General features: G+C 39.5%; 1 pseudogene and 2 gene segments (V, D, J or C); all 3 read right to left on the reverse strand.

Annotated features, from left to right (window-relative positions):
* Positions 1 to 10,246: 10,246 nt before the first annotated feature.
* Positions 10,247 to 10,824, reverse strand: LOC121438496. The segment is given in 2 exon segments: positions 10,247 to 10,647; positions 10,749 to 10,824. Coding segments are annotated over 2 exon segments (447 nt in total).
* An 18,965-nt stretch (positions 10,825 to 29,789) lies between these two features.
* Positions 29,790 to 30,337, reverse strand: LOC121438497 (annotated as a pseudogene).
* A 32,097-nt stretch (positions 30,338 to 62,434) lies between these two features.
* LOC121438498 lies at positions 62,435 to 62,965 on the reverse strand. The segment is given in 2 exon segments: positions 62,435 to 62,835; positions 62,920 to 62,965. Coding segments are annotated over 2 exon segments (447 nt in total).
* Between the last annotated feature and the right edge of the window lie 9,124 nt (positions 62,966 to 72,089).

The following is a 72,089-nucleotide window of genomic DNA, read 5'->3' on the forward strand; positions in this document are numbered from 1 at the left end:
TGTGAGTAGCAGTGGTGGGGAGCCTGCCATTCTGTACCAGCTCAAAAGCACCCACCTCATAAGTGCTTTGTCAACTTTGTTCAGACATTATGCTCAGTGTGTCTCACTTTTGCTTTGTCTGACTTTTTAGTGTGCTTTTAAGATCTTGGAAAAGATCACAAGAATAATTGCATATTTTTCATACCGTTTTGGAGTACTAGTATGTGATCCATTTATTCTGGAATTTTTTCTTTGGTTATATCAGAGTTTGTGTCCACATTTTGTTCTCTCATGCTCAAGAGATTCCTTCTCCATGAAACTCTCTAAAATGAAACACTAAGGATAAAGTCTTCAATGGAATGCTTTCAATGTAAAACTGCACATAACTTTCAATTATCATCTATTTGATAGCTGCATCCTCATACTTGAGTTTGTCCAGTCATTTATTCACTCATGTCTCCTGGATTCATGGGCGCTCAGTTAATGGCTCCTTTCACAATGACAGCACAATATATTAGTTTGTATGTGGTTAGAATTTGTCATTGTAGAAAAAAAAATCTATGATTATCTAGGAACTGTAAACCTCAGTTGGAAGAAAATTCTCCCAAAGATTGGCCTGTAGACAACCCTCTATTGCCATTTTAGGAATATTGGAATAACACAATTTCTTTTATATCACTGAGGAAGGAACTGGAAAATATTTCATTTGAAACAAGAAAAGGGAATTTGTCGCAGAAGCAGAAATTTTATGTAGATTTTGACAGAATAAAACTTATTCCAGCTAATCTATAAATCAGACATTCCTACTTCCATCTTTACTCTGCTACTCACTTCTGCTCTCCTTTTCTGGCCACTCCTACTCTTAGGTCTTTTCTTTCTGTTTTTCCGCCCCACATTCCCCGCCTTCTTGCTAAACTTCTACTTCCTCATTTCTTTTCCCCTCTTCCCTCATACTCTCTTGCAAGTCCTTTCTTTCATCACCTCCTTCAGTTCCTTTGTTTCTTGCTACATGTTGCAAGTTGTTTCTGCTATATGTGCATAATTGTAACTGCTATATTGTATCTAAAAGACAGCACCCAAGTCTATCAAATTCCTCCAGCAGTCCCTTGTTACCTTTCTTTGGCTTCAGAACATACATAATAGGTATATTTTGGGGTGAGTATTCAGCAGTCACTTATTTTCAGTATTAGGGCAGTCACGGGTCCATGCATTACATGTCACATATTTCAGAAAAGCTTCACTGATAAAGGCAGAGAGAAGCACTAACATATTGGTATACATATAGAAAAAAGTGTTAGTATATGTTCCTTGGCTAAAAGCCAATAGCAGATTTCCTCATAGTACTGTTGATGTTTGAACATAACTGTGTTATAATTTTTAAAAATACTGAAACATGTTTTAATTTTGAAACATGATTAGTTCAGTAAAATATATTGAGGACCTCAGGTGGGTGTGGTGTGTACAGTTCCTCTCCTCTACATGCTGGACCATTTAACTAGTTTGGTTTTGTACATATCTTGTACAGGAACATATAACAGTTTATGTATGTAATGACAATGCAATGTCCAGAGGTAATCATATCACAGAACTCCTCCCTATTTTATGATCCTTTCATTTCTATCAATCCACTCTTCAGTGATGTTACTTGTGCCTTGTGGGAGGAATATGGAGGGGTAGGGAAGTGGGGTATGGAAAGTTTGGATATAGACATTCTGTCTGTGGACATGGATTCACACAGTTGTCTGTTCTCAGCAGTGAACAGTCATGGACTCTGTATTCAATGATGGCTGCTGGTGGATGGAGATTCATTTTATTTGTAGCTGTAGCTATTGATTTGTTGCCTTTGTCCTTTAGGAGACTCCACACCCACGGGCAAACGGGCAAGACTATTTGGATTTGTTGAGTTATTAAAAAAGAACATGAATTTGGGGGAAAAATACATTGCAAAGGCCAAGAAGAGGAAATCGTAAGGCAAAACTAGAGTGAGAATATGAGGAAGATACATTGCTGATGTGTGTGAGTTCTCAAAAAATATGAAAAATGTTTTTGAAATAGTATAGCATATTTAAAGTCCATTACTGTAGAACATTAAAGGTCTCTTACTCCAATGTTCTGACGAGCAGCTGGTTCACTAGCAGGGTATTCCTACCCTCACAAATTGAAGTCCATTAAATATGTACTGTCTCCATGAATGCTGGAGACATCCCTATGTCTTTTTTGTTTTCAACAGATCCTGAAGGTGTAACTGTTTTTGTTGAACATCCCCCCACACACTCTCTTGGAATCTTCATTCCTATGAAGTTCCAGTTCTGGGTGAAGGATTCCCAATGACTCCTTTGCCTTGAGGACAATTCCTTTAATTACTTCCTTGAAATCTCATAGAAACACAGACTCTTAGGAATGTTCCTCTCACTTTCTTGCCTTTCACTCCAGGCTGTCAATCTTTATTTGTTTTTTTTTTCCTGCTTATTTATTTATTTATTTATTAAAGATTTCTGCCTCCTCCCCGCCACCGCCTCCCATTTCCCTACCCCTCCCCCAATCAAGTCTCCCTCCCTCATCAGCTTGAAGAGCAATCAGGGTTCCCTGCCCTGTGGGAAGTCCAAAGACCACCCACCTCCATCCAGGTCTAGTAAGTTGAGCATCCATACTGCCTAGGTTCCCACAAAGCCACTATGTGCAGTAGGATCAAAAACCCAGTGCCATTGTTCTTGAGTTCTCAGTAGTCCTCATTGTCCGCTATGTTCAGTGAGTCCGGTTTTATCCCATGCTTTTTCAGACCCAGGCCAGCTGGCCTTAGTGGGTTCCCGATAGAACATCCCCATTGTCTCAGTGTGTGGGTGCACCACTCGCTGTCCTGAGTTCTTTGCTCGTGTTCTCTCTCCTTCTGCTCCACATTTGGACCTTGAGATTTCAGTCCGGTGCTCCAATGTGGGTCTCTGTCTCCTTTCATCACCTGATGAAGGTTAATATTCAGGAGGATGCGTTTATGTTTGTCTTTTGATTCACCTTCTTATTTAGCTTCTCTAGGATCACGAATTATAGGCTCAATGTCCTTTATTTATGGCAAGAAACCAAATATGCGTGAGTACATCCCATGTTCCTCTTTTTGGGTCTGACTTACCTCATTCAGAATAGGGTTTTCTATTTCCATCCATTTGTATGCAAAATTCAAGAAGTTCTTGTTTTTTACTGCTGAGTAGTACTCTAATATGTATATATTCCATACTTTCTTCATCCATTCTTCCACTGAAGGGCATCTAGGTTGTTTCCAGGTTCTGGCTATTACAAACAATGCTGCTATGAACATAGTTGAGCATAAACTTTTTTTGTATGATAGGGCCTCATCTTCAACAAATTGTGCTGGCAAAACTGGATGTCAATCTGTAGAAAAATGAAAATAGATCCATATCTATCACCATGCACAAAACTCAAGTCCAAATGGATTAAAGACCTCAATATCAGTCTGAACACACTGAACCTGATAGAAGAGAAAGTGGGAAGTACTCTACAAACATGGTCACAGGTAACCACTTCCTACGTATAACCCCAGCAGCACAGACATTAAGGACTTCATTGAATAAATGGGGCCTCCTGAGACTGAGAAGCTTCTGTAAAGCAAAAGACACTGTCACTAAGACAAAAAGGCAACCCACTTACTGGGAGAAGATCTTCATCAAGCCTGCAACACACAAAGGTCTGATCTCCAAAATATATAGAGAACTCAAGAAACTAGACTGTAAAAGGCTAATCAATCCAATTATAAAATGGGGCACTGAGCTGAACAGAGAATTCTCAACAGAAGAACTTCAAATGGCCAAAAGACATTTAAGGTCATTCTCAACTTCCTTAGCGATCAGGGAAATGCAATTCAAGACAACTTTAAGATATCATCTTACACCTGTCAGAATGGCTAAAATAAAAAACACCAAGGATAGCCTTTGCTGGAGAGGTTGTGGAGAAAAGGGTACACTCATCCATTGCTGGTGGGAATGCAAACTTGTGCAACCACTCTGGAAAGCAGTGTGGCAGTTTCTCAGGAAATTCGCGATCAACCTACCCCTGGACCCAGCAATACCACTCTTGGGAATATACCCAAGAGAGGCCCTGTCAATCTTTATTTGGATAATCAGAGAATCTCCAACTTCTTCCTCTCCTTTCTATGGTTTTCTCAAATGAAGCTAGCAAGGGTCTCTCTCTCTCTCTCTCTCTCTCTCTCTCTCTCTCTCTCTCTATTGAATTCCTTCTTTTCATATTTTTTTTGTTTTCAAGGGGTACATATCTAAACTAAATATATTTGTGCTTTTGAGAAGATTCATCTTTTCAGCAAAAACATGAATAATAAACATCATATTTAAAAAATTAATTTTAATAATCAGATTAAAAATTGAACCTGTAATTCTTATGTAGAGACCACACAGCCCATCCTCATAGAAACAGATATAAAGTGAATGTGTGTGCAAGAGAAAACCTATAGGAAAGAATGAATGCATATTAAAAAGGCAAATTCTTTTGTGCTGGTGAATTCAGTGGTCTGTATTGAAAAAGCTTACAAATAAATATATAAAAGTAAACCTGAAAAGAGAAATATTTCCCATACATGGCAGCTCCTAGCATAAAAGAAGATCCTGCAAACTCCAATCAACAGAGTGATCCACCAGCTAACTTTGAATGGGAGGTGAGGCACAAAGATGTCTTACCAGATGAGCAGGACAAATACCTGAGGCTCTGCTGCTGTCACCAGCTGCATTGTTCTCCTAGTCTCCATGCTGGAGCCTTCTCAGGATCAGTGACTTTTCACTCATCTTACAACAAGCTAGACAACGTGTTCAGTGTTTGTTTTGAAGTGCACACATTTGTGAGGACTATGCTGATTTTAAAGCTTTCCTGGATTTATGGATCATTGACCATGTCCAACTTTTCTGTTTAACTTGAATTCTATACTGATTCAACCACAAAACCCAAATGAGACTCTGTCCTGAGTCTAGGTAAACTTTAGATCTTAAATTGTTTCACATCTGATCCTGGTACTCAGTGCAGAGTCAGTTCTTCCTTCCACGATGGTCTCCATCTCATTTGGTTCAGAATACACCTGAATTTAAATATACACATCACAGTTGAAAATACCGTTTTATATATGACTAATTCAAATATGTCTACACACCACACATGGAGAGAGATTTTTTTGGGTGGTTTACAGACTCAGTTCAGACATATGGAGTCTAACCCTTTATGTCCTTCTGTTTTTGCTCAGGGTGACTTTGACCTGCCTACTTTCTCACTGTTCCCTTCTGTTCGTAAGGACTCTGTGCAGGGAGACCTATATCTAGGTTCATACTTATTCTCCTCAATGTGCATTTTTACAACGAAATACTTGGTTCATCATAGACTTTCAGACTATCCATTATGAGGTACAGAGATGGTCAATTGGTCCTTGACAGAATTTGTATATTTTATTGAGACACTATCCTTATATGTATGAGATCTACTCTAGTCCTAACCCTGGAGCATGGCAGACCCAGTGCACATAGTAATCACTGAAGGTGAACCTAGATGGCACACAGGGGAGTTACACGGTTGCCCCAGGCTATAAGTATCATCCTCCAGACTCCACTAGCTGCTCCTTTCACAGGACTCTGCAAACGTTGAAAGATTCTGTTTCACATGTCTACCTTCCATCTTACACTTAAGATGTTTGTAAGGTACACTTACAAACTCAGCATCTCTTCTTTGCCTTAAATTGCCTTGTAAAAGAGCAACAAGAAAAACCCAGTTCATTCTCAGTTTTATGGTGAATGGTATGTGTTCAGTGTTTATCATCTATGAACAGAGATGAAAATCCTAGCCTGGGCTCCTTTTCCAGAGCTGCAGATTGAGGAGTGGGATGGTTTTCCTGAGCAGAATTAGATCCTGTTTGCATTTCCTGCTATTTATGTCCTCTTGTTCTAGGCTCAAAAAGTAAGGCTATGCTCAGGGAGAAACTGACATTATTGGTGGTAATTGTAGCCATGACAGAATTCAATTAAACCTACCCTGTATCCACTTGTGAGTGAGTACATACCATTGTAATCTTTCTTGGTCTGGGTTACCTCACTCAGCGTGTTCTTTCCTAGTTTCATCCATTTGTGCATGCAAATTTCAAGACGCCATTGTTTTTGACTGCTGAATAGTACTTCATTGTGTAGATGAACCACATTTTCTTTATCCATTCTTCAGTTGAGGGGCTACTAGGTTTGTTTCCGGGTTATGGCTATTATAAATAATGCTACTATGGATATAGTTGAAAAATATCCTTGTAGTATTATTAAGCATTTTTGGGTATATGCCCAAAAGTGTTATTTTTGTGTCCTGAGGTAAGTTGAAGTGAATAGTAGCTGTAATTCAAAGGATAATATGCCTACAGTTCATAATCCTATAGAAGCTAAGTAACAAGGTGAACTCTAAGGAAAACTTGCATAGATCCTCCTGGAAAGGAAAAATAGACAAGATTGACTGACAAAATTGGGAGCATGGGGGTTTGGGGAGAAGAGAGGGTGGAAGGAGAAAAGTAACGGAGAGAAGAACCTGGGAGGAGAACTTGAGGAAATGGGTTATCTGAGATAGAGGAAGGACAGAGATGAAAGTAAGGTAAGAGGTATTTTCATTGAGGGAGCCATTATGGGGCTAGCAAGAAACCTGATACTCGAAAAATTCTCAAGAATCCACAAAGATGACCCCAGCTAAGAAACTAAGCAATAGGGAAGAGGGTGCCTAAACTGGCCTTACACTATTGTCAGACTGATGAACATCTTAAATGTCAACATTGAACCTTCATCCAACAACCGATGGAGACAGAGAAAGAAACCTGCAGTGAATCAATGGGCTGAGATCCCCAAGTTCAGTTGAAGAGTGGGAGGAGTGAAAATATGAGCAAAGAGATTAAGACCATGATAGAAACAACCACTGAAACAGTTTAGCTAATGGAAGTTCACCAACTTCAGCCAGACAGGGAAGGAAACAGCATAGGTCCAAACTAGACACTCTGAATGTGGGTGACAGTTGCATGGTTGAAAAAGACTGCAGGGGCACTGACAGTGGCACCAGGATTTATCCTGACTGTTTTTCCTGGATTTTTGGGAACCCACTCTCTTCAGATGGATACTCTTCTCAGTATAGATACAGTAAGGAGGCTTGGACCTTTCCCAAAGCAATGTACCTTACCTTCTCTGAGGAGTAGATGCAAGGTATAGTAGGGTGTAGTTGGAGGAAATGGAAGGTGGGAAGTTGGAGGAAATGGAAGGTGGGGAGGGAGTGGGAACTGGGACTGGTATGTAAAATGATAAAAGATAGTTTGTTTTTTTTAAAAAAATAAATAAGCCGGGCAGTGGTGGCACACGCCTTTAATCCCAGCACTCGGGAAGCAGAGGCAGGCGGATCTCTGTGAGTTCGAGGCCAGCCTGGTCTACAAGAGCTAGTGCTAGGACAGGCTCCAAAGCTACAGAGAAACCATGTCTCGAAAAACTAAAAAAAAAATAAAAAAAATAAAAAAAATAAAAAAGAGAACCTACCCTTAATATGGTTGTGTCCTGTAAATATTCAACGCTTAAACATCCCAAAGCTCATTTATAACATTATGACTCCTAGATAACAGAGTTACATGTTTGCAGTTCAGCAAGGAAGACTGGTTATCAGACAACCATGTTTACAATTATTGAAACACCCTAATATTAATTTTTTTTCAGAAGAAAACCTGAGCCATGAGAGCAATATTTTCTCTAACTCTTCCCTGGAAATTGGGGGAAGCCAGAGGCTTTCCTGTATTCCTTCCCATAGTTTTGGCATTTCAAATTTCTTCTTTGAGAAATATCAGGATGGAATTTTCTATGCCGTGTCCTAAATTTATTATATCCACATATAATTGATTAACACTATATTGAAACTGGTGTTTTCAGAACATGTAGAACCCTATGGTCTAGTTTGGGGAGCACATGATCTCAGAGTGTAGCCATATCAGAAATTTTCTTCATCACATACACATATCTGTCCTTGGATGTATAACCGTAGGTGAACAGAAGACATCAAAGAGGAAGGAAATTTTCCCAATATAGCTTATCACTAACAGATCTGTCAACCTGCAGCTTAAACTCTTGGACTCTTCATTTAGATAAACATATATATTATAAACTTTTGTGATATAAAACTATGTGGATTATTCCTCTATCTAGGATCTGAGATGAACATCTCAGAAAGGATTAATACACATTCTAGCACTGCTTTTACCAACAATTTAGCTCAGGGGCAATAGAGTCAAGAAAAGAAGATGGGTCTGTAATGGGAACATGTGCCTCATGGAGAACTCAGACAGATTATTGAACTCTTTTTGCAAACACATTTATTTAGTAATAGTTGACTTCACTTTTTATTTACTTTGGAGTAGCTGTCTTCCACCCAGTGCTCTCAGTTCCCTCAGTCTCCCCCCTCTGAGGATCCACATCTACTTTATATTCATATAGGAAGTAAAAGACCTGTGGTGTTTAGTTCTCTGAACAAATCCCTTAACAAAGGTCTTAAAAAGAATTAACCAAGGTATCTTGGAAATAAGAGACAATCACAACACTCACCACTCTCAGGCATCAGCGTGGATGGACCATTTTCCAGTAACTGAGTCATTAACTAGCCCTGCTGTGACTGAGAGCTGTCACAGCCATGACAGAAGCCTTGGCTTCCTGTTGGTCAGGACAAAGTCCTCACAGAACTGTATGGACCTGATGCTGGAAGGGCAGTGCAGAGAAGATGCAACTGCTTTGTAGGAGCTGTCTTGTCTCCTTCTGCAACTTCCAGATGCTTTGCCTAATGGCTGTACCTGTCAGTACCAACCTCTTTTCTGCCATTTTCCATAACTCACAGAACTCCAGAGAATCCTAGCCTCAGATATGACAACATCAAAGGTAAGAAAAGTTCAAGCCTTGATCAGTTGTCAGGTGTCATCACATTTCAAAAATGGAAAAAAACATACTCTGATTTCCAAAGCTTATATGTTCTTTCATAGTGACACTAACCTTATGAACCTAACATGCAGTGAGGAATTATCAGACCTTGGTTAACTCTTTTTAAAACCTTTGTTGAGAGGCAGAGTAAATAAGCTGTAGGAAGGAGCCTGCAGGAAAGAAAATGGATGGGCATGTTAATAGAAAATTCCCTAGGTCCTTTCAATTAGGGAATTATATGAGTAAAAACAACTAATTAATATTAAAGAAATAAACAAAAGACATGCTCTCTGTTGAGCAGATTAGGGACTGCCTGCAGCTAAGTGAAGATCAGTGAGTTACACTGGTTGCAATATCCTCACAGACTCAATGATGGAGACTGACACACATTTTATTACCAGATCCACACCTGTATCTGATGTGCACATATTTTGTGAGGATGAAGGTGAGAGTGAAGGTCATCAGGGTTCTGAGGTCTTTGACCTTGCCTGCTTTCCTTGTTCGATCCAACTTAAATTCCAGTGCGATCACCATGGTAAATACTAAGACTGCCCTGAGTCTAGTATCAGACTATTTCCAGAGACTTTGGCCCTTTCAGGATCTGATTCCAGTCCCCATACAGAATCACTTCCTCCTTTTGTGATGCTTTGCATTTTGTTCTGATTAGAGGATAACATGTATTTATAAAAGTAACCCATAATAAGGCTGTGGAGGTCGTTCTGTCATTCCATTTCTTGCCAAAAAGATTCCCTGAAAGAAATCTATACTCCTTGTTGTCCAACTACAAAAAGATCGGTATGGCAGCCAACACCTCTGGGATGTAGAGACACTGTTATCAATGTGGAACAATGGCCAACAAGTATATCCGGTTGGTGAGATCTGGGGACAATGAAATATTTGCCTCACATATATAGTGTTGGCTGATTGAGAGAAAAATTTTATATCACTGTGTATGGAATTATACTTATACATAAACTCTAACACACACAAGCATAAAAACAGAGAGACACACTGACAGACACTGTCCATCATCCCAACAGACACATGCAGATACAAGAGAGCGAGAGAGAGAGAGAGAGAAGAAATAAAAGGAGGGAATGAGAGGGTTAGAGCAACTGAGACAAACATAACAAAAAATCATAGCACATCACAATGGAAAACATATGACAATAAAAGTTTTTACACTTAAAAGATTACAGTAAATTATACCTGTAGAGAAAATCTCTGAGTGTGATTTGTAGAGTCAGCCCAGACAGAGGAGTCCAGGCTTTTATGCATCTCTGGATAGGCTCTTCTGTGACTCAGATCTCTGGTTGTTCTCTTCGCCCCCTGCTGGTCATAAGCATCCTGCAGTGAGGTTTGTGTCTGATCTCACAATAACTTTGCATCACTGTGCATCTGGTGCAGTAATACATGGCTGTGTCCTCGGGCCTCAGACTGCTCATTTCCAGGTACAGGGTGTTCTTGGCATTGTCTCTGGAGATGGTGAATCGGCCTTTCACGGCATCAGCATAGTCAATGTAGCTACTAATACCACTAATGTATGCGAACCATTCCAGACCTTTCCCTGGAGCCTGGCGGACCCAGTACATATAATAATCACTGAAGGTGAATCCAGAGGCTGCACAGGAGAGTTTCAGAGACTTTCCACGCTGCACTAATCTTCCTCCAGACTCCACCAGCTGCACCTCACACTGGACACCTGGAAACACAGAAAATGCTGGTCAGAAGACTGTCACTGAAGCTATTTTTCTTTCTCATGTCCACACAACACACAGACAGCGTCTCCTTTCCATTAATTACCACTTAAAATAACAGCAAGGAAAAGCCAAATAAGCCACAAGTCCATGGTAAGTGATCTTTGCTCAGTGCTGATCACTGAATGGGAGGACCTGGTAATCCAGGACTGGGCTCCTCTGCCAGAGCTGAGGGGTCAGGGCAGGGCTGGTTTTTATGGGCACAGAGAAGCCTTATTTGCATGTCTTCATCCTGAAGCAAGCTCTGGACTTTGACCCTTGTTGGAAAACAGTGCTCAAAGCAGATATAAGACATCAAAGACCATGATGATAGTTATAGAAACTGGCATAGTAAAGAACTTCTTTATGACCTTTTCCTTGTTAAGGATTCACCGCACTTCACTTAGTTCTCTTTCATGCAGGTGCTCAGAACATGCTGTGTTTCCACACTGTTGTATCTCCTTAGCATATCTATGTAATTTAAAAGAGCAACAAACTGCTGTGTTTCTATATAGGAGCACTGTATTTCCCAGTCTCTGGACCAGACATAGCTTCTCCATAATGGGAATCTTGGATAGGGTCATGCCTACCAGGAGAGGTTAGCAAAACTCCGTCCTTATGTCAAGAACACCTTGAAATTTTCTGAATTTTACATACTCATGAGACAATGCTGTTCTCAGGCCATAAAAGACTACAAATGAGACAATCTTTGTTGCTGCTGCTCTGCTTTTGGTCATGGTTTTGACATCAACAGATTACAGACAGGGACATTTTATAATTGTCCTGATGAAAAGATGGATGTAGGAATGGTGAACGTCTACACAAGGTCAACCACCATTATACACACACAGTTACACTTTTAGATGTAGCCATACACCCCAATGCACACAATGACCATCACACACAGAGTCATACTTACAGACATAATCACCATTCCAATTACCTTACAAGTAGTCACACTTTCTGATACAATCACACATTAAAACACACACACATACACACACACAATCACATCCACATGTAGAAACACGTTTGTGGGCAGAGGGATTGGATTTCCTTCTTACTGTCTTTTGACATGGTCACTCTGGTTGGCTTGGACTCACTATATAGACCAAGCTGATATTGAACCATAAGAGATTCTCTTACTACTGTCTCCCTAGTGACTGAATTAAAAGTATGCACTACATTTCTGAGCATCTCATGCTGAGTTTGTTAAAGTTTTTTAAATATTTTTATAGAAAAAATTCTGATTATTATTTACTTTCCTCATTTCTTCCAGATCCTTCCTCTTTATCAAACTGCCCAACAAGCAGTTTTATGGTGATTTTAGGGGTTAGGTTCATGGCTTTAATTTTCAACTAAATGGTTTAAAAATCAATAATTGACAATATATTTTATCTTAGAACGATCATTATATATTGTTTGTATTTGTCTTATATTTTAAAATGTAAGACTATGAAGAAAAAAATTGAAGAAAATACCAGAAAATGGACAGATTTCCCATGCTCTTGGTTAGGTAGAATCAGCATAATAAAAATGACAATCCTACCAAAAGCAATTGATAAATTCAGTGTAATCCCCATCAAAATCCCAACGCAATTCTTCACATACCATGAAAGAAAAATAATCAACTTCATATGGAAAGACAAAAAAAAAAAACAAAAACAAAAAACAAAAAATAGAATAGCCAAAACAATCCTGTACAATAAAGGAACTTCTGGAGACAACACTGTCTCTGAATTCAAGCTCTATCACAGAAATAAAATAATGAAAACTGCTTGGTATTGGCATAAAAATAAACTAATTGAATCAAATAGGAGGCCCGGATATTAACCCACACACCTATGAACATCTGATTTTTGACAAAAAGCTTAATGTTATACAATGGTAAAAGAAAGCATCGCCAACAAATAGGTCTGACATAACTGGATGTCAACATGTAGAAGAAAGAAAAAAATATTTCTTTTCAGCCTATGTCATTTATTCTACATAAAGAAAAGCATAAAGCTCATTCACAATATTCCTTGAGAAAATTGACTTATCTTTGCACACTTTCTCATCTGCATCTTGCTCCAGATGAGCCTGTGTTCCTTCAGTTCTCTTTTGTTCTGGCTTGGCATCTGATGTGTAGATCCAGGCCACGATGCCGTCCACCTTGGATGTCATAAGGAAAACAGTGTAGGGTCCCTTCCAGTGAGGTTCAAGGATCTGGGACTGATGTCTCCGGATGTACACCAAATCGACAACCTGGAACAGGTGCAAGACCTCCAAGCGTCTGGGCTGGTAGGCACTGGCCAGGGGCTTCCAGACCTGGGCTTGGACAATGTGGACCTGTAGATCGGGTTTGTGAGTATATGGTTTGGGAGAGACTCTTAAGGAGGCTAAGAAAGGAGCTCCCTCATATAGGATGTCATAGGGGGTAAGTCCACTCTGAGACAGGGTGTTTTACACATGGAACAGGGCTAGGGGAAGGAGCTATACCCAGTCTTTAGTGCTAGTTTCCAAGGAAAATTTGGTCAGAATCTCTTTTATGGTTCTATTCATACTTTCTACCTGTACTGAACTCTGGGGTTTGTATGCACAATGTAATTTCCAATGGATAGCCAGTGTCTTGGCCACACCCTGACTTACGTGGGAGACAAAGGCAAGGCCATTGTTGGACCTGATTACCTTGAGCAGGTAAAATCAAGGAAAAATGTCTTTTAGTCTCTTCTTTACCACCAATTGAGCCATTTCTCATTTGGTGGGAAAAGCTCCTGTCCAACCAGAAAAGGTGGCTATAAAAACTAGGAGATATTTATTATCATACTTTCCTGGTTTTATCTGGTGAAGTCCATTTCTCAATAAGTACCAGGTCAGTCTCCCCTCATTCTTATGCTCTCCGGGGCATTCTGACACCCTGCATTTACCTTGGGGCAGGGGATGCAAGTTGACATCACCTGCTGTATGAGGGAGTTAAGTCTTAGAATATAAAAATCTGTCTTTTTATAAGAGATTTAATCTTTTTGTGTCCTAAATGTGTCCATAGATGTATCTGGGTGACCAGCTCGGAGATATCATTTTTGGGTAATACAATTCTGCCCTGGTATCTCCAATCTCTTTGTTGTTCGTCAAAATCTGCACTTAGTTTTTGGATAGTGTCTAGATTCTGGGTGGAATATGGGAAAATATCCTCTGACTCTGGGAAGGCTGGTGTCTCTGCCCAGTGCAGCCTGCTTAGCTACCTCATGGGCCATATGGTTCCCTCTGGTGACAAGATCATTGCCTTTCTGGTGTCCTGGGCAATAAATAATGCTTACGTTTTTGGGTAGGATGAGGGCCCTTAGTAATGCCAGGATTTCAGTCTTGTTTTTCATCTCCTTCCCGCAGTTGTTAATAATTCCCGCATTTTATAGATCTCCCAGTGAATGTGGGCCATTGTAAACGCATAATGGCTGTCTGTGTAGATGTAGACAAACTTCCTCTCTGCCATCCGTAGAGCTTGTATCAAAAGGGCCCATGTCTCTTTAAGAAGACTACTAGCACCGATCACTTGCTTTATTTCCTGTCCACCATTGCTGCTCCTGCCTTCTGCGTACCTTCCTTCACTCATGAAATTGTCATCTATATACCTGCTCAGCTCTGACCCCCAGATTTGCACCCTGGACAAGCTTTGTCACCACTTCCTGCCAGGACCACCGTGGGTTCAGACATGAATTTGGGACCTACATGGGGGTAGGCAGAAACCAGAGACCTCTGGGGTCCAGGGGCGAGTCTGGGAACTCCAAGGGAATAGGCCAGAGCCAGAGAACTCTGTTGGTCCTGGCACAAATCTGGAATGTTTGAGGGAGTAAACATGAACCAGGACATCTGTGAGAGCAGACCCAAGAGAGCAACCTCATCAGAATGAGATACAAGGAAGCAATCTCTGTGAGAACATGCCCAAACTACAACTGATATTGCAGAGTGAATCTTGGGAGTTCTGAGCAATTTCCAGGTATATGGAGGGCCCAATGGGGTGACCAGAAACATACCCTTGCTGCACTACAATGATCAGCCACCTGAGCCTTGGATCCACTGGCACATGGAAGAATGATCACCAGAGATAAGACATCCCCAACTGCATCAATCAGAGGAAAAGAGTGGTAGACAAGGTAAGAACACATACAATACAACAAAGAGCAACATGATAGCAGTGAAAACTAGTGGCCCTATAACAGCAAGACTTCAACAACTAAGTGTAGACAGAGCAAAAGAAAATGACCTCGAAATAACTTTAGGAGAATGTTTGAGGTCCTTAGAAAGGAAATGAAAAATTCCCTCAATGGAGGAAAAGCCAAAAAAAAAAATTGGAAGACATCAACAAAACCCTTAAAGAAAACCAAGAAAAAGCTATCAAACATATGAAAGCAACTTTTCAAGACTTAAAAACTGAACTAGAGACAATAAAGAAAACACAAGTTACAGAAATTATAGAAACAGAAATAGTAAGAAACTGAAATAATAAGGAACCAGAAATGCAAGCATAAACAACAGAGTATAAGAGATGGAAGAGTGAATCTCAAGAACTGAAGATACAATAGAGTAAACAGACTCATTAGTTAAAGAAAATATTAAATCTAATAAAAGCTTATACAAAATATCCAGGAAACATGTGATGCCATGAAAAGAAAAAACCTAAGAATAATAGATATAGGAGAAAAAAAAGGAAGTCCAACTTAAAAGCACAGACAATATATTCAACAAAATCATAGAAGAAAACTTTCACAACTTAAAGAAAGACATGCCTATGAAGATATAAAAAGCTTTCAGAACACCAAATTGACTGGATTAAAAAAAGTACTCTTGCCACGTAATAATCAAAACACAAAATATACAGATTAAAGAAGGAATATTAATAGCTTCAAAGGTAAAAGGCCAAGTACTATATATAGCCAAACCTATATTACAGCTGACTTCTCAATGTAAACAATAAAAGCCGTAAGGTTTTGTTCAAGTATTTTTCAGATATTAAGAAACAATGGATGCCAGCCCAGACTACTATACCCAGCAAAACTTTCAATCACCATAGAAGGACAAATAAGATATTCCACAACAGAACCAGATTTAATTAATAGTTAGCCACAAACACAACCCTACAAAGGTACTAGAAGGAAAACTTCAACCGCAGGAAGTTGGTTACATCCACAAAAACACAGACAATAAATGATTTCACAAAAACAAGTCCCAAAGAAGGGAAACACACACATAATAAAATCACCAGGAATAAAAACTAAAATAAGAGGAAATAGCAATCACTGGTCATTAATATCCCCTTATATAAATGGACTCAACTCACTTATAAAGAGACATGGGCTAACAGGTTTGATAACAAAAGAGAATTCATCTTTCTGTAGCAAACAAGAAACCCATCTCAAACAAATAGACAGTTGTATCTACATGATAAAATTAAAATCTTGTAAATTTTAGTAATGTGTTTAAATACCATGAAAGAGATAGGGTACTTAATTTTATCTGAAAACAAATTGATTACATGCCAGGAACCTGAGAAGAGCAGAATAGATCTGAAGACCTACAAATTACATTGTGACTTGACAGCATTTTCAGAAATGGACATGAAACTCAGGGACACCTTAAGCAGTATGTTAGCCAAGAACCTCCTGCAGACTCCTGAAGCCCAGCTGCTGTCTCTAGCTGCATTAGTTCCATGGTATAAGTACCAGAGTATAACCAGGATCAGTGATGAAACTGATGTTCATGTTTCGCGTGAGGATAATAGAGAGAGTAGAGGATAATAGAGAGAGTCTATCCAGTCCTGCATGATCTATTGGCTCTTACCAAAATCCTAAATTCTGCTCTAACTGGAGAATTAACTGAAGCTCCATTGTGAAACTAGGGACTATAGTCTCAATGATCTCTTAGTACTTCAAGATTAATCCTGGTACCCACAGCATATCCAGGTCTGCTATGTATGATGCTCTCTATCTTATTCAGATGAGTGTGAAAGTTGGGTAGAAAAATAAATATTACAGTGGAAAACAGGACTTCATAAATATTCAGATGCATTAAAAATTAATACAAACTAAGTTCTAGAAGATTACAATGGGAAAATGTTTTTTATACACAGAGCAAGCCAAGAATCTGAGAAGCCAATCATTCCTGGGCTTGTTTGCCTGCATTGAATCAGCATTATGAAAAGACTTGTGATAATCCTGGTGAGTCTCTTTTAGCCCTTAGTATTGCTTGCTGGTCTGAGGTTTCTGTAGGAAGGTTTTATTCAGGTTCACACTTGAGTTTTATCAGTATGTCTCTGGTAGAGTAATATATGGCTGTGTTCTCAGTTTGAAGTTGTTCAGATTTAAGAAATCTTGGCTCTTGGGGGTGTTCCTGCTGATGGTGTCCTAGGTCTTTAGAACTGAATGACAATCAGTGTTTTCATTATACCATATTATCCCCATTAACTCAAGACCCTTTCCTGGAGGCTGGTGGATCAGGACATGGGCTGGTTAATGAGAACACAGAGACAGTGCAGGCAGGAGAAAGGGTCTGGGTGTGTGATGGCTGCACCAGGTCAGGTTCTGATTCCTTCACATGGACCTGGGACAGTGCCCCTGGGGAAAAACAATATCACCATCACTCAAATATTGAAAGACCCCAGTGGTGGGCAGTCTTTCAGGCTGAGGAGACCCTCCCAAGGAGCAGCGAGTCACTCTTCGGATGCAAATAGCAAGAGGCTTTATTAAGTACTTAAGTACACAGGTACCTGGGGCGACTTAGTCTTTCGGAAGACAAGCGCGCCTGCAGACTGGGGGAAGGTCTTTTTATAGGAAAGAGGGCAGCAGAAGCAGATTACAGAAGCAAATGCATTGTTAGTGGTCAGTTGGAATGGGGCCAGGGGCACAGGGGGTTTTTCCTTTTCCCAGCACAGATGTATGGGAACAGACATCCTGTTAATTGATGTCCTGTCCGAATCTATGGATATAAATATCCTGTTTTGCAGCCAGGGACCCTGACCTTACTCTGCACTTACAGTCGTTCGTCAAAAGCTTTGTGAAATGACGTTACAGCAGCCAAGCTGGGATCTTTCATAGGGGGAGTTGTCTCTTCTGTGAATTACTGATATTCTAAGTTGGGCACATGTGCTGACTATAGGCATCCTGTTTCCCTAAGCAAACGGGATGTTCTCATGAGAGCCGGCTAGCTGCAGGTCCTGAGAGGGTCCTGAGGGTCTTAAGCGAACAGGATGTTCTCATGGGAGCAGGCCAGCTGCGGGTTCTGGGAGGGGGGGGGTGTCCAGAGGGTCTTTCATTTCCCCCTTTTTCTTTTTTATGGATTTAATCATAAATCCATGTGTTTAAAAACCTCTACGTCATTCTACTTTAATATCTGATATTGCTGGGAGAGTACCATGGTTTGGATAACTGAAAGCCTGTCTCTTATAAATTGTACCAGGCGATTTAAAATGCAAGGGCCGATTGTAAAGATGAGAAGTAAAATAAGTAGGGGGCCCAGCTATAGTGGAAATTAAGGTTTTTAACCATGGCGACTTATTAAATCATCCTTTAAATTATCCTTGTTGTGATTTAAACAGCTTTTTTCTCCGCTTTAATCTTTCTCTAAGTTTGATCATGAATCTTCTAACCAATCCACTATGGTCAGCATCTAAAAACAACCGAACCAGGCCCCTCCTGTCATGGAGCACCATCTCTGAAATATTTGCTCAGACAATAGCCACATGAAAACTAGTACAACTGATGGGACAAAATAACTCATACTTTACAGAGCAGTATTGGGAGAAGATAGTAAAACATCTCTAGGGTGTGCAGAATAGCTCTTAGCAAAACTATCTGAATGAGGCTTGAAAGTAACTACATGGTAGACATTGTGAACCACTGTAGACCCGAGAATAGCACCCAACATTGTGGCAATAATAGTCTATTGACTACAAAGAGCTTAACTCAGCCCTAAGAAACACATGGATGCCTTCTCCTAAGAGGCAGGTTTAGTATTATGAAGACAAATCTCTTTTGCTGTAGACACCGGGAGTGTTGTTCCTCAGCTCCAGAGAATGTGCCGGAGAAGTCAGTTTCGGTCCAGCTGGCACCACATGGCATTTACGAGTTTCCATTGCATCCCGTAGCATCAGCTTTATCCAAATGTACAGGGTTGTGTCCATTGTGAGAACTTTAACAAACAATGAGAGAAAATGCAATACAGGATGACAAATGTTCAAAATAAACAAAAAGCCCTAAAGCCAGAGGACAGCCAATGAGGACATAAATATCTTTTTGAGACTGACTTACCCAGGCTTTACATTTGTAAGCACAGCATTAAAAAAGTTTTAACATCCCATTGACATTTATTTTATTATATATTAAACCATATCTGTTTATCTTTTGAAAGCCATATCATTTCATAACCCCATAGAATAAAGTAAGATTTTCCTGTAGAAAAACAGAACCTGTCAAGAGGTAAGGAAGCTTTTTATCTGCACAAAACGGACTGATCCGGAAAAATCTCAAACTGTACAAAATAATTTCTGTCAATAGGTCCCAGACACACAGTGGAGGAACAGAACAGAATTGCCTTTTGCTTTTGCTGTCTGATATTGTGCTTCAAAAGTGATGTAAGCCCACTTTATAGCAGATGTGCCTGTCCTGTGTAAGCCTTGAGCTCAGGATTTCATCACCAGGGTCAGCCACTGTCAGCGGATACATGAGCAGCAGCTAACTAGCCAGGCAACAGAACTAGTGGCAGCGATTGCCGGGGTGTTTTGAACCCAGGACAGGACAGGAGGGAGGGAGGTCTGTCCAGTCATTTTTGCTGGTCTCCAGGTCCAATTATGTCAATTTGTTCTTTTAGAATCTTCTTTTATCCTATCTATCTGACCTGAGCTTTGGGGTTGGTAAGCTTAATGTCTTGGCCCCTCCCTAACTTACCTGGGCAACAAAGACAGGTCTATTATGGGACATGATTATCTTGGGCATCCCAAACCTTAGGATGATTTCTTTTTGATCTTCTTAGCCATTATATTGGGTGTCTCAATCTTGGTCAATGTATGATGGCTATTTTCTTTGGCAAATGCGTGGCCTCCTGGAGGCTCAAAATTTCCGCAGATGTCAGTCCTTTTTGTCTGTATATTGCTTTGAAGCATACCTGCTGTTAGTATAGACGTTCCCTCTGCCATCTGTAGAGCTTGTATCAAAGCCACAAGTTCAGCGTTCTGGTTGGGCCGCCATCCCTGAGGGGAGGCTACTGGCCCAGATCATTTGCTTCCTGTCCACCAATGTTGCCCCCACCTTCCGCTTACCTTCAGTCTTGTGTATCTGCTCAGCTTGGACCGCCAGCCTTGTGCCCCTGGCAAGCTTCGCCCTCATTTTCGGCTCTGCCTGGCACAGCTTAGTCTGCCATTTTGCCATTTACCTGTCCTTTATGCAGATGCTGGTAGGATCCATAGTCCGTCGACATCAGCCCAGCACAGGAGCAGTAGTCTGGCACAGGAGGGCACCTGTGGTAGCATGGTGACTGCTGTATCGCAGTCTGACATGGGTGAGGGGAGCAAGACTGTAGAGTGAGCAGTCAGGGCTCATGCAGGCTTTAGAGCAAGCACAGCATCAAGGCAGTTGCTAGGAGGTGAGGATTTCTTCAGCGGTGAAGGCAGGGAGAGGTGGTCATCCTGGTGAGGAGGGCATGGTAGAGGCAGAGGCAGACAAGCAGCCTGTGTCTCCTGCAGAACTGAAAACAGCAGCGAAAGCAAAAGTCCCTCGTTTGGTCAACAAAAGGCTTTGGTCATACATTCAGAAGTGACCAGGGAGGAACGAGTCATTTATTTGTCTTTTTCCCAAATTTATATTTCGTAAGGTGTCCAGTTTGTATTCTTTACTCAGTTCCAGTGTCCCTCTTTATCTGTCTTTGATCTTCTGTTGCCCAGGCTCCTAATCTGTCTGAGTCCTATCTTTCTTTTGCTTCCCGCCTCTCTCTCTCTCTCTCTCTCTCTCTCTCTCTCTCTCTCTCTCTTGTGGCTACTGCTGTCTGCTGACCTTCAGAGGTTGGGTAAAATGCCTGTAAACTTTCATTAATCATTTAAGGAACACAGATTTTAACTGGCCCCTGGAGAACCTCTCTTATCTCAGCCGAATTATGGGGTGCCTTGCAGCCCCCGCCTGAGATTTGCCATGAGCCCAGCATTTTGACTGTCAGTTTCTCCCTTTAGAAGAATGAAGATAGATCCATATTTTTCTCTATGCACCAAACTGAAATCCAAACAAATTAAAGACCTTAACATAAAACCAACAATATTGAACCTTTTATAGAAGGAAAAAAGTTTAAAATTTATTTTAGCAAAGGATATAATCAACAGAACGTAATATCAACCTGTAGAATGGGGAGGTATCATGAGACATATAAGGAACTTAGGAACTTAATCCTCATAAAAACAAATATTTTAGTACAATTACGTCACAGACCAAAACTGTAAATTCTCAACAAATGAACTTGAAGTGACTGAAAGATATTTAAAATTTGTTTAAATATAACATCCTTAATCATCAGGGAAATGCAAATTAAACAATTTTGAGATTTTATCTTATTCTTGTAAAACTGACCAAGATTAAAAATATCATTTGACAATTTATGCTTACAGCTACTTTGAACATTAGCATGGTGGACTTTCAAAATTAGATAACATATTACCTTCATTGACAGAATCTGATTAATAATAAATGAATATCTTCGCCATGTTTTTTTTTTTTTAATAGCCATAAAGAGTCAAAAGGACCATTTTAACTCAACCTCATCATTTAGTAACACCCCCTTTGCCATTGTAGTGGGGTGAGAGGCTTTAGCAGATCTTTGTCTTGTGGGGCAACTCAGGGCCCCCACCTTATCACAAGCATTGTGAGCAGACAAGTGTTAAATTCAGATCTAAACATGGGCTGGCTTAGAAGCTCAGCTGGGCTGTTCATATGGCCCCGGCCCTGTGCCAGGCCTTCTACAGCAATAGTTCTTGAAGACAGTGTAGTCCTGCATCCATCTAAACAGAACTGGGAATTTACTTTTCTTCTAGACACACTGCATAGTAGTTTTTTTTTTTATCACAAGCATATTATTTTAAAGTTACTTAATTTAATTTTTCCAATTTTTAAACCAGAGGCTTTTACCTGGATGCAGCACATGATGACTGGTATAGAGCATCCCCAGAAGACAGATGTTATTAGGGCTGGCAGGCCCTTTTAATGTCAGCTTATTCCATTAGCTACTACTCCTGAATCCACACTTATCATTTATCAACAGCCACAGGGAAATTTACTTGCAATCTCTTGCCCTACTGCCAAAATGGAAAGGTCCAGGTTCTTTAGGGGACCTTTGCTTTTTAATAGGGTATCCGACCCCAGAGAAATAGCCTACTGCAGGTTCCCAGGCTTAGTTCTGTGACCCTGGCGCTAGCACCAGCTATTTCCCCTGGGCAAGGGCCACAGATCTTTAGTACAAGGTTTTACATGGCATTTGCAGATGGGGGCTGCCATTCAGTCTCTAGCATCTTATTTTCTAAGGAAAACAAGCCTTCTCCACAGGGAACCCCATTGGGGATCCTCCCAGGACCTGGCTTCAGCCTCAGCTCTGTCCACAGTGAGCTCCTAGTTGTATAGCACAAGCTTCCCACATCCCATCTCTATACTCACAGCAATCTAGCAGCTTTTCTCTGAATGGGATTCCAGAGGCCCCAGGAGGCATTCCCTCCAGGGAACTTGTGAGGTCAGGATTGGTCCACTCAGTTCCTCTTAGCCCTCACACTGCCAGTAGCAGCTGGGAAGGCCTTTGCATTGGCTGTAGGGGGAGGGAACACCCTGGACTGTCTAAGGCAGCCCTCCTCCCCCAGTCCTCCCGTGCGGTACTGGTGGACTTCAGGTCAGCAAGGGAGGACGTCATTTTCAGCACAGGGATTTCAGGGGGGCCACGGCTGCCCCCTTCTCTGACTCGGGCCAGGGTTGCTGCCATGCCCCGCCCTGCGTCCTGCTGAGAGGTTTGCTCAGAGCTGGAGCCAGTTGCCCCGCCTAGGCCTGGCTCCAGGCTGTGCCTCAGGAGATCACAGTCCTGTTCCCTCCCCCCTCGCAACAGCAAGCAGGGCAGTTCAGCAGCAGAGCCTAGAGAAGTAAAGGAAGGGCAGACTGTCTGCATTTCTTTTGGATTTTCATAGAGTTAGGGTCAAAGAGATGGTTATTTACTGCCCCATGGTACCAGATTTAGACTCGAGTACAAACAGATATACAAAACAAAGAACATATTAAGCACAAAAATACACAGACAATACAGATGCGCTGGCGCGGTTTCGGCATAATGCCGAAAGCAAAATTTCAGACGGAGACTCTGAGGATCCGGATTCCTCGTCTCCCAGAAGAATCACGTACCCTTCGGACTGTGGGGGTGCCCCGAACAATCCTATTCGGTAAGGATTCACAGAGTTACCGATGGGCCAGGCACCACATCCGGCCCCAGATGCCTCTGAGACGTCTCCCAGGGCTGCGGTCGGGAGTATGAGCCCGTCGGCTCCTCCGCGGGTCCGCCCCGATACAGATCTAGTCAGCCAACTAGTACAGATTCGGTCGCAGGTGCAAACACAGAAACACCGAAGCACAGACATTCACGGAAAACAATCGCTGGCCAGCTTACCTCCCGGTGGTGGGTCGGTGATCCCTGGGCAGGGGTCTCCAGATCTCGGTGGAACCTCCAAATGAAAGACCCCAGTGGTGGGCAGTCTTTCAGGCTGAGGAGACCCTCCCAAGGAGCAGCGAGTCACTCTTCGGATGCAAATAGCAAGAGGCTTTATTAAGTACTTAAGTACACAGGTACCTGGGGCGACTTAGTCTTTCGGAAGACAAGCGCGCCTGCAGACTGGGGGAAGGTCTTTTTATAGGAAAGAGGGCAGCAGAAGCAGATTACAGAAGCAAATGCATTGTTAGTGGTCAGTTGGAATGGGGCCAGGGGCACAGGGGGTTTTTCCTTTTCCCAGCACAGATGTATGGGAACAGACATCCTGTTAATTGATGTCCTGTCCGAATCTATGGATATAAATATCCTGTTTTGCAGCCAGGGACCCTGACCTTACTCTGCACTTACAGTCGTTCGTCAAAAGCTTTGTGAAATGACGTTACAGCAGCCAAGCTGGGATCTTTCATAGGGGGAGTTGTCTCTTCTGTGAATTACTGATATTCTAAGTTGGGCACATGTGCTGACTATAGGCATCCTGTTTCCCTAAGCAAACGGGATGTTCTCATGAGAGCCGGCTAGCTGCAGGTCCTGAGAGGGTCCTGAGGGTCTTAAGCGAACAGGATGTTCTCATGGGAGCAGGCCAGCTGCGGGTTCTGGGAGGGGGGGGGTGTCCAGAGGGTCTTTCAATATTACATACATGATGTACCTGGTTCTTTTTCCTGAAACTCTGAAACACTTACAGGTTGGAAAGGTCATGAGGTAGAGAAGCAGCACCAGGACAGTCATGTTTTGCTGAAAGCTCTAGTAACAAGGAGATAGGTCTTCTCAGCTAGGCCTTGGCTTTCATCCTTAGCCTGAGGGCGGCATTGCATTGGGGGAGGTTTCTGAGAGGATAAAAGGAAGCCATGGTGGTTTCCCTTTCCTCTTCAGGTGACTTTTGCATTGTGCTTTTTAGTAGAAACGGAAATGGATACTCACGAACATTTTCCTGTTTCTGACTGGGTTTCTAATCTGTGACAAACAAGAAATATTTTGAGTAACACTGTGCAGACCTGTCAGGCAAAAGATGGGAATGTTTACGGTAAGTCCACATTCAATAAATGATGCTAGAACAATGTATCACTTACTCAATGTATTTGAATGTTTCTAAATAATAAATTGTAAGTTTTTATAAGTATGATTTCAGACCATTATGAACCCAAATTCCATCCTAAATCCACTTTATGAATTTTTAGAGACATTCAGGGAAGTTAAATAGTCTAGGCTAATAAGTAATTTAGTATGGGAGAGCTCATGTGTTCATCTGGGAAAAAAACACAAGTGACTGACTTGGATCCTGTCTTATTAGCCTAGTCTATTTAACTTCCTAATTCAGGACACCGTACATGGGCACTTTTCATTGAACATATTTATTTACAGCAGTCTGCTTTTCTCTTTGTATTTTTATATCTCACTTCCTCTATCCTCTTGTTGTAGCACATAAGAACCCAGGTTTTATGACTATTGCATTGTCAAGAGATGAGAAAGTTAGCAGTTCATAACACCCAATGAAAAGTAGTATCATCCAGCAAGGCTTGGGGGTTATGTGATCTGAAGTAATAAGAAGGCAGAGTGATGACAAGACATGGAAGGATGACATCCTTGAAGAGTGGGAATTATTATTTTTTTCTGATAGGGGACCATGGACTGCAGAACTTTCTCCCATGTCTTGGTAATATAAATCACCAGGGGAGGGAAATGTGGAGCTGTTACCAACTTGCCTTTCAGGTCCTGGAGAACATCCAGCATTCCCTGTGTATGGGTACTCTACATTTTATGTCCCTCAGTTTGTTATCCATAATCTGTTTATTGTGAGTGGCAGTGATAGGGCTAGACCTTAACATAGGCGAGGCAGTCATCCTTGCAAATACTGATGAGGAACCAAGACTATGAGTGCTGTGTTCTCCTTATTCATGATGTTCATGATAAGAATATTTTTCAGACATGTTTAGCATATTTCATTTTGGGTTTGTCTGTTATCTCATTGGGGTTACAAAAATTTGGGAATAATTATCACAAAATAGTGAAACATTTCTGATACTACATTTGGGCACTTGGTATAGGTTTATTTATTGGGGTATTTTTTTGTTTACTTTGGTTACTGCCAAGATAGTTTTTATCTGTATTCTGTACTTTCTTGATCCCTGAAAATATTTTTTTCTGTAAATCTGTCTAGACAGAAGTCTCTAAGGCAAAGCGATTTGTAAAATGAATGAGTTGATGGTAAAGTCATACTTTATTTATAATTATCTTCTATTTGAGAGGTGGGTCATCATTCTTAAATGTGTCATTAGTCATTTTTTCTTATGTTTTAAATAAATGGCAATCATTTAATGGGCCATGTTATCATGATAATACCAGCCTGTCCATTTGTGTTGTGGTTAGAATTATTTCATCAACATAATACAAAATAGACTCGTCAGTGAATAAAGAACCTCAGCTGGAAAATATGCCTTTATCATTTTTGTCTTCAGGGAAAACTGGGGGAGCCGTTTTCTTGTTTAACAATGGATGTGGGAGGACTCCATGCTGATGCTGAAGATGCCATCCATGAAAAGGTCTTCCTGCATTGTATAAGAAAGCAGACTGAACAACCCTGGAGACAAACTGGAAAATCAGAGTTTCTGATTCAGTTTCCACCTTCAAGTTCCCATCTAGATTTAATGTCCTGATTTTTCTCATGATGGATTGTAAGAGTTACCATGATAGAAACCCTTTCCTTCCAATGTTGGCTTTGTTCATAGTGTTGATGACATTAAAAGATCACAAGGTAGGACAACTGAAAATTATTCCCATAAAGTTAGGGAAGTAGGGGACATGACAGGTTGTAGAACTTCATCCTCAGCCGCTCACAGAGTCCCCCTTTCAGATACAGCCACACATTCCAACATACACAGAGACATGTACAGAGAGAATGAGAGTCCCACTTCCAGATACAGTCCCATACCCATCCTACACACCCAGAATCAGAAACACTCTCCCATATACAGGTAGAGGAAATGACTTTCTTCTTTTTTGACAGGGTCACCTAGGTGGCCTGGACTTTCTTTATAGACCAAGCTATGAGAGACAGTTTTGTTTCTGTTTCCCTATTGAATGGATTAAGAATATGTTTCAGTCCGGTGCTCCAATGTGGGTCTCTGGCTCTGTCTCCTTTCATCGCCTGAAGAAGGTTAATATTCAGGAGGATGCCTATATGTTTTTCTTTGGGTTCTCCTTATTTAGCTTCTCTAGGATCACTAATTATAGGCTCAATGTCCTTTGTTTATGGCTAGAAACCAAATATGAGTGAGTACATCCCATGTTCCTCCTTTTGGGTCTGTTTTACCTCATTCAGGAGCAGAAGGAGAGAGAGCACAAGCAAGGAACTCAGGATCGCGAGGGGTGCACCCACACACTGAGACAATGGGGATGTTCTATCGGGAACTCACCAAGGCCAGCTGGCCTAGGTCTGAAAAAGCCTGGGATAAAACCGGACTCTCTGAACATAGCAGTCAATGAGGACTACTGAGAACTCAAGAACAATGGCAATGGGTTTTTGATCCTACTGCATGTACTGGCTTTGGGGGAGCCTAGGCAGTTTGGATGCTTACCTTACTAGACCTGGATGGAGGTAGGTGGTCCTTGGACTTCCCACAGGGCAGGGAACCATGATTGCTCTTTGAGCTGATGAGGGAAGAGGACTTGATTGTGGAAGGGGGAGGGAAATGGGAGGCGGTGGCGGGGAAGAGACAGAAATCTTAAATAAATAAATTAATTAAAAAATAAAAAAGACTATGTTTCACCATGTTCAAACATCAAATGCAGTGTTGTCGATAATTAATGAATTCATTTTCTTGAAAAATTTCAATACAATATATTCTGGTAATTATTTCTTTTCTCTCTTTGTTTGCAGATTCTGCCCATCTCCCCAATTCCAGATTTCCATAAAAAGTCAGAGTTTTAAGGGTCATTTATGAGAACTTATAAGGGTTTGAACATGAGGCATTCATTTCCAGATAGACAGTTAGTGCTTTAAAAATCCATAATTGGCAATATATTTTCTCTCTTAAAAGTTATTAATATTAAAACAATATCAAACAGTATTAATTAAAAATAATTAAAAATTATTGTACAAGACACATATTTGATTTTACAGATTACATTTCATTTATTAATGTATAGTGATAAAATACAGGGCTCAAGAGTTGGCTCATTGGTACAGTGTCTGGCTCCCATTATTAGTATCTTAACTTGATTCACAAGTCTTTGTTTAGAAAATGGGTGTGATGTTTTATCATATATTCCCATCACTGGGGTCATTGTGACTGGAGGTATTGTAATCTTGCCATCCAAAGATTCTATATGCATATTTGTGGTCCAGATTCACTTTGATATTCTTACTCAAAAATAATATAAAAATCAACTGGTGAACATAGACAAATTCAATTCTAGCTTCCAAACACATGTGAAAACAATGTACTATGAATACACAGTCTAGCCAATTAGACTAGACTAATTTACAGCCATCCAAACATTATCCTTACCCTGCATGGAATACACAATTTGTATTATTTAGACCTGTGTCATGGATGTTGCAGACCTTGGATGAACTGCTTGATATGGATCCCAAGAGATGAACTCCAGTAGAATTGTTCCTTCTCCACAACTTTCCAACTGTATTTCCTACTCTGGGGACTTCCATTCCATTTCCAGCCATTTAAGAATATGAAAGCAAGAAATGGCATTTTTCTAAGAGCTTAATTCCTATTTTTAAGTAAGTTTGGTTCTTAAACTTCAGAAATTTTACATAGTGACAAAGCACTCTACTACAGACCTACAGCCTAGCTCAATCTTTTAAAATATCACATTTTTCTACAGAAAATGATTTTTGATGACTGCATTTATGCACTACTAAAATAAACACAAGGGACCACAAATGCTTCTTCTTTGACACCCAACACTCATAACTGATTCTGTAAAGAATCAATTTATGGCCAGGCAGTGGTGGTGCAAACCTATAATCCCAGCACTAGGAAGGCAGAGGCAGGCAGATCCATGTGAGTTTGAAGCCAGTGTGGTGCACAAGAGCTAGTTCCAGGACAGGCTCCAAAGCTAAAGAGAAACCCTATCTCAAATACACAGAAACAAACAAAACAAAACAAAACAAAACAAACAAACAAACAAAAGGATCACTTTACTGAGCATAGATTTTGAGAATATTGGGGTATTGAGGATAAATCAAAACACATTAAGAAAACAGAAGGAAGAGAACGAGGAGAAGTATGGAAACTGCACCCTCAGCTGGTGACTCCTATTCTCATTCTGGACTATATTTCTTTTTTGTGACTACTGTGTAGTTGAACCACAGATTGTGCTGGAATCTCCCTACTCATGTTCAACACCACAAACCTGAATTAAAAGAAAAGTAAGAGCAGACTGCACATATGTATAACATGCTCTGTTTGGGGCTCCAGTGAGAAGGAGATGGGACTTCTCATATTGAATAATAAATACTGTTGTTGAAACCTCAAATTAACATTTGAGTCAAGGTCTCATATAGAGTACACAAGAAGTAGACCATTGGGCTAAATCACAGAATTGGATGATAACTTTTTAAAAATACACTATTTTATTAGGGGCATTTACTTCTGTGTGGGTACTGTAATGCTCAAAGAGACAAACAGATGTCATAGAGTCCTCTAGACTCACATGTGGTTCTGGGCTCCCTGTGTCATCTAGGGTTTCAATCTTTTTTGGCTTCTTCAGAAATTAATGCAGGCCAAAAGAAAGGATCACTCTAGCTCAGTATGATTATCTGCATTTTTTTTCAGATAAAGGTCATCCTAAATTTAAAAAGCAACTATAACAGGGCTGTTAAAATCAAGTTTTTGACACACAAGAACCCCTCAGTTGGTTCTAAACACAGAACTCAGAAGCCATAAGTAGAAAGAAAGAAAGAAAGAAAGAAAGAAAGAGAGAAAGAAAGAAAGAAAGAAAGAGGTGTGGCAAAAACCAGGTATACCATATAGATAATGTGGAGACTGAACAATCACTGGGAATAACTAGAAAATCGCACAATCCAGGCCCACGGAGATAGGATTTGTCTCAAAACAAGTGTTACAGATTGTTAGAGAAATGCTTCATACGTCAACACACACACACACACACACACACACACACACACACACAGAGTAGTGACAGAGAAAGGGTAATAGGGAGAAACACTATAATAAATCAGCACACACAACAGAACAGGAAACAGAAATTTGAATAAACTTTTGGACATGCAAGGATTACTACACACTATATCTGTAGAGAAAATCCCTACGTGTGATACGGAGAGGCAGTGTAGACACGTAGATATCCAGTCTTCCATGTTTCTCTTCTGTGAGGCAGATTTCTAAGTGCTCTCAGCGCCCCCTGCTGGTTCTGTGTTCCCCATGGGGTGTTTTTGTCTGAGCTCACAGTAGCATTCACTCACTGCATATCTTGCACAGTAATACATGGCTCTGTCCTCAGACCTCACACTGCTCATTTCCAGGTAGAGTGTTGTTGGCATTGTCTCTGGAGATTGTGAACCGGCCCTTCACAGCGTCGATATATCAGGTGCTACCACCACTACCAATGGTTGCGACCCACTCCAAACCCTTCCCAGGAGCCTGGCGGACCCAGCTCATGTCATAACTACTGAATGAGAATCCAGAGGCTGCACAGGAGAGTTTCAGGGACTTTCCAGGCTGCACTAAGCCTCCCCCAGACTCCAGCAACTGCACCTCACAATGAACACCTGTAAACCCAAAGAATTCTGGTTAGAAAACTGACACAAAAGACTTTTTTTCTCTCTCTCATGTCCACACAACACACAGTATCTCATCGTTATGAATTACCTTTTAAAATCAGGACAGAGAAAACCAATAAGAGCCCTAAGTCCATGGTGATTGTCCTGTGTTCAGTACTGAATCCTGACTGGGAGGATTTAGGAATCCAGGGCTGGTCTCCTCTGCCAGAACTGCAAGGTCAGGGCATTCCTAGTTTTATGGGCACAAAGAAGCCTTATTTGCATATCTTCCTGCTATAGCATGCTCTGTCATTGGATCTGGGCTGAATGCACTACCCATAGCAGATATAAGTCAGTTATAGAAACTGAAGCATTAACTCAGCTCCATGTACACACTTTCCTTGTTAAGGGTTCACTACACTGTACTTAGTTTGCTTTTCACACTATGCATAACAAATGTTGTGTTTCCACATTGTCATGTCTCTTTAGAATCAATGTGAAATTGAAAAGCTGTGTTTCTAAATATTATCACTGTCAGCTCCTATAAACATAATTGAACAAATGCTTTTGTAGTATGATTGATCATCTTTTGGGTATATGCTCAAGAGTGGTATTGCTAGATCCTTAGATAGGTTGATTCCCAATTTTCTGAGAAACCACCATACTGATTTCCCAAGTGGTTGTACAATTTTACATTCCCACCAGCAATGGATGAGTGTTTTCCTGATCCACATCCTTTCCAGCATAAGCTATCATTAGTGTTTTTTATCTTAGCCATTCTCCCATCCAGGTGTAAGACGGTATCTCAGAATTGTTTTGATTTGCATTTCCCTGATAGCTAAGGATGCTGAACATACCCTTAAGTATCTTTTGGCCATTTTTTTCTTTGGTTACATCAGACAGAGTTTGTATCCTCGTTTTATTCTCTCATGCTTCTAAGGGTTCCCTTCTTCATCAAACTCTAGAAGAAATCACTGAGAAAAAAGAAGTGTTCAACAGGAATGCCTTCAGGGTAAAGCAGTATATTACTCACAGTTATCTTCTATTTGAGAGTTGCATCCTTATACTTGAGTTTGTTCAGTCATTTATTCAGTCATGTCTAGTGGACTCATAAAGATTCAGTAAATGGCTCCTATTACAATGGCAGTACCATATTTTATAGTTGTATGATGGCTATAACTTTTTCTTCCATTCAAAAAATTTACACTTCCTCCCCTCCTCCCATTCCCCTCCAGCTCCCCCATCCCACTCCTCCCTCCTCCTCCCTCCTCCTCCCTCCTTAAGAGAGGGCAGGGAACCCTGCTCTGTGGGAAGTCAAAGCAGCCCCTCCCCATCCAGTCCTAGGAAGCTTTGCATCCAAATAGACAAATAGACTAGGGTCCCAAAAAGCCAGTACATGCAGTAGAAACTGTAGAGATAAGTCCCGCCCCTTAGGGGGCATGTTCGCCTCGGGCTAATGTTTACCTATAAATCTGGTGAGCATGCTCGCAGCGCTTGCTTCTGCTTTACTGGTCTCCGCAGGAACGGTGGTTCTGTAAGTCTATTTCTCCATTAAAACTGTATATATATTTTTACAATCTGTCTGCATTCGTTAACGCTGTTACATTTTGGCCTCCAACGTATGGCTATTTTGCCCCCGACTCAAGCACGTAGCCTGCTAGCTAACACAGCACGCTCCTGGATGCTGTTTTTTAGTTCGTGACTCGGGCCCCAGTGCTGAGTCTGAGACACACTTGGCCATACAGGCCCATTCTGCCCCACCTGCTCACCAGACCAATTAACTCCTCCCTGCCTGCCTTGGCTAAGTTTGCAGCAGAATTCCACTGCCTGAATTAGTGGAAGATCAAGTACCTGCAGTTTTGCAACAAAAGCTGCCACAGCAGCAGATTTGGTCTGATACAAAGTGACTTAGCCGGGCGGTGGTGGCACAGACCTTTAATTCCAGCACTTGGGAAGCAGAGGCAAGCGATCTCTGTAAGTTTGAGGCCGGCCAGGCCGTGGTGGCGCACGCCTTTAATCCCAGCAATTGGGAGGCAGAGACAGGCGGATCTCTGTGGGTTCTAGGCCAGCATGGTCTACAAGAGCTAGTTCTAGGACAGGCTCCAAAAACACAGAGACCACCACTGGCAGGAACCGATCATTGCAGGTAAAAAATTTTCTTTTATAAATAAGATGTCTGAACACTTTACTATTCAAGGATTTAACAGTTTTTTTATTGTACCATGTGGGAGATTTAACAAGAGGTGTCTATCACCCCACATCTATGGATCCTTCTGGGATTCGTAGTTTTCATTTGTAGGGATAAGTCCCGCCCCTTAAGGGGCGTGTTCGCCTCGGGCTAATGTCTGCCTATAAATTTGGCAAGCAAGCTCCGAGCACTCGCTTCTGCTTTCCTGGTCTCCGCGGGAACGGTGGTTCTGTAAGTCTATTTCTACATTAAAGCTATATATATATATTTTTACACTCTGTCTGCATTCGTTTACGCCGCTACATTTTGGCGTCCAACGTATGGCTATTTTGCCCCCGACTCAAGCGGGTAGCCCTCTAGCTAACACAGCACCCTCCCGGGTGCTGTTTTCCAGTTCGTGACTCCGGCCCCACTGCCGAGTCCGAGACACACTCGGCGACACAGGCCCATTCTGCCTGCCTTGGCTAAGTTTAGCAGCGGAACCCCACTGCCTGAATTAGCAGAAGCTCAAGTACTTGCGGTTTTGCAACAAAAGCTGCCACAGCGTCAGATTTGGTCTGTTACAAAGTGACTTGGCCGGTTGTGGTGGCCCACGCCGGTAGGATTTGCTGAAGGAGGCAGAGGCAGGAGGATCACAAGTTTGAGGCCGGCCAGGCAGTGGTAGAGCACGCCTTTAATCCCAGCACTTGGGAAGCAGAGGCAGGCAGATCTCTGTGAGTTTGAGGCCTGCCAGGCCTTGGTAGTGCACGCCTTCAATCCCAGCACTTGGGAGGCAGAGACAGGCGGATCTCTGTGAGTTCAAGGCCAGCCTGGTCTACAAGAGCTAGTTCTAGGACAGGCTCCAAAAACACAGAGACCACCACTGGCAGGAACCGATCATTGCAGGTAAAAAAAAATTCTTTTATAAATAAAATGTCTGAACACATTACTGTTCAAGAATTTAATGATTTTTTTAATTGTACCATGTGGGAGATTTTACAAGAGGTGTCTATCACCCCACATATATGGATCCTTCTGGGATTCGTAGTTTTCATTGGCACCAAATGGTTTGATAATAGAAATATGATAAAGTCTTTACGAGACGAATCCAGGATTCTTAAGGTAGAGATTGAACGCTTAAAAACAATTGAGAATGACAACAATCTTCTCAAGAATCAGTTTGAAGTTCTCCAGGCTGATAACAATCTTCTCAAGAATCAGTGTGAAGTTCTCCAGGCTGATAACAATCTTCTCAAGAATCAGGTTGAAGTTCTCCAGACTGATAACAATCTTCTCAAGAATCAGGTTGAAGTTCTCCAGGCTGATAACAATCTTCTCAAGAATCAGGTTGAAGTTCTTCAGGCTGATGTTAAGGAGAAATTCATTACTATGGAAGAGGGAACAGCTGATCTGGACCATAAGATTCAGTCCCTTTCTGTAGGAAATGAAACATTAACTGAGAGAATCAAAACTGCTGAATGTGACAATCGGATTTTGTCTAAAGCTTATGACAGATTGACGGAAAGATTGTCAATACAAGAAGGCACGGTTTATGCCATAAAAATTATGTCCAAAGATGAGATGTTATCTCTAACGGACAAACTTCATACTTTAGAATCCTCAATGAAGGCTTTGGAACATAATTCTGGACAGGAGATTCAGACATTGCAGAAGGCAATGGTGAATAGAATTGAAAAGATTGAGGAATTTCTAAATTCTGATGAGGAAGATCAAAGGGTAGAAAGGCAAATTTTAACTACATCTGTGGGTAAGTCTCTCCGGAACAATTTCCACAAAGCTCTACCTACAGCTCTACCTGCCTTTCCAGTAATAACAACAGAGAAGGTGATTGGTTCCAAAAACCCTAGGGTCATCAAGGAGGATACATGGGAGCCTGTGCGTATGAATGATCTCAAGGAAATAAAACAGGCTGTCATGACTTTTGGGATGCAAGCCTCTTTTGTTAAAGAGATGCTAAGATCTTGGGCCACGACAAGCAGAGCAACCCCCTCAGACTGGCTCCAGCTGAGCTCTGCGGTACTCGAGAGTGGACCGCAATTGAAATGGAAATGCTTATTCAGGCAAGAGGCTAGACTCTTAGAACAGCAGGAAAAAGCGAAGGGAATTGACATTTCCCTAGATCAAATTCTAGGTGAAGGGCTCTTTTCCGATCCTCAGGAACAAGCTAATTTGGATGAAAACACACTCTCCATGTGTACTACAGCAGCCTTAAGGGCTTGGGACAGGGTACAAGACCCAGGACAGAGAATGGAATCATTTGTCAGAGTTAAACAGGGTCAGAGAGAACCCTTTAGTGACTTTTTACAAAGATTAACTAAGGCTGTACAAATAGGAATATCTGACCCAGAAGCAAGATGTATAATGATTGAGTCTTTGGCTTATGAAAATGCAAATATGGAATGCAAAAGGATTTTGGGTCCTTTAAAGCTCAGATAAGCGCCGTTGGAAGAATGGGTCTCGCATACACTCAATGTTGATACATTTGATTATGGCACTGAAGCATGGGTAGAAGAAGCAATTTCCAATGGTAAAAGGAGACACCAGAATACCAAATGTTTTAATTGTGGAAAAATGGGTCATATTAAAAGGAATTGTAGACAACGGATTTTCAGAAATAATAATAATAATAATAATAATAATAATAATAATGCATCTTTCAGAAATAATAATAATGCATCTTCTAGAAATAACAGAAATAGGAGGACTCAGCCTTCAGGTTTATGTAGAAGATGTGGAAAGGGGAGACATTGGACGAATGAATGCAGGTCTACAAGAGATAGACAAGGCAACCTGATACAGTCGGGAAACGTGAGAGGGGGGGCCTCACAGGCCCCCATGGCAAACATGGTTCAGTCATATCCAGTTTCTGCAGAGAACGTGCCTCATCAGGACAATTAGGAAGCCCCATGCCTACTGTTACAAGCAATAATGATCAGAAAGACAAGTTACGTGTGTTTTGGCAAACTTCTATAAATGATCAAAGACCTAAACTGAGAGTGTGTGTAAATGGCATTTTTATTACTGGCCTGCTGGACACAGGTGCTGATGTAAGTATCATTACCCCAGAATCTTGGCATCCGTATTGGCCTCTTCAGAATGTAAATGTTCAGCTCCTGGGAATTGGAACCCTATCTCGAGTAAGGCAGAGCACGAGATGGGTTGAATGTATAGGGCCAGAGGGACAAATAGGAAAATTAAAGCCATATGTAGCCAATATCGCAATGAATTTATGGGGTTGTGACCTATTACAACAATGGAATACTGAAATTAACATTCCTGCTAAATCTAGAGCCTATATTTCTGAGAATAATATTAAAAGATATTACAAACGGAGAAAACCGGCCATTCGGGCTGTACAAGAACAAGCAATTGATGTCCCTTCAGAGATACCAACAGCCTTGCCTCTAAAATGGTTGACTGAGAAACCAATATGGACAAAGCAATGGCCTTTAGCTAAGGAAAAGTTACAGGCTTTAAAACAGCTGGTACAAGAACAATTAGATGCTGGACATATAGAAGAATCTACCAGCCCTTGGAATTCTCCTGTATTTGTGGTTAAGAAAAAATCAGGTAAATGGAGAATGGTGACAGATCTCAGGGCCATCAACAAGGTTATTCAACCTATGGGCCCTCTGCAATCTGGAATTCCTTTGCCCTCTTTATTACCAAAAGGATGGCCTCTCATAGTTATTGATTTAAAGGATTGTTTTTTCACTATACCTTTGCAAAAAGAAGATAGAGAAAAATTTGCCTTCACAGTGCCTACTTATAACAATTCTCAACCTTCGAGGAGGTACCACTGGACCGTTCTCCCCCAGGGTATGTTAAATAGCCCCTCCCTGTGCCAATATTTTGTGAACCAACCATTGCAAATAATACGCAAGAAATTTCCCAAATCTATAGTATACCATTACATGGACGACATCTTGTTATCCGATTCAAACATGGATACCTTGAATAGACTGTTTGAAGAAATAAAGATACTTTTAGCTAAATGGGGATTGCAATTAGCTCCTGAAAAGATTCAGAAGGGAGATTCTGTTAATTATTTAGGTTATAAAATAGGTTTGCAAAAAATTAAGACACAAAAAGCACAAATTAGGAGAGATCGCCTACGGACTCTTAATGACTTTCAAAGACTGTTAGGAGATATTTCCAGTCTACGACCAGCTATTGGAATAACACCTGATTTAATAATTCATTTGAACAAAACCTTGGATGGTGATAAAGATTTAAACAGTCCCAGAGAATTAACAGCTGAAGCAGAAAAGGAACTGACAATGATTGAGGAAAAATTACAACAGGCACATGTGGACAGGGTGAATCCAGAGCTCGATTGTATTCTCGTCATACTACCATCAAAAATTTCTCCTACAGGAATTTTAATGCAGAGAGATGATATTATTTTGGAATGGATCTTTTTACCACATAAACCAAGTAAGAAATTGAAAACTTATGTGGAAAAAGTCTCTGAGTTAATTATAAAAGGCAAGCTGAGACTTCGTCAACTAGCAGGCATAGACCCAGCAGAAATTATAGTGCCTTTCACTGCTGATGAACTAAAGAAATTATGGGAAGATAATGAACCATGGCAAAGAGCTTGTGCTAATTTTTTGGGAGACATTAATAACAACTATCCAAAAAGCAAGAGGCTTAACTTCATAAAGAGAACCTCTTGGATTCTTCCTCGAATCGTCCGTGATGCTCCAATAACTGGAGCCCGTACATTCTATACTGATGCCAATAAATCAGGGAAGGCAGGTTACAAATCAGAAGACTTGGATAAGGTGGAACAAAGTCCGTATAATTCTGTCCAGAAGGCGGAATTATATGCCATTCTTATGGTGCTAAGGGATTTTAAAGAACCTATTAATATAGTTACAGATTCACAATACGCAGAAAGAGTTATTTTACATATTGAAACTGCTGAATTTATACCTGATGATACTGAACTAACCTCATTGTTCCTCCAGGTTCAAGATTTGATCAGGAACAGGCTTTGCCCTATGTACATAACACACATCCGATCCCATACGGGTCTGCCAGGTCCTCTAGCACAAGGTAATGCAGAAATTGATCAATTATTGATTGGTAGTGTGCTACAAGCCTCTGAATTTCATAAAAAACATCATGTTAATAGCAAAGGTTTGAAGAAAGAGTTTTCAATTAGATGGCAACAAGCTAAGGAGATTGTAAAGAAATGCCGTACTTGCTCTTTCTATAACCAAACACCACGGCCTGCAGGGGCTAATCCAAAGGGCACCCAAAGGAATGAAATCTGGCAGATGGATGTGTTCCACTTTGCAGAATTTGGCAAATTAAAATATGTACACCACACCATAGACACGTATTCAGGTTTTCAATGGGCTACTGGCCTGAGCTCAGAAAAGGCTGATTCAGTAATCACACATTTATTGGAAGTTATGGCCATCATGGGTATACCTGCGCAAATAAAGACAGATAATGGTCCAGCATATGTATCTAAGAAAATGAAACGCTTTTTTGATTATTATAATATAAAACACATTACAGGTATACCAAAAAATCCTACAGGTCAGGCAGTTATAGAAAGATCAAATCGTACTATAAAGGATATGCTGAACAAACAGAAAGGGACTGAAAATACCCCCAGAAATAGATTACATAATGCTTTATTAACCTTGAATTTTCTTAACGCTAATGAGAAAGGAACGACAGCAGCAGAAAGACATTGGATAATGGAAAAGTCTGCTGAACTAAATCAACCGATTTATTTCAAAGATGTGCTGACCTCTCAGTGGAAGCCAGGAGATGTGCTACGTTGGGGAAGGGGTTTTGCTCTTGTTTCCACAGGAGAAGAAAAATTGTGGATACCATCAAAATTAATAAAGTTTCGATTTGAAGAGGAGAAACCTCTTGGAAAGGAGAAATGACAACTCATCCACAACGATGATATTCATACAGGTGGTAAGAAAAACATATAGAATGGGGGCAGGGTTCTGTTCTTATCTCCACAGGAAAACACTCATCGTTGAGAAATTCAAGGGACCCTGGATGTTTGGATATTGACAGATGGAAAAATACCTGCCCAATAGGAAACATCAAGACAACTGAATGGGTTGTGTAAGTAATATTAAACCATATTTCTAAATTTATAAAGCTGGTTTTGAAGTTGGACTCTGGATCAGTCCCTCTCCAATTCCAAGCCTGTTAGTAAGAGAAAAACCCAGAGTTTCTGGAGTTTCTGTCTCATGTCAAGAGCCATGATATGGGACAGAAAGAAATATGAGTTTAGAAAACATCTTTGCTTTTCTTCATATCTATCATACTTTTCATTGAATATATCTATCATATCTTTCATTGAATATATATATATATATATATATATATATATATATATGTCTATATATGTCTATATGATTAAGGTTTAAGTTTTTCATAATGAACAATGAGTTTTTCCTGAAGTGACATTTGAAGTTTCCAGGAAGAAGATGGGGCCCCATAACAACAACTCCACCTGGTTGATATGACGTCATGATACTGATAGCGCTACTACAAGACCTGCTTTGGGTACCAGCTGCACAAGACAGTTCCAACTTGGTTAGCTGAAATGGTGCACATCTTATACAACATTTTGGCCAGACCTGCATGAAAATACTCAGAGACTATTTGCAATTTTAAAAGACATTATCTTGAAATTTAACCATCATTTTACTTTCACAGGATCCCCCAGAAAGAACGTCGCCCCCATGACAGCTGGAAGTAATTCTAGAGAACGACGTCCCCTCTCCCAGTAAAGTTTGCCCTTGGGTTTAGGGACATTATTTAGGGGTTGATTATAATTAGTATATGATTGAGGGTTGGGGGAGGAATTTTATAAGCTCAGGGATCATTTCGAAAAAAAAAAAAGAGGGATGATGGGATAATAGACAAATATATTGGTATAGATTCTTGTATATTGATACAAAGTTAAATTATATTGACTATTGTACACATGCATGTTTCTACCTCTGTTTAAAACATTTTTATGTATTGACATATATTGTATTGATATATATATATATATATATATATATTGTATATATTTACCACATTGCAGTGTACATTTCTACCTCTGATTAAGATACTTATATAATATTTGTGTATTGATATATATTTACCTACTGCAATGTATATATGTACATTGTTTATATTTGGAGGTCATTGTCCTCATTTGTTTCACAGTCGTTTATTGTCTTAGTCTTTAAGTTAGATAGATATTGAGAATTATATAGACTAATTGTCATCTAAGTTTGTCATTTATAATTAGACTAATCAGGTTTTTAGATATATAGAGATTATACTCAGTATAGATAGATAATCTTCAACCTCTTCAAAGAGCTGTAGAAAATGGCCTTTAATCTAACTCAGAGTTTCATGATAGTGAGACACAATTGCTCCTGGCAACACCGCTCTATTCCCGAGAGAATGTTGAGCACCAAAAACACTCCACCTGGAGCCTTTCTATTTGGCAGAACTGGCCTTTGGGCAAAGAAATGCCCATACCTCAACCACTGACACAGATACAGAGCGTGCATCAATGGATAAAACAGGACTGTCATATCCTGCCAAGACAGGGTAAGATAGTTTTGAAAAGTTCCTTGCCTTTAATAATGGTATGTCAGTTATGTTAGGCCTTAGCCAAAATTGGTTGACTCAACGTTGCAAACGAGACTTTGGGTGATTGCCCAGGTAGTCAGTTGTCTCTGTCAATTGTTGCACATTTTGGATATATCTCGTTTGTTGAGTAGTGTTTATTCCCTTCTCAGATCTTTGACTGAGTTGAAGATTATATAATTGTAGTTACTCTTTACATTATTTGGACTTCTTGAGATAGAATGTTTAGCAAAGCTTTCGTTCTCAATATTGTTTGTTGTATTTATTATTTGTTGTTATTGTATGTAGTTGTATTTGGTTTAGTTCTGTCTTATTTAGACAAAAAGGGGAGATGTAGGGATAAGTCCTGCCCCTTAAGGGGCGTGTTCGCCTCGGGCTAATGTCTGCCTATAAATTTGGCAAGCAAGCTCCGAGCGCTCGCTTCTGCTTTCCTGGTCTCCGCGGGAACGGTGGTTCTGTAAGTCTATTTCTACATTAAAGCTATATATATATATTTTTACACTCTGTCTGCATTCGTTTACGCCGCTACATTCATTGTCACTAAATGGTTTGATAATAGAAATATGATAAAGTCTTTATGAGATGAATCCAGGATTCTTAAGGCAGAGATTGAATGCTTAAAAACAATTGAGGATGACAACAATCTTCTCAAGAATCAGTTTGAAGTTCTCCAGGAAGAGAACAGATCTTTGATTAACATGACTTGATCAACTGAGCAAAATTTAAAAAAGGTACAGGCTGATGTTAAGGAGAAATTCATTACTATGAAAGAGGGAACAGCTGATTTGGATCATAAGCTTCATTCCCTTTCTGAAGGAACTGAAACATTAGTGGCTGATATTAAGGAGAAATTCATTACTATGGAAGAGGGAAAAGCTGATTTGGATCGTAAGCTACAGTCCCTTTCTGTAGGAACTGAAACATTAACTGAGAGAATCAAAACTGCTGAATGTCACAATCGGATTTTGTCTAAAGCTTATGACAGATTGACAGAAAGATTGTCAATACAAGAAGGCACGGTTTATGCCATAAAAATTATGTCCAAAGATGAGGTGTTATCTCTAATGAACAAACTTCATACTTTAGAATCCTAAATGAAGGCTTTGGAACATAATTCTGGACAGGAGATTCAGACATTGCAGAAGGCAATGGTGAATAGAATTGAAAAGATTGAGGAATTTCTAAATTCTGATGAAGAAGAGCAAAGGGTAGAAAGGCAAATATTAACTACATCTGTGTGAAAATATCTCCGGGAAAATTTCCACAAAGTTCTAACTGCCTTTCCAGTAATAACAACAGAGAAGGTGATTGGTTCCAAAAACTCTAGGGTCATCAAGGAGGATACATGGGAGCCTGTCCGTATGAATGATCTCAAAGAAATTAAACAGGCTGTCATGACTTTTGGGATGCAAGCCTCTATTGTTAAAGAGATGCTAAAATCTTGGGCCACGACAAGCAGAGCAACCCCCTTGGACTGGCTCCAGCTGAGCTCTGCAGTACTTGAGAGTGGACTGCAATTGAAATGGAAATGCTTATTCAGACAAGAGGCTAGATTTTTAGAACTGCAGGAAAAAGCAAAGGGAATTGACATTTCCCTAGATAAAATTCTAGGTGAAGGGCTCTTTTCTGACACTCAGGAACAAGCTAATTTGGATGAAAACGCACTCTCCATGTGAACTACAGCAACCTTAAGGGCCTGGAACAGGGTACAAGACCCAGGACAGAGAATGGAATCATTTGTCAGAGTTAAACAGGGACAGAGAGAACCCTTTAGTGACTTTTAACAAAGACTAACTAGGGATGTACAAATAGGAATATCTGACCCAGAAGCAAGATATAATGATTGAGTTTTTGGCTTATGGAAATGCAAATGTGGAATGCAAAAGTATTTTGGGGCCTTTAAAGTTCAGATCAGCACCCTTGGAAGAATGGGACTTGAATACACTGAATGTTGATACATTTGATTATGGCACTGAAGCATGGGTAGAAGAAGCAATTTCCAATGGTAAAAGGAGACACCAGAATACCAAATGTTTTAATTGTGGCAAAAGGGTCATATGAAAAGGAATTGTAGACAATGGATTTTCAGAAATAATAATAATGCATCTTCTAGAAATAACATAAATAGGAGGACTCAGCTTTCAGGTTCATGTAGAAGATGTGGAAAAGGCAGACATTGGACAAATGAATGCAGGTCTACAAGAAATAGACAAGTCAACCTGATACAGACAGGAAACGTGAGAGGGGGGCCTCACAGGCACCCATGGCAAACATGGTTCAGTCATTTCCAGTTTCTGCAGAGAACGTGCCTCGTCAGGACAATTAGGAAGCCCCATGCCTACTGTGACAAGCAATAATGATCAGAAAGTTAAGTTACGTGTGTTTTGGCAAACTTCTATAAATGATCAAAGACTTAATCTGAGAGTGTGAATAAATGGCATTTTTATTACTGGCCTGCTGGACACAGGTGCTGATGTAAGTATCATTACCCCACAATCTTGGCATCCGTATTGGCCTCTTCAGAATGTAAATGTTCAGCTCCTGGGAATTGGAACCCTATCTCGAGTAAGGCAGAGCATGAGATGTGCTGAATGTATAGGGCCAGAAGGTCAAATAGGAAAACTAAGGCCATATGTAGCCAATATCGCAATGAATTTATGGGGTCGTGACCTATTACAACAATGGAATACCGAAATTAACATTCCTGCTAAATCTAGAGCCTATATTTCTGAGAATAATATTAAAAGATATTACAAACGGAGAAAACCGGCCATTCGGGCTGTACAAGAACAAGCAATTGATGTCCCTTCAGAGATACCAACAGCCTTGCCTCTAAAATGGTTGACTGAGAAACCAATATGGACAAAGCAATGGCCTTTAGCTGAGGAAAAGTTACAGGCTTTAAAACAGCTGGTACAAGAACAATTAGATGCTGGACATATAGAAGAATCTACCAGCCCTTGGAATTCTCCTGTATTTGTGGTTAAGAAAAAATCAGGTAAATGGAGAATGGTGACAGATCTCAGGGCCATCAACAAGGTTATTCAACCTATGGGCCCTGTACAATCTGGAATTCCTTTGCCCTCTTTATTACAAAAAGGATGGCCTCTCATAGTTATTGATTTAAAGGATTGTTTTTTTCACTATACCTTTGCTCAAAGAAGATAGAGAAAAATTTGCCTTCACAGTGCCTACTTATAACAATTCTCAACCTTCGAGGAGGTACCACTGGGCCGTCCTCCCCCAGGGTATGTTAAATAGCCCCTCCCTGTGCCAATATTTTGTGAACCAACCATTGCAAATAATAAGCATGAAATTTCCCAAATCTATAGTACACCATTTCATGGACCACATTTTGTTATCCGATTCAAACATGGATAACTTGAACAGACTGTTTGAAGAAATAAAGACACTTTTACCTAAATGGGGATTGCAAATCGCTCCTGAAAAGATTCAGAAGGGAGATTCTGTTAATTATTTAGGTTATAAAATAGGTTTGCAAAAAATTAAGACACAAAAAGCACAGATTAGGAGAGATCACCTACAGACTCTTAATGACTTTCAAAGACTGTTAGGGGACATTTCCAGTCTACGACCAGCTATTGGGATAACACCTGATCTAATAATTCATTTGAACAAAACCTTGGATGGTGACAAAGATTTAAACAGTCCCAGAGAATTAACAGCTGAAGCAGAAAAGGAACTGACAACGATTGAGGAAAAATTACAACAGGCACATGTGGACAGGGTGAATCCAGAGCTCGATTGTATTCTCGTCATACTACCAGCAAAAATTGCTCCTAAAAGAATTTTAATGCAGAGAGATGATATTATCTTGGAATGGATCATTTTACCACATAAAACCAAGTAAGAAACTGAAAACTTATGTGGAAAAAGTCTCTGAGTTAATTATAAAAGGCAAGCTGAATCTTTGTCAACTAGCAGGCATAGATCCAGGAGAAATTATAGTGCTGATGAACTAAAGAAATTATGGGAAGATAATGAACCATGGCAAAGAGCTTGTGCTAATTTTTTGGGAGACATTAATAACAACTATCCAAAAAGCAAGAGGCTTAAATTCATAAAGAGAACTTCTTGGATCCTTCCTCGAAACATCCGTGATGCTCCCATAACTGGAGCCTGTACATTCTATACTGATGCCAATAAATCAGGGAAGACAGGTTACAAATCAGAAGACTTGGGTAAGGAGGAACAAAGTCCTTATAATTCTGCCCAGAAGGCGAAATTATATGCCATTCTTATGGTGCTAAGGGATTTTAAAAAACCTATTAATATAGTTACTGATTCACAATATGCATAAAGAGTTACTTTACATATTGAAACTGCTGAATTTATACCTTATGATACAGAAATAACCTCTTGTTTCTCCAGGTTCAAGATTTGATGAAGAACAGGCTTTGCCCTATGTACATAACACACATCCGATCCCATACGGGTCTGCCAGGTCCTCTAGCACAAGGTAATGCAGAAATTGATCAATTATTGATTGGTAGTGTGCTACAAGCCTCTGAATTTCATAAAATACATCATGTTAATAGCAAAGGTTTGAAGAAAGAGTTTTCAATTAGATGGCAACAAGCTAAGGAGATTGTAAAGAAATGCCCTACTTGCTCTTTCTATAACCAAACGCCACTGCCTGCAGGGACTAATCCAAAGGGCACCCAAAGGAATGAAATCTGGCAGATGGATGTGTTCCACTTTGCAGAATTTGGCAAATTAAAATATGTTCATCACACCATTGACACTTATTCAGGCATTCAGTGGGTAACTGCTTTATGTTCAGAAAAAGCTGATTCAGTAATCACTCATTTACTAGAAGTCATGGCTATCATGGGTATACCTACACATGTAAATATGGATAATGTTCCTGCTTATGTCTCTAGGAAAATGAAACAGTTTTTTGATTATTACAATATCAAGCATGTTACAGGTATACCATACAATCCTACAGGTCAAGCAGTCATAGAAAGATCAAATCGAACTATAAAGGATATGTTGAACATACAGAAAGGGGTGGAAAACACCCCCAGAAATAGGTTACATAATGCTTTGTTAACCTTGATTTTTCTCAATGCTAATGAGAAGGGAACAACGGCTGCAGAAAGACAATGGATAATGGAAAAGTCTACTGAACTAAATCAACCAGTTTATTTCAAGGATGTGCTGACCTCACAATGGAAGCAAGGAGATGTGCTGTGTTGGGGAAGGGGTTTTGCTTTTATCTCCACAGTTGAGGAAAAATTGTGGATACCGTCAAAATTAATAAAGTTTCGGTTTGAAGAAGAGAAGCCACTTGGAAAAGATAAATAACAATTAATTCACAAGGATGGCGAGCATACTGATGGTAAGAAATACAGATAGGTTGGAGGCAAGGTTCTTTTCTTTTCTCCACAGGAAAATACTCATCTTCAAAGAAACTAATGGACCCTGAATATTTAATTACTGATGGATGGACATATTTTGTAAGTATTAATATATGTATGTATGTATATATATATATATATATATATATGTGTGTGTGTGTGTGTGTGTGTGTGTGTGTCTTATTAAACATTTCTTTATAAATACGTAGAACTGGTTTTGAAGTTGGACTCTGGCTCAGTCCCTCTCCAATTCCATGCCTGTTAGTAAGAGAAAAAAGCAGAGTTTCTGGAGTTTCTGTCTCATGTCAAGAGTCATGATATGGGACAGAAAGGAATATGAGTTTAGAAAACATTTTTGCTTTTCTTCATATCTATCACATTTTCATTGAATATATCTATCATGCCTTTCATTGTATATATATATATATATATATATATATATATATATATATATATGTCTATATGATTTATGTTTAAGTTTTTCACAATGAACAATGAGTTTTTCCTGAAGTGACATTTGAAGTTACCAGGAAGAAGATGGGGCCCCACAACAACAACTCTACCTGGTTGATATGACATCATGATACTGATAGCGCTACTACAAGACCTGTTTTGGGTACCAGCTGCACAAGACGATCCCAACTTGGTTAGCTGAAATGGTGCACATCTTATACAACATTCTGGCCAGACCTCCACAAAATACTCAGAGACTATTTGCAATTTTAAAAGACATTGATCCTGAAATTTAACCATCATTTTACTTTCACAGGATCCCCCAGAAAGAACGTCGCCCCCATGACAGCTGGAAGTAATTCTAGAGGACGACATCTTCTCTCCCAGTAAAGTTTGCCCCTGGGTTTAGGGACATCATTTAGGGGTTGGTAGGTTGGGGGAAGAATTTTATAAGCTCAGGGATCATTTTGGAAAAAAAGATGGAATGATGGGATAATAGATTTATAATTGAGTTACTGCTTTTAGACAAATATATTGGTATCCATTCTTGTATATTGATACAAAGTTAAATTATATTGACTATTGTATGCATGTATGTTTCTACCTCTGTTTAAAACATTTTTTATGTATTGACATATATTGTATTGATATATATATATATATATATAATATATTTACCATATTGCAGTGTACATTTCTACCTCTGATAAAGATACTTATATAATGTTTGTGTATTGATATATATTCACCATATTGCAATGTATATTTATACAGTGTTTATATTTGGAGGTCATTATCCTCATTTGTTACACAGTTGTTTATTGTCTTAGTCTTTAAGTTAGATAGATATTGAGAATTATATAGATAATAGTCATCTAAGTTTGTCATTTATAATTAGTGTTATTCTTTCGATCCCTGCCCTGGCCACGCCCACTCCTTTTAACCTCTGACCTCGCCCGCCATTGCCCTCTCTCCCAACAATTAGACTAATCATGTTCTCTAGATATATAGAGATTATACTCAGTATAGATAGAAAATCTTTGACCTCTTCAAAGAGCTGTAGAAAATGGCCTTTAATCTTACTCAGAGTTTCGTGAGAGTGAGACACAATTGCTCCTGGCAACACCGCTCTATTCCCGAGAGAATGTTGAGCACCCCTCCACCTGGAGTCTTTCTTTTTGGCAGAACTGGCCTTTGGGCAAAGAAATGCCCATACCTCAACCACTGACAGAGATATAGAGCGTGCATCAATGGATAAAACAGGACTGTCATATCCTGCCAAGACAGAGTAAGATAGTTTTGAAAAGTTCCTTGCCTTTAATAATGATATGTCAGTTATGTTAGGCCTTAGCCAAAGTTGGTTGACTCAACATTGCAAATGAGACTTTGGGTGATTGTCCCAGGTAGTCAGTTGTCTCTGTCAATTGTTGCACATTTTGGATATATCTCTTTTGTAAGTAATATTTATTCCCTTCTCAGATCTTTGATGGAGTTGAAGATTATATAATTGTAGTTACTCTCTACATTATTTGGACTCCTTGAGATAGAATGTTTAGCAAAACTTTTGTTCTCAATATATTTGTTATATTTATTATTTGTTATTATTGAATATAGCTGTATTTGGTTTAGTTCTGTCTTATGTAGACAAAATGGGGAGATGTAGGGATAAGTCCCGCCCCTTAGGGGGCGTGTTCGCTTCGGACTAATGTTTACCTATAAATCTGGCGAGCATACTTGCAGCGCTTGCTTCTGCTTTCCTGGTCTCCGCGGGAACAGTGGTTTTGTAAGTCTATTTCTCCATTAAAGCCATATATATATATATATATATATATATATATATATATATATATATATATTACAATCTGTCTGCATTCATTTACGCCATTACAGTAAACAAGTCCCAGTGCCTTTATCAATGGCTTCTCAGTCAGTCCCCATTTTTAGCCACATTCAGAGAGTCCAGTTTGATCGCATGCTCATTCAGTCCCCGTCCCACTGGATTTGGTGAGCTCCCATTAGAACAGGCACACTGTCCTAGTGGGTGGATCAACGCCTCGCAGTCCAGACTTTCTTGCTCATCTTCTCCCTCCTGCTCTTCAACTGGACCTTGGGTGCTCAGTCTGTTGCTCTGATGAGGGACTTTGTCTCTATCTCCATCCATTGCCTGACAAAGACTCTATGGTGATATTTGAAATAATCATCAGTGTGATAGTGAGGCAAGGCCATTTCAGGCACCCTCTACTCTGTTGCCCAGGGACCTCGCTGGGGACATCCCCATGGACTCCTGGGAACCCCTCTAGAGCCAAGCCTCTTGCCAACCCTAAAATGGATCCCTTAATGTAGATATCTTCTTCCCTGATCCTATATCTGTCCTTTCTCCATCTGCACCCTCCCACTCCCCCAAGCACTCTTCAGTCTTTCCCTTTCCCCTTCTCTCTCCTCTTCTCCCCTTCCCCTAACCCCACCTTCACCCCTACCCCCATGCTCCCAACTTTTGCCCAGCATTCTTGTTTGCTTCCAATTTCCAAGAGGATCTGTGTGTGCTTTTCTTTGGGTTGACCTTGTTATTTGGCTTCTCTACACTTGTCAACTAAAGGCTTAATGTCCTTTGTTTATGGCTAGAGTCTACTAATGAGTGAGTACTTTCCATATTCATAATTTTGGGTCTGAGTTATCTCACTAAGGATAGTGTTTTCTATTTCGATTATCTGGGCAGGGCAAACCTCAGTTGGAAGAAAATTCCCCCACCAGATTGGCCTGTAGGAAAGCTTCTAGCGGCATTTTAGCAACATTAGAATGGTGAAGTCTCACCTTCCTGTTAGTCAGAAAAAAAGTTCACACACAAGTATGTGGACCTGATGCTGCAAGGACAGTGCAGAGAAGTTGCAACTGCTTTCTTTGAGCAGTCTGTCTCTTGTCTGCAGCTTCCAGATGTTATACCTAATGGCTGAACTTATGATGCTGGTATTAACTCGGCTTCTATCTTGCATTTTTACAGAACTCAGAGAATACCATTCTCAGTTATGACATCATCAAAGGTGAAAAAAATTGAAGAAAATCTGACCATGCCTTGATCAGTTCTCAGGCAGGTATCATCATATTTACATTGAACAATATAACATATGTTTCCAATGCTTATCTGTTCTTTCATAGTGACACATCTATAGGATCCCAACATACCAGTGAGGAATCATCAGTTTTTCCAGGTTCTTGTAGGATCCAAACTTGAGTATACCTGAGTTTCAGATAAAGAATCTGTCTCAAATCTTACAACAGGGACTACCCATCATGTTTTCTGAGAGGCAGTGTAATAATGTAGGAAGTAGCCTATAGGAAAGAAGTTGGATGAGCATGTTAAAAGAAATGTTTTTAGTCCCTTTAAATTAGGGAATTACATGAGTAAAAACAACAAATAAATATTAAAGAAGAAAACAAAAGACATGCTCTCTGCTGAGTAGATGAGCCAACTGAAGTTTGGTGAGATGATATTGTCCTCACAGTCTCAATGATGGAGTCTCACACACATTTTATTACCAGTTCCATTCCTGTGTCTGATGTGCACATATTTTTTGAGGATGAAGGTGAGAGTGAAGAGCACAGTGTTCTTGAATATTTGACCCGGTCTTATTTCCTTGTTGGCTCTAACTTAAATGCCAGTGCTTTCACGAAGGTAACTATTGAGGCTGCTCTGAGTCTAGTACAGCTTGCTCCAATACTGAGGGGACTAAGAGGTGAGTGAACAGCCATGTGGCGGGATACCCTACTCTCTAGGACCTTCACAGTGAAGCAAAACTTGTGCCCCTCCCCCAACTTTCTAGAGTTTTCTAGCCAGCCAATAAAAGCATTTCCTGCATGTAAGCTTCCCCAATACATCCTCCATACCCTCCAAGCTACTAGACTCACCTAACCTTCTGCAACCTTGGTGGAACTCTGCAACATAGCTGGCTCCAATACTGAGACGACTAAAAGGTTAGTGAACAGCAACATGACAGGACACCCTACTTTCTAGAAAATCCACAGTGGGCTAAATTCAGGGCCTCTGCCACAACTCCCCTGGTATTTTAGCCAGAAAGCTGAAGTGTTTCTTTCAGGTAGTCTCCTGTAACACCAACCCCATCCACTGGACCCTCCAAGCTACTAGGCCCACCCTATTCCCAAATTTGCCTGTCCTTCTGCGACCTCAGTTGAACTATGAAACACAGTTTGCTCCAATACTGAGAGGACTTAAGAAGTGAGTGAACAGCAGCATGGCACAGCACCTCACTCTCTAATCCCACCACAGTGGGGATAAAACCCTGGCCCTTCCCCCAGCTCCCTTAGATTTTCTAGCCAGCCAGTAGAAGAGTTTCCTGCAGGTAGACTTCCCCGTTACCCAAGCCCACCAACGGACTCTGTAAACTACTAGCCCCATCATGAACCTCTAAATTTGTCTATTCTCCTGCAACCTCAGAGGAACTCTGAAACACACAGTTTGCAACAATACAGAGAACACTAAGAACTTGCTAAAATACTGAAGGGAACAAGAGCTTGCTACAGCACTGAGGAGACCAATAGAGAGGACCAAGAGAGGGAACCAGGAGAGAAGACCGAAAGAACAGTCTTAGAGAAATCTCAGTGGCTCACTGAGACACAGACATTAAAACTATAGAACAAAGAAACAAAAATCCAAAACACTCAGACAGCCAAAGAAAGGATTGGACCAAGGTGCAAAGACACTGCCAACATCAACTGAAGCAAGAACTGAGTAGGCATCAATGCAAGAATTCATCCAATAACATAAAAAGCAACATGGTAACAGCAGAACCCAGTGGTTACATAACAGAAAGACTTGATAATCACAATCAAGAAGCAGAAGGCCAGTCGGTCGTGGCACACACCTTTAATCCCAGCACTCGGGAGGCAGAGGCAGGCGATATCTGTGAGTTCGAAGCCAGCCTGGTCTACAAGAGCTAGTGCCAGGACAGTTAGGGCTGTTACAAAGTGAAATCCTGTCTCTAAAAACCAAAAAAAAAAAAAAAAAAAGAGAAGCAGAAGAAAACGACTTTAAATGTAATTTTATAAAAATGATGGAGGCCTTTACAGAAGAAACAAAAAGAGCTCCCTTAAAAAAATGGAGGAGAAGACAAACATAAAATGAAAAAATTAATAAATCCTTCAAAGAAATCTAATAAACCAAGAAAAAACAATCAAACATGTAGAGGAAATAGTTCAAGACTTGAAGACTGAAAAAGAGGCAACAAAGAAAACAAAAAACCTAGGGAATTCTGGATATGGAAAAATCTGGATAAATGAACAGGAACTACAACAGAGACAAATATAACCAACAGAATATAAAAGATGGAATAAAGAATCTCAGAAGTTGAAGATACTATAAAAGAAATAGGCTCATTGATTAAAAAACATTAAATTTAAAAAATTCTTAACACAAAACATTCAGAAAATATGGGATACCATGAAAAGACCAAACCTAAAACTAATAGGGGTAGAACAAGTATAATAAAATAATATAAAATATATAAGTTTTTTTTTTAATTTTTTTTATTGAAAAAAAATTCTGCCTCCTCCCAGCCTCCCATTTCCCTCCCCCTCCTCCCACTCCTCTCCCCCTTCCCCCACTCCTCTCTCCCTCCCTCTCCAGTCTGAAGAGCAGTCAGGGTTCCCTGCCCTGTGGAAAGTCCAAAGTCCTCCCCCCTCCATCCTGGTCAAGGAAGGTGAATATCCAAACTGGCTAGGCTCCCACAAAGCCAGAACATGAAGTAGGATCAAAACCCAGTGCCATTGTCTTTGGCTTCTCATCAGCCCTCGATGTCCACCATGTTCAGATTGTCCAGTTTTATCCCATGCTTTTTCAGTCACAGTCCAGCTGGCCTTGGTGAGCTCCCAATAGATCAGCCCCACTGTCTCCCTTGTGGTCCTGACTTCTTTGCTCATGTTCTCCCTCCTTCTGCCCTCATTCGGACATTCGGAGCTCAGTCCAGTTAAAATATATAAGTATATAAATATATAAAGTATATAAAAGAATAGGGTTAGAACTCCAGTTAAATGGCATAGAAAATATGTTAAATAAAATCATAGATGAAAACTTTCCCATCCTAAAGAAGGATATTCCTATTATGGAACAAGAAGCTCAAAGAAAACAAAATACACTGGATCAAAAAAAAAAACAAACAAAAAAAGGAACTTTCACCTCACTATGTAATAACCGAAGTGGAAAATATATAGAATAAAGAATGAATATTGTGAATTACAAAGGAAAAAATGCGAAGTAACAAATAAAGGTCGACATATGAGAATTCCACCTGACTTCTCAATGAGAACCATGAAAGCCAGGAGGTTCTCGTCAGATGCGATGCAGATACAAAGAGAACGTGGATGCAAACCCAGACTACGATATCCAGAAAAGCTTTCAATCACCATCATTGAAGAAAACAAGATATTCCATGACAGAACAGATTTAAACAATATGTATCCACAAACCCAGACCTACAGAAAGCACTAGAAAAAGAACCCCAACCCAAAGAAGATAACTGGACCCAAAAGACACAGGCAACATATAACCTCACATCAGCAAAGCACAAAAAAAAGGAAAACTCACAAAAACTACTGTCGAAAAATAACCGGAATTAACAACCATGGGCCATTAATATCTCTTGATACCAATAGACTCACCTCACATATGAAAAGACACAGGCTAAAAGAATGAAAGCAAAAACGGGATTCATACTTCTGTTTGTTTGTTTTTTGTTTTTTTTTTTTCGAGACAGGGTTTCTCTGTGGTTTTTTGAGCCTGTCCTGGAACTAGCTCTTGTAGACCAGGCTGGTCTCGAACTCACAGAGATTCGCCTGCCTCTGCCTCCCGAGTGCTGAGATTATAGGCGTGTGCCACCACCGCCCGGCTGGATTCATACTTCTGATGTATACAGGAAACACACCTCAATCTCAAAGACAGACACTACCTCAAGGTATAGGGTTGAGAAAAGATTTTCCAATCAAACAAACCTAAGAAACAAGCAGGTGTAGCTATTCTAATATTTAACAAAATAGATTTCAATCTAAATTCAATCAGAAGAGATGAAGAAGGACATTTTATACTCAAAACAAGAATACTCCATTAAGATGTAGTTTCAATTCTGAACATCTATGCCCTTATACAAGAGCACCCACACATGTCAAAGAAATGTTGCTAAAACTTAAACTGCACATCAAATTCCACACACTAATAGTAGGAGACTTCATTCAACTCTCCACTTTTGCCAATGGACAGGTCAACCAGACAGAAACTCAACAAAGAACTAAGATAACTAACAGATGTAATGAACCAAATGGAATTAACAGACATATATAGAACATTCCACCCAAACAAAAAAGAATATACCTTCTTCTCAGCACCTGGTGGAACCTTCTCTAAAATAGATCATATGCTCAGTAACGAAGCAAACTTCCACAGATACAAAAACAAAACTGGACTAACATTCTGTGTCTTATCAGATCACCATGGATTAAAGTTAGAATTTAACAACAATATTACTCTCAGAAACCCTACAATCTCATGGAAATTTAACAGTGCACTACTGAACCACCACCCCTGGGTCAATGAAGAAATAAATAAAGAAATTAAAGACTCCCTTGGAATCAACAAAAATGAAGATACAGCATATCCAAGCCTATGGGACACCATCAAAACAGTGGTAAGAGGAACATTCATATACTAAGTGCCCACATAAAGAAAACGAAGAAAGTGCTTATCAATTACTTTAAAACACACCTGAAAGCTCTATACCAAAATGAAGCAGATGCACCCAGGAAGTGTAGAAGTCAGGAAGTAATCAAATTGAAGATAAAATTAACGAAATGGAAACAAAGAAAACAATACAAAGAATAAATGAAACAAAGAGCTGGTTCTTTGAGAACATCAACAAGATAGACAAATCCTTATCCAAACTGATCAAAAGGCAAAGAGAGAACATCTGAATTAACAAAATCAAAAATAAAAAAGCTGATATAACAAAAGGCACTGAAGAAGTTCAGAGAATCATTAGTTCATACTACAAAAACCTGTACTCCACAAAATTGGAAATGTAAAAGAAATGAACAAATTTCTAGATAGATACCATATACCAAAGTTAAATGAAGACCAGGTAAACAATTTAAATATACCAATAAACTGCTAGAAAATAGAAGCTGAAATCAATAACTTCCAAACCAATAAAAGCTCAGGGCCAGGTGGTTTTAGTGCACAATTATACCAGAATTTCTAAGAAGAGCTAATAACTAGTCCTTAAAAACTTCCACACAACAGAAACAGAAAGAACTTTGCCAAACTCTTTTTATGAGGCCACAGGTACCCTGATATCAAAACTACATAGAGACTCAACCAAGAAATAGAATTATAGACCAATCTCACTTATGAACATAGATGCAAAAATGCTCAATAAAATACTGCCAAACCAAATCCAAAAACACAACAACAACAACAACAAAAAATCCCCCACCATGATTAAGTCAACTTTGTCTCATAGATGCAAGGATGGTTCAACATAGGAAAAACCATCAATGTAATCCATCATATAAATAAACTGAAAGAAAATATAATATTATCATTTCATTAGATGTTGTAAAGCATTTGGCAAAATCCAATAACCTTCATAATAAATGTCTTGGAGAGATCAGTGATACAAGGAACTTATCTACTATACAAAAACAATATTAACCAATATACAAAACACAACATCATATTAAATAGAGAGAAACTCAAAACAATTCCACTAAAATCAGGAAAAGGCAAGGCTTTCCACTCTCTCCATATCTCTTCAACCCATTTCTTGAAGTTTTGGCTATAGCTATAAGACAACAAAAGGCGATTAAGGGGATTGAAATTAGAAAGGAAGAAGGCAAACTTTTTGTTATTTGCATATGATATGATAGTATATATAGGTGGCCCCCAAAACCCTTCCAGAGAAATCATACAGCTGATAAATACATTCAGTGATGTGACAGGATACAAAATCAACTCAAAAATGAGTAGCCCTCCTATATACAAATAATAAAGAAGCTGAGAAGGAAATAAGAGAAAAATCTCCTTCCACAATAGACACAAATAAATAAAATATCTTGGTGTAACAGTAACCAAATAAGTGAAATTTCTATTTGACAAGAACTTTAAGTCTTTGAATAAAGAAATTGAAGAGGATAGCAAAAAATGTAAAGATCTACCACGCTCTTGGATAGTTCGGATCAACATATTAAAATGGTAATCCTACCAAATGCAATCTATAGGTTCAATGCAATCCACATCAAAATTCTAAGACAGTTCTTCATAGATCTTTAAATAACAACAACCAATTTAACATGGAAAAACAAAAAAAAATCCAGCATAGCAAAAAAAAAATCCTGTACAATAAAGGGACATGTGGAGGCATTATCATCCCTGACATCAAGTTTGATTACAGAGTTATGGTAATAAAAACGGCTTGGTACTGGCATAAAAACAGAGAGCTTGACCAATAGAATCAACAAGACTTGTATATTAATCGACACACCTATGAACATCTGATTTTTGAGAAAAAAGCTAAAGTTATACAATGGGAAAAGGAACATAATTTCAACAAATGGTTCTGGCATAATTGGATGTTAACATGTAGAAGATTGAAAATAGATCCATATCCGTCCCGATGCACAAAACTCAAATTCAAATGGATTAAAGAGCCCAATATAAATCTGACCACACTGAACACGATAGGAAAGTGGGAAGTTGTCTTCAATGCATAGACACAAGAGACCACTTTCTAAATATAACCCAGGGAGCACAGACACTAAGAGTAACAATAAACAAATGGGACTTCCTGAAACTGAGAAAGTTCTGTAAACCAAAGGACACAGTCAATAAGACAAAACGGCAGTCTACTAAATGGGAAAATATCTTCACCAACTCTACTTCAGACAAAGGACTAATTTTAAAGAATATATAAAGAACTCAAGAAATTAGACATTAAAATTCGAAATAACCCAATAAAAATGGGCTACCAAACTAAACAGAGAATTCTCCACAGACAAGTCTCAAATGGCCAAATGATACTTACGAAAGTTTTCAACATTTTTAGTTATCAGGGAAATGTAAATTTAAACAACTCTGAGATGCCATCTTGCACCTGTCAGAATGGCTAAGTTAAAAGACACCAATGATAACCTATGCTGGAGAGAATGTGGAGTAAGGGGAACACTCAGCCATTGCTGGTAGGAATAAAACTTCTACAAACACTTTGGAAATCAATATGGTGGTTTCTCAGAAAATTGGGAATCAACCTACATCAGGATCCAGCAATATTACTCTTGGGCATATAGCCAAATGACAATCAATCATACTACAAAGGCATTTGTTCAACTATATTCATAGCAGCATTATTTGTAATAGCCAGAACCTGGAAACAAACTAGATGCCCCTCAACTGAAACTGGATAAAGAAAATGTGACACATTTACACATTAGAGTATTACTCATTGGTCAAAAATAATGACATCTTGAATTTTGCGTGCAAATGGATAGAATTATAAAACACCAACATGAGTGAGGTAACCCAGACTCAAAAAGATGAATATGGTATATACTCACTCATAAGTGAATACAAATTATATTGAGACTATAGTTCATAATCCTAGAAAAGCTAAAAGCTCAATGTCCTTTGTTTATGGCTAGAATATGCTTATGAGTGAGTACATACCATATTCCTCTTTTTGGTTCTGGGTATCTGTTTTCTATTTTCATCCATTTACATGCAAAGTTCAATATATCATTGTTTTTTAACCACTGAGTAGAACTCTGAAGTATATATATGCCACACCTTCATTATCCATTCTTCTATTGAGGGACACCTAGGATGTTTCCAGGTTCTGGCTATTACAAATATTGCTGCTATGAACATAGTTGAACAAAAGCTTTTGTAGTATGATAGGGCATCTCTTGAGTATATTCCCAAGAGTGGAATTGCTGGATCCTGAGGTGGGTTGACTCCCAGTTTCCTGAGAAAACGCCACACTGCTTTCCAGAGTGGTTGCACAAGTTTGCATTCCCACCAGCGATGGATGAGTGTCATCCCTTACTCCACAACCTCTCCAACATAGGCTATCATTAGTGTGTTTGATTTTGGCCATTTTGATGAGTGTAAGATGGTATCTCAAAATTGTTTGGATTTGCATTTCCCTGATAGCTAAGGAGGTTGACCATGACCTTAAGTGTCTTTTGGCCATTTGAACTTTTTCTGTTGAGAATTCTCTGTTCAGTTCAGTACCCTATTTTTAATTGGGTTAATTAGAGCTCTAATGTCTAGTTTCTTAAGTTCTTTATATATTTTGGAGATCAGACCTTTGTCTGTTGCGGGGTTGGTGAAGATCTTCTCCCAGTCAGCAGGTTGCCTTTTTTTCTTAATGACAGTGTCCTTTGCATTACAGAAGCTTCTTCATTTCAGGAGGTCCCATTTTATTTATTGTTGCTCTTATTGTCTGTGCTACTGGGGTTATACATAAGAATTGGTCTCCTATGCCCATGTGTTGCAGACTACTTCACACTTTCTCTTCTATCAGGTTCAGTGTGGTCAGATTTATATTGAGGTCTTTAATCCATTTGGACTTGAGTTTTGTGCATGGTGATAGATATGGATCTATTTTCATTCTTCTAAATGTTGAAATCCAGTTATGCCAGCACCATTTGTTAAAGATGCTTTCTTTCTTCCGTTGTATAATTCTAGCTCCTTTGTCGAAAATCATGTGTTCATAGGTTTGTGGGTTAATATCTGGGACTTCTATTCAATTCCATTTGTCAACATCTGTGTTTTTTGTGCCAATAACAAGCAGTTATCATTACTGTAGTTCTGTAATATAGTTTGAGTCAGAGATGGTAATGCCTCCAAAAGTACTTTTATTGTATAGGATTGTTTTGGCTATCCTGCAATTTTTGTTTTTCCATATAAAGTTGATTATTATTCTCTGAAGGTCTGTGAAGAATTTTGTTGGGATTTTGATGGGGATTGCATTGAATCTATAGATTACTTTTTGTAGAATTGCCATTGTTACTATGTTGATCCTCCCAAGCCAAGAGCAAGGGATCCTAGAGAAGCTAAATAAGAAGGTGAAGCCAAAGAAAAACATATATTTATCTTCCTGGATATCGGAAGTTGACAAGATCGTCAGGCAAAAGTTGAGAGCAGGGAAGTGGGGGTGGTTTGGGGGGAAGAGGAGATGGGCAGTGAGAAGGGAAAAGGGGAGGATTGGGGAGATCTTGGGGAAATGGGATAAATGAGATGGAGGAAGGGGGGATATGGGAGCAGGGAAGAAGTTATCCTAACCAAGGGAGCCACTTTAGGGTTGGCTAGAGTCTTGGCTCTAGAGGGGTTCCCAGGTGTCCAAGGGGATTTCCCCAATTAGTTCCGTGAGCAGCAGAGGAGAGGGTGCCTGAACTGGCCTTATCCTATAGCCACACTGATGAATATTTTGCATATCACCATAGATCCTTCATCTGGCGATGGATGGAGATAGAGACAGAGACCTACATTGTAGCACTGGAATGAGCTACCAACGTCTAAATGAGGAGCAGAAGAAGGGAGAATATGAGCAAGGAAGTCAGGACCACGAGGGTTGCGTACACCCACTGAGACATTGGGACAGATCTAATGGGAGCTCACCAAGGCCAGCTGGACTGGGACTGATGGAGCATGTGATCAAACTGGACTCTCTGAATGTGGCTGACAATGAGGGCTGACTGAGAAACCAAGGACAATGGCACTGGGTATTGATTCTACTGCATGGACTGGCCTTGTGGGAGCCTAGTCTGTTTGGATATTCTTCCCAGACCTGGATAGAGAGGGGAGTACCTTGGACTTTCCACAGGCAGGAAACCCTGACCGCTTTTAGTACTGGAGAGGGAGGTGGAGAGGGAGTGGGGAGAGTAAGAGGGAAATGGGAGGAGAGGAGGAGGTAGAAATTTTTAATAAATAAATATAAAGGAAAGAAAAAAGAAAAGCTAAATAATAAGGTGAACCAAAAATAAACAAACAAAAAACGTATATGTCTACCTGGAAGTTGGAAACAGACAAGAATGCCTGACAAAATTGAGTGCATGGGGGTGAATGGAGAAGGGAGCATGGAAGGAGAAGAGGAGTGGAGAAAGGGAGGGGTGAGGATAACTTGAGGCAATGGGCTAGTTGATTAGGAGGAAGAACAGAGTTGAGAGCACGGAAAGAGATATCTTCATTGACAGAGCCATTTTAGAGTTACCAAGAAACCTGGCTCTAGAGAAATGCCCAGGAATCTACAAGGATGACCCCATCTAAGGCCCTAAGCAATAGAGGAGAAAAAAAAACCCAAAGTTGACTTGCCCTGTAATAAGACTAATGAATATTTTATATAACACCATAGAACCTTCATCCAGTACCTGATGGAAACAAAGGCAGATACCTGCATTGTATCCTGGACTGAGCTCCCAAAGTCCAGTTGAAGAGAAGGAGGGATGAGAATATGAGCAAAGAGGTCAAGACCATAATGGGTACACCCACTGAACCAGTCTACCTGAACTAATGGAGTTCACCAACTCCAGATGGACTGGGTAGGAACAAGCATAAGACCAATCTAGTCCCTCTAAATGTGGTTGATAGTTGCATGGCTAGAACAGACTGAGAGGCCACTTGAAGTTTATTTATCCCTACTGCATGTACTAGCTTTCGGGGAACCTATTCTCTTTGCATGATACCTTACTCAACCTAGATATTAGTAAGGATGGCCTAGGACCTTCCCCAAAGCAATGTGCCTTACCCATTCTGAGGACTGGATGGGGTGTTGTGGGAGGGCATGTGGAGAGAAGGGGAGGAGGGGAGGAGTGGGAACTTGGAATGGTATGTATAATAAAAAACGATAGTTTGTTTTCTTTTTCAAAAAATTAAATATAAAGGAAAAATGAATAATTGAGTATACATTTTATCTTATAAAATCATTCTATAATGTATATATTTGTCTTATAGTTTAAAATGCTTTTATTAATGTGTACAATATACAGCAACAAAATTAAGGTCTGATGAAATGCCTCAGTGTTACGTTTCTTGCCTCCATATATGACTGTCTCAGTTAAATTCTTAGTACTTAACTATCAAGCTGGGTGTGATGCTTTATTCTGTACTTCCTGCACTGGGGAGGTAGTGGTAGGAAACTCTCTGTGGCTTGCCATCCCACCATTCTATCTGAACCTCTGTAATGTAAACTATTCACATAGTATGAGAAGATATGCCTCTATAAAACAAACATGCAAACATCAAGACATCAACATAGAAAAATGAACAAATAGCAGCAGAAAGATACACAAACACACACATACTTGGTGAAACAGATATATGTATGCTAACATTCCTTTTCAGCCCATGTCACTCATTCTACTTAAAAATTATCTAGCTCCTTAATAATATACCTTGTTAATATTAATGTATCTTAGTACCCTTTCTCATCTGCGTCTTACACCAGATGACCCTGTGTTCCCTGAGCTCTGTGTTGTCGTGTTGAATCAAACCTCAGATGAGTGATAAAAAAGAGTTGTTTCTGAGAAGATAAGTGAGTCTGTTCTTTTGATGAGAAAACGTGTCATAACCTTTTACAGGGAGTATGGATGGTTCAAATGCAGTATTTATTTATCAAAATGAGGAATACACACTTGAAATGGTACTTTTTGAATCAAAGTTTCATATATACTACACCAGAACTCTCCCATTAAGCTAACTTCCAGCAAGGAATGAAAAAAGTTTTAAATAAATGCTTTATCTTTTCATTAAGTGTATATGTTTCTATGTGGTTGATCTAGTGATCTTGGAGAAAAACAAGAGGTCCCAGGGTCCTCTGGGCTCACATGTGGTTATAAGCTGCCATGTGTCTAGTTTTAACATTATTTAGGCTTTTTAGCTTCTTCTCCATCTGTAGTGGGAGCTGCAGGCTGCATTCCTGCCACCAGCTCCCAGCTGCCTGGCTAGCTTATGCCCCAAAATAACAACAAATAGTCTTCTTTTAAACACTGCCTGGCCCATTAGCTCTAGCCTCTTACTGGCTAACTCTCATATCTTGATTTAACCTATATTCAGTAATCTGTGTAGCACCATGAAGTGGTGTCTTACCGGGAAAGATTCAGCATGTCTGATCTGGTGGCTGGGTCCATCATGTCTGACCTCACTTCCTTTCTTCCCAGAATACTGTTCTATCCACTCCACCCACCTAAGGGCTAACCTATCAAATGGGCCATGGCAGTTTCTTTATTAACCAATGAAATCAACACAAACAGAAGACCCTTCCACATCATCCATCTTATGGGGATTACCACAGAATCACTCCTACCTTGTGTGATGATTTGCATTTCGTTGATTTCAGAGCATATTCTAAATTTAGAATACAACTTTAATGGAGCTGTGAAAACAGCTCTGTGCTTCAGGTTCTTGCCATAGCAGAACCATTGACTGGGATCTAAACTGTGAATTCAGGTCTCCAAGACTGCAAAAAGAGTTGTGTGGCAGCCAAAGAGTTATCTTATCTGTGGGATCTGGGGATGGGATAATCACTGGGGCTCACTTGTTCACCAGTCTAGCCATTTGTGAGATCCAGGACAGGTGATAGAAGTTCTCTTTCTAAATATTTTGTAGATGGAGGGCCCTCGATAATCTGTGCTTCTTATCTGGGGACTCCTTAATAAAGAGGGACCAGGAGTAGAAATACAAGATAGTGGTTAGACAGTGGATGGGAATTTGGAATTCTTTATAGGTAAGGGTGCTTAGGAAAAGCAGGTAACTCTGGGAATCTTTGTTAGCAGTAAAAGCATCAACAAATCACAAACTGAAACTCGGTTTTCATAGAACTCAGATGCTATGGAAAGGGCTGGTGACAGTTTGAGGCAGTAATAAAGCTTATACCAGTAGGGATTTGCACACTAGTGGCTGAGAATTTTGTACATCAAGGGCATGCAAATATGACTACAGAGGAATAACACCTTGAAAATTAGGGTGCATACTGAATTTTAACAAGATGAAAAAGTTTAATAATAGAAACTTTCAAAAATGATAACCAACAAAAAAATGATAACCAAGTATAATCTTTTAAGTTTTCTTGGTTTAGAAGAAGGAAATATTGTATATTTCATTTTCCAATCTACCCTTGGAAAGTGTATTTTACAGAGAAGATGCAGTTTCTCCATCACATGTTAAAAACAAATAGAACAAATTACAAAATATTCAAAATTCCAAAGCTTTACATTGAAATTGAAGTCAAAAGTGTCACAATTACAGACTCCTTTAGAATTATTATTTCACACAGACACACACAAACACAAAGAGAGAAAGAGACAGAGAAAGAGAAAACACCACAGAATATATTAAATTATGTGCCGTTCTTTCTGTTAGTCAGAAGCAACTGGATAATTTAGAGAGTATGTAAAAAAAAATTGATCTCATGTTTGCACCCCTAGAAGGTTGAATATAATAAGAGAAAGAAGACGGGCCTCAGGATATGCTTGCTGGAAGAACAAACCACAGGTTCTTATATTAAAACTCAAGGTCATGAAGCCTGAGACTCTGAGGTGAACCTTACTTTTGGTTCTCAGGAATCCCTGTCCATCCTTAGTGCCCTCTGCTGGTCCCAGATATCTCTACAAGGAGGTATTTTTGTAGGCTCAAATTGAAGTTTCCTCACTGTGTGTCTGGCACAGTAATATATGGCTGTGTCTTCAGTGTGCACACTGTTCAATTTTAAGAAGACTTCACTCTTGGAGTTGTCCTTACTGATGGTGATTCGAGATTGGAGAGCTGAATTGTATTTTGTGCCTCCATGATTCCATATTACTCCCATCCACTCCAGATTCTTTCCTGGAGGATGGCGAACCCAGTGTACAGCATTGCTGGTTAATGAGAAACCAGAGACAGTGCAGGTGAGAGACAGGGTCTGTGAGGGCTGCACCAGGCCAGGTCCTGTCTCCTTCAGCAGTACCTGAGAAAAGACACCTGGAGACAAGCAACATCATGATCAGTCGTACATCATATAGATGACATGCCTGGGTCCCTCTCCTGAAACCCTGAAACACTTACAACTTGGAAATGTCACCAGGCAGAGGAGCAGCACCAGGACAGCCATGCTTTGCTGGAAGCTCCAGTGAGAAGGAGATGGGGCCTCTCAGCTGGGCCTGGGCTTTTATAGTGAGTCTGATGGCTGCTTTGCATTGGCACACACTCCTGAGAGGATAAAAGAAACCACAGGACTTGGTTTCCACTTCCCTAAGGTGAAAGAGATTTGTCTTATGTTTCTTAGAGGATGAATATGGGAACTCAGGAACATTTTTCTTGTTATTGTTTATATTTCCAAACTGTGACAAATGGGAATTAGTATGAATCACACGGTGTAGACCTGGCAAGTTAAACATAGGAGTGTTTACACTAAGTGAGTCCACATTTATGCAGTGCAGGCAGAACAGTGTATCATAACCTAAATGCAGTTGTATATCTCTATAAATTGCAACACTGAATTTAGTATGAGATTGGGCCTCTTAGTTATCAGTAACCCTACTTTAAGAAATAACTTAAAATTTATTCACTTGGTGTCAGTGAAATCATTTTTATTCTCATCACTTGTCTAGAAGGTATCTTGTGAAGAAGAAGCTCACTAACATTATTACATGTGATTTCAAGTGTTTATCTGAGAGGACACCCAATAGACTTATTTGGTCCCTACCTCATGTGGCTCTACCTATTCACTTTCTCATTTTGGAACATAGCATCAAGGGACTGGTTTTAGTACCTCTTGACATATGTCAGTCTACCTTACTCTATGCACTTTTATCTCTCTTTTTAGCCAGTAATATAGAAAAAAAAACCTTTGTTCCTTTATATAATTATTGCATTATAAGGGATGTGAAATTTGGCTGTCAATAAAACTTCAGGAAGCACAGTAGTATACAACTAGTCTTGAAAGTTGTGTTAATGAACTTGAAAAATAGGGAAGGGAAGCTGAATCATTACAGAAAGTGGAGAAGTAGGCAGTTATGAATATGGGAACCCTGTGCCTTGAGTTGTAGATCACCATAGAGAACAAGAATGTGTAGAGCTTTCATCCTTGCTTTGATAATACAAACCATAGGAGGAATAAAGTGCAGAGCTGGACCCACAGTGATCAATCAGCATTCAGAGAATATCTGCCTATTACTTGGTATTGGAGATCTCACATTTTAAATCCCTTATTTGTGTGTGCATAATCTTTGACTAAAGTGGCTGTTGTAGAGACAGGTCTTAACATTAGCGATTCAGCCATTTGTGCAAGCTCTGATGGTCACTTCCAGTATGAGTACTGTGTTTCACATGTTCTTTGCTCTGGATGTTAAAATATTTTTCAGATATTATTTTCAGCATGTTTTATTGTGGGTTTATCTAATATTTTCACTGTGTTAACAAAATTTGGGAAGGGGCATTACATAAATAAATGTGCATCTCTTGTACTATATTGGTGAATTTGGCCTTTGGTTGCTTCAGAGATTGTTTGTGTCTGCACTTTCTTGTTCATTTGGTTTCCCTTTCCATGCATTCCATAATGGATGTCACTAAGCAAATTATTTATTTGTAAAGGTTAAGAATTCATGGTAAATCCACCAATAACATATAATTATATTCTACTTGATAAATAAATTCTTATACATATGTCTTTTATCAGTTGTTTACTTATGTCTGGTGGACACAGGAAGACTCACTAATGGGTAATATTATAATGTTAATTCCAGCTTGTACATTTGAGGTGTGGTCAGAATGATACACGGAACATAATACAAGCTACAGTCATCAGGGAAGAAGGGACTTCATTTGGAAAAATCTTCTCCACCAAGTTGTTCTTTAAGAATGAATGCAGGGTCATTTTCTTGAGGAATGATTGATAAGGGAGGGTTTAGACACACAGGGTAGTGCCATCTATGAGAAGTTGTTCCTGATTTGTATATGCAAGCATGCTGAACAACCAGGGAGTGCAGGCCAATAAACAGGGTCCTTTATGGTTTTCTCTCTCCTTGCTATTTTTCCAGAACTTACAGGATGCAAAGGTGTTACAGCCATAGCTATTCCATCATTACAGGCAACAATGTTCATGATTTTCTGAAAAATCTAGATCATTTCACAGGTGACATCATGCTTTGATTGAAGAAACAAAATCACTTGGCTTCCAATGCCCACCTACTCTGTGATTTAAGTTTTAACCACATAAACAGAAGGAACTTTGTTTAGTCCTCCAGAACTAAAAATAAAGGTATATATGATACTCAATCAGTGAGAAATTCTCTTAGACATGGAGACAGTATGATCATTGAGACTATTCTAGGCAATTGGTGAAATCCTTGCCCAGTGATTGAACTTATTTTACAATCATCTTATAGACTTATAAAGGAAATGATCTCTTGCCAACATATACACAAACACAAAGAAAAAGACACACAGAGAGACATAGATTTAGCAAAGGATAAATAGACATACAGACAGAGACAGTGAGAAAGATAGAAACGCTAAATAAATAATAAATACATAGACACAGGTCTCAACAAAAAAACTGAAATTTCAATAAATCAGCTTTTGGAAACTTCAAGAATTAGTACACACTCCCTCAAGAGAGTATCCCTGAATGTGATAGGGATTTATAGCCTGAACACAGAGTAGTCCAGTCCTGTATTACCAGAACTCTCTGTGTTCTCAGCACTCTCTTCTCTTAATTTGCTACAGTGAGGTTTGAGTCTGAGCTCACAGTAGCATCTACCTATTATGTCTCTTGCACAGTTATACGTGACTGTGTCCTCAGATCTCAGACTACTCATTTTCAGGTACAGTGTGTTCTATGCATTTTCTTTGGACATGGTGAATTGGTATTTTAGAGCAACTGCATAGTAGATATACCTACTATTAATGTTAATGGATGTGACCCACTCGAGTCCCTTCCCTGGAACCTGGCAGACCCAATGCATTCTATAGGCACTGAAGGTGAATCTATAACTTTTTGTTTTCTATGGAAATAAATATGTGACTTCTTCCCCAAGATGATGCCTTGATACAATCACTTCTACCCAAATGCACTGGCTAAGATAAAAGAACCAATCCAGATTAAGGACTGGAAGATGTTTATCCAAAAGGACAACACCTCTCATTCATGTGATGTCTAATCTATATGTTATTCTTTGGATCACTTCTCAGACAAGTGATAAAAATATTTTTTTCTTGACAAGATAAATGAAACCCATCTATTGGATATCACTAACAGTATTCTAACCTTTAACAAGGGGTAATAATTCAAACACAATGCTTATTAATGAAAATAATGAACATGCTTTTGAAATATTACCATTTGAATTAAGGCCTTATATACTAGACAAGAACTCTTCAAGCAAGTTTTAAGAAAATATTTTATTTTTGATAACTCATATTTTTCTGTATGAACAATACAGAATAGTGCTTATTGTGGGTAGCATAGTATTCATGGAATTAAAAAAAATCATACTGGGTCCTCAAGACTTGCTGGTCGTTATGAGCTGCCAATTGTGCTTGTCAGAAACTGGAACTGATCCTCTACAAAAACAGTGTGTTATCTGAACCATGGATGTGTTTCTCCAGTACTTGGATGAGCAATCAAAGCCTTTCATATTTTTTCCAGTTCTGTTCACAAAAGCCTAAATATGAAATTGAGCTGAATGAACCTGAAAGGCATTGTTTGAGTGAAAGCCAGACACCAAGAGGACAAAAGGACTTCTTATCAAGTGGAATCTGAAAAAAACTTACTTCAGGTTAAGTAACACTGAGGGAAGGTTGACCCTGGCTTTCACACTATAGATTGATATGTTTAAACAGTTACATTGGGAAGATTATTCTAACAATGAATTGTATGGATATTGACCACAGTTAATATGATAATTTGTTCTTCATATATTGAATGAACTGATCTTCTGAGATATCCCCCCCAAACAATAACTGTGTAGTCACTCAGCAGTGGACACATATGTGACAACATAATGTTGGACAGGGTAAATAAATATTCAAAATTCCAAAGCTTTACATTGAAATTGAAGTCAACAAGTGTCACAATTACAGACTCCTTTAGCATTATTATTTCACACAGACACACACAAACACAGAGAGAAAGAGACAGAGACAGAGAAAACACCACAGAATATATTAAATTATATGCCATTCTTTCTGCTAGTCAGAGCAACTAGATAATTTTTGTGGTTCTTGAACTCCTTTACAGTAAAATAACAGAACCATGTTCCCTTTTACAAGGCACAGTGCCCATTTTTTCCATCCCCATAACACTGTAGTTTCTTTCTTTCCATTAGTAAATGGGTCTTGAATTATTGGTTACAAGCAACTTATCCTTTTGGCCTTAATTTTCATTTTTATGTTGACCAAAGATGCTTGTTCTATGAAACCTACTCTGCCCACATGCATTGGTCAAGATGAAAGAACCAAAAGAGAGGATGGCGTGCAGGAAAATGTCTGTTCACGAGGGCATTAGAGCTATGTCCTATCCTTAGACTCAAATTTCAGACAAGTGATAGAAATGAGTTATATTTGGGAAGAAAAATGAGACTGGTCTCTTGGATGAGACAAAAAGATTAGAAGTTAAAGGTCCTAACTTTTTACGTTTTGAAATTTTCTATATGTATCAAAGCTTTATATAAACTAGAGAGTATTCACATTCGGTTAATTCTCAACAGTGGATGAGAAAATGAAATATTTTGTTTTTAATTATGTGTGCATGTTTCTGTGTGAGTAGTGTAGTGTGCATGGGGTCAAATAGAGTCCATGGGTTCTCTAGAATTACAGGTAGGTATGACTTAAAATAGTGGGAGCCAAAAATTGAAACTGTTTCCCCTGCAAGAACAGTGTGCTCTCTGAAACTCTGAGCTGCTTCCTGAATGTGCAAATGAGCGGTGGCAACCTTCACTTTTATGTTTGCTGCAGGTCAGTTCTCAACAGTTGAAATATCAAACCAACCTGCAAGAACATGGAGGGCCTTTTATCAGTAACAGCCAGGCATCAAGAGGATAAGATGACCACTTACCCTTTGTAACTTAAGAAGCTCATCTTAGGAAAAGCTAAATTAAGGAAATCTGATCATAGTTTGGACAGAGTAGAGTGGGAAGATTAATCAGTTCGTTGGGAAGTATTATCCAAATAAGTTATATGAAAGATGATCAAATTTAATAAGAACATATCCTCTTTTCATATACAGAGAAAGTCAGTTTTATAATTAGACCCCAAATAATAACTATTTGTTTTTCCTGAGGAACACTGCTTGTAAGTCTGATGGGAAAGGTAATTTTTACCAAGGTGCAAATGCATGAAATGGGATCTGTGAAAAATAATAATCAATTCTATCCTTTTATGGGACCTTCTTGGTGTAGAAGGAAACTATGGGTATTTCAGTTTCCAGGATGTTGTGGGAAAATGACGTTAAATTAGGGAAGCTGTGGTTTATCTATCACAGTTGCAAAAGCAAAGAGGACAAATTATAGCCCTTTTAAAGTTCTCTACCGTATAACTGAACCTAACATATAACAAGTGTCATGAATGCTGACTCCTTTAAAAAGATCTGCATATATAAGAAAATGTGTGAATATGTATGCATGTGTGTGTATTTAAAACATATAAACTTATATGTTATTCTATCTAATAACAAGAAGCAGATTGTTAGATTACAGGGCTTGAGGAAAAGCTATTTGTTTTATTATTTGAACAAATAGGAAGCTTATTAGACTATGACAGTGAAAAGACACCTCCAGAGAATTTTTCCTTATCTGTGTTTGGAAAAGGAAAATACAGATTCTAATATTGAAACATTTGCCCATGCAGCATAGTCTAGAACTTCTTGTCTTATTAAGCAACCACATACTGGTCTTTTGAGACCCTGTTGGTCCCCACTGCCCCCTGCTGGTCATGAGTGTCTCCATATGGAGGTTTTTGTGCAGGCTCACACTGGAGTTCTTTCACTGTGCTTTTGGCACAGTAATACAATGCTGTGTCTTCAGTTTGTAGACTGTTCAGTTTTAAGAAAACTTGGCTCTTGGAGGTGTCCTTGGTGATGGTAATTCGGTACTGGAGAGATGATTTATACTCTGTGCTTCCACCACCCCATATTGCTCCCATCCACTCCAGACACTTTCCTGGAGGTTTGCGGATCCAGCTTAGACCATAGCTGGTTAATGAGAATAAGTTCAGACCATTTTCATCATGGCAGGAAGAATGACAGCATACAGGAAGTCATGGTACTGGAGGAATAGCTGAGAGTCCAACATCGTGCAAGGAATAAGAAATCACCTGACAGACTGGGCAGCATTCTGAGCAAAGAAAACCTCAAAGCCTACCCTCCACAGTGACACATTTCCTTCAACCGGTTGGTGCCCACTCCAGCAATGCCACACTCCAGTGATCTTAAAAGTGTCACTCCCTTTGATATTATGTAAACCAGTTACATTCAAACTCCCACAGAGAGCTTCTGTCCATATACCACACTCTCTTACTCCTTGCGTTTCTCTTTTTCCATGAGACTCTCGAGAAGGAAGTCACTGGGAAAAGAGAATTTGCAAAAAGAATTCATTCATGGTAAAGTCACACATTATTTATTATTATCATCTATTTGAGAGGTGCATCCTTATTCTTATGGGTTTATTCAGTCATTTATTTAGTTATGTAAAGTGGATAGATGGATACTCATTTAATGGATCATATAGAATTAACAGTACCAGCTTTTGCACTTGTGTGGTGATCAGAATCTTTTTACATGATATAAACTAGGGAAATCTCACATCAGAGGACTGGACTGAGTTCCCAAGGTCCAGTTGAAGAATGGAAGGAGGGAGAATATGAATAAGGAAGTCAGGACCATAAGAGGATGGTCCACCGACTGAGTCATTGTGCCTGAGCTAACGGGACCTCACCAAATCCAGCTGGACTGGAACTGAAGGAGCATGGGCTCAAAGTGGCCCCTCTGAATGTGTCTGATATTTGGGGAAGACTGAAAAGCCAATGATAATGGCACTGGGATTTGTCTCTACTGCATGTACTGGCTTTTGGGGATTCTATCCTATTTGGATGCATACCTTCCTAAGCCTGTATATAGAGGGACTTCCCACGCAGCAGGATACCTTGCCCTCACTCAGGACTGGAGGGAGATGGGGGAGGTTGTATTGGGAGAAGAAGGGAAGCAAGGGTAGCAGAGGAAGTGGAAATCTTGATTGGTATTTTTTATAAAGTAATAAAAAAATAAATAAACTAGGGTCATTATGGAAAAAGGAACCTTAGTTGGAAAAAATACACACATTGGATTAGTATGCAGACATGACTGTGATGTCATTTTCTTAATTAATACCTGATATAGGAGGGCCCAGCCAGATGTAGACATGACCATCCTTGGGCAGGTGGTGTTCGTGCATTTTATAAGAAGGCAGACTTCACAGACATGGAGAACAAGTTTATGACTTGAGTTTATTTTTGATCTCTGATTCAGTTCCCACATTCAGGTTTCTGTCTGGATTTCAGGTCCTAATTTTCTGTCATGGTGGTCTGTAATATTTAAGTTTACACAAACACTTTCCTTTCCATGTTGCTGTCCACATCAGTAGGTAACAGCCTGCACAGTTTAAAATTTTTCTGATTAGAGAATGGAGGTGGGGATGGTGACAGTATGCACAAATGCAACCATAGTCACACATGCAGTTACACTTTTAGGCACAGCCACCCTCCACAACACACACATTCACACTCACACAGAGTCACGCATACAGACACAGTTACAAATATTATTACACCCGAACAGTCACTTTTAATGATCCAATAACATATTCAAACACACATACACAGACACAGACATATACACTCACATGCACATACACAGGCTCAGCCACTTATTCTGAAACCATCTTCTGGAACAAAAGGGAACCGGTGAGATTCTTCAGTTATTTGTATAAGACCTATTTACAGAAAAATATATGCATAATTTATAAAATAGTTATTGGCACAAATTTGTCTATTTTACAATTGACATCAAATTGATGGTCAGACAGAATTAAGGAAAGAACAGTGTAGAGATCTATGTGCTCTAGTCACACACTATCAGGACACGTTACAAGAATACCTACTCCAGTGTTTTTGACCTTAAGATTGTGTATGCCATGATTCTGCACTCACAACATCTAGTTATGGTTCCCTAGAACAATCCCTAGACAGTCAAGAGCAGACTAATTCAAGGGACTTTCCATGTACTCTTAATTTTTCTGTTGTACTTAAGAGGAGGATACTTCAACTTTTTGTTTATTAATTTAATGACACTAATATGAATATGTAAACAGTTCTTTGGATATAATATTAGAACTTTAAATAACATGTCATGGATATTTTTAATCTAAGTCTAAATGCTTAGAATTAGAACTTCTAGTTATTGGCTTTGGTATATTTTAGGTCTAACCAAATTGTTTAAGTGTTTCTCCCTGCTCATACCTAGTCCCCAGCAGTCATGAATTCTGATCCTTAGCCTGAGCCTGGGTAACATGAGACTGAATAATCTATTTTCTGCTTTGTGTGGAATTATGCAATTCATTGTTATAAGTCCTAATGTCAGGATTCTAAGAGTCTAGTCACTTCTGTATCTATCCAAACCTTCAACACTCACTGCTGGTGTCACTGCAGCTGTCTATGATAAAACTGATGATAGAGGGGACAAGGACTGGAGCTGACATCTGGTGAAACATGCACACTGGAGCTGAGAATTTTGTGATCTGAGGGTTCAGGAGAGACCTGCAGAGGAACCAGTCCTTTGGATTTTGATGTGAAATGTAAATTTTACAACAGGGAAAAACATTAAAATTTGAATTGTCAGAAATGATAATGAAGAGAACGCTTATAAGTCCTGGTGTTTTAAAATAAGGAAACAATGATATTAAATTTCCAAGATGTCTTGTGAAAGAAACATTAATTCAGGCTAGAAGTAGTTTTTCCATCATATCTACAAAAAAGAAAAAATCCAAAAATTATAGATTACTTTAAATATCTAAGCATACTTAATGAGCTTACACTTAACAAGTGTCATAACTTACAGTCTCATCTTGAAATACACATGCACACACACATATATGCATACATATATGTATATATATAATGTATTAAAATTATATGTCAATCTGTCTGACAAAAAGAAGCAAATTTATAACTCAGATGATTTCATATGTGGGTATAATCCATTGGTT

The sequence above is a fragment of the Microtus oregoni genome, unplaced genomic scaffold (assembly GCF_018167655.1).
Source record: "Microtus oregoni isolate MIOR12 unplaced genomic scaffold, Mior012 000056F_ref0000123, whole genome shotgun sequence".
In the NCBI taxonomy this organism is placed as follows: domain Eukaryota; kingdom Metazoa; phylum Chordata; class Mammalia; order Rodentia; family Cricetidae; genus Microtus; species Microtus oregoni.